This window comes from Mytilus trossulus, chromosome 2 (assembly GCF_036588685.1).
Source record: "Mytilus trossulus isolate FHL-02 chromosome 2, PNRI_Mtr1.1.1.hap1, whole genome shotgun sequence".
NCBI lineage: Eukaryota > Metazoa > Mollusca > Bivalvia > Mytilida > Mytilidae > Mytilus > Mytilus trossulus.
Window position 1 is genome coordinate 48,935,099 of NC_086374.1, and position 72,089 is coordinate 49,007,187.

At 32.9% G+C, this 72,089-nt stretch overlaps 3 protein-coding genes across 6 annotated transcripts in view; all 3 read right to left on the bottom strand.

Moving 5' to 3' along the window:
• Positions 1-2,736: 2,736 nt before the first annotated feature.
• LOC134705197 (glycerophosphocholine cholinephosphodiesterase ENPP6-like) lies at positions 2,737-13,192 on the bottom strand. The gene is made up of 7 exons (XM_063563956.1): positions 12,980-13,192; positions 10,674-10,825; positions 8,406-8,571; positions 7,664-7,959; positions 6,502-6,645; positions 3,636-3,744; positions 2,737-3,041 (listed from the first exon to the last, which is right to left on the bottom strand). Exons 1-7 carry the CDS (start codon positions 13,170-13,172, stop codon positions 2,911-2,913), a joined length of 1,191 nt encoding a protein of 396 aa, XP_063420026.1. The 5' UTR covers positions 13,173-13,192; the 3' UTR covers positions 2,737-2,910.
• Positions 13,193-21,083: 7,891 nt separating this feature from the next.
• Positions 21,084-55,846, bottom strand: LOC134705198 (glycerophosphocholine cholinephosphodiesterase ENPP6-like). 4 transcript variants are annotated; one of them, XM_063563957.1, is made up of 12 exons: positions 55,783-55,846; positions 54,936-55,107; positions 54,302-54,442; positions 53,721-53,906; positions 32,662-32,757; positions 25,837-26,041; positions 25,015-25,166; positions 24,126-24,297; positions 23,415-23,710; positions 22,509-22,652; positions 21,978-22,086; positions 21,084-21,261 (listed from the first exon to the last, which is right to left on the bottom strand). In XM_063563957.1, the coding sequence occupies exons 6-12, from the start codon at positions 26,024-26,026 to the stop codon at positions 21,131-21,133; spliced, it is 1,194 nt and encodes a 397-aa protein (XP_063420027.1). In that variant the 5' UTR covers positions 26,027-26,041; positions 32,662-32,757; positions 53,721-53,906; positions 54,302-54,442; positions 54,936-55,107; positions 55,783-55,846; the 3' UTR covers positions 21,084-21,130. The 4 variants fall into 4 exon arrangements, with proteins under 4 accessions (XP_063420027.1, XP_063420028.1, XP_063420029.1 ...); XM_063563958.1 differs by lacking the exons at positions 32,662-32,757; positions 53,721-53,906; positions 54,302-54,442; positions 54,936-55,107; positions 55,783-55,846 and adding an exon at positions 29,490-29,686; XM_063563959.1 differs by lacking the exons at positions 32,662-32,757; positions 53,721-53,906; positions 54,302-54,442; positions 54,936-55,107; positions 55,783-55,846 and adding an exon at positions 29,298-29,395.
• Positions 55,847-65,739: 9,893 nt separating this feature from the next.
• LOC134707463 (U6 snRNA-associated Sm-like protein LSm2) overlaps positions 65,740-72,089 on the bottom strand; it is a 6,711-nt gene continuing 361 nt past the window's right edge. Inside the window, exons 2-4 of the mRNA XM_063567216.1 lie at positions 67,936-68,003; positions 67,214-67,304; positions 65,740-66,012 (exon numbers count right to left, since the gene is read on the bottom strand). Of these exons, the coding sequence (XP_063423286.1) occupies positions 65,884-66,012; positions 67,214-67,304; positions 67,936-68,003 (288 nt within the window). The 3' untranslated portion in view covers positions 65,740-65,883. The remainder of the gene's footprint in view (positions 66,013-67,213; positions 67,305-67,935; positions 68,004-72,089) is intronic.

Sequence of the window (72,089 nt, forward strand, 5' to 3'; positions counted from 1 at the left end):
GTTATTTTGTTTGGAATTCTTAATTGTTTTTAGCTCACTTGACCCAACAGGGATTTTTTTTTTTTTTTTCGTCAGTTGGCACCGGTCGACCGTCGTTCATTATCTTTCAATACATGTTTTTACATAAATATTCACATCTAAAATTACTAGGCTGCATTTAACAAATTTTATTTAAAATCATATGTCTTTATGTCAATCAATCAAAAACAGGCGTAGACATAGACATTTCGAAAGGGCCAGATTAATATTTTCAAAATGCAAAATGTTGAGCTCTACCATTTGTCCATTTTCTATAAAGTTCTCACATTAGTTCTAAAATGTGTTATTGCAATTTGCCCTAAAATGGCGAATTTGAAGTTCTTTTTATCAATTTCTATCTATTATTTTCAAACATATATATAAAAGTCATATAGCAAAAATAGACTGAGATATACAAATAAATCGACTTGGCCGATATCCTAATAAAACTTATTGACCTTTAATTTAGAGTTTTTTCTACATTTCATTGCGTTTTTACACGCCCGTCACAATTTTGACAGGACGTATTATTGTACATGTCCGTCTGTCCTTCCTTCCATCCGTCTGTTCATCCATCTATCAGTCATTCTGTCTGTCCGTCCGTCCGTCTATCTTTCCGTCTATCCTTCTGTCCAGGGTACACATTTCGCACCGTAACTTGAGAACAGCTTATCTAGTTTTCATGAAACTTAACAAAGTTATTTCTTGAAATGGTCAAACGATCTGTAAACCTTTTTAGTGAAAATAAAATTTAATATTTTTGAGTTACAGAACTTTGTAAGTAAAACAGGAGTTTTTTTTAACATGGCACGCCATATCTCAAAACGATTTATCATTATTGCATCAAACTTTACACACTTTTCAGTAATATAAATCTTCTGCATACTTTTTGGTGATGTTTTAAATTTTGTTTATTAAGCGTTATTTAGGTGGTTTTTTTTGTAAAAATAAGGGGGGTCACATATTGCGATGTATCTCAAAACCTATATAAAAAAATATCATAATGTTAATGTTAAAAAAGTAATTAGATATCAGTGTTTGCTATTGAGTATGTATATTCCATTTAAAATTAGTTTGGAGATCAGTGAAATAAAAAAAACTGGGTGATATATAGAGACGAAACGGGTGATTGGAAATAAACAACAATGACGAAACCGGTGTATTTTAATTTGACATGACCTATTTCTTTCGTTCCATACACAGGAATACAAGTATTGAGATGTTCATTATGACTAGTTTTGCAATCTCCATGTCAGTATCTATCTTCCCGTACCTTTCTTTCCGTACAATGTGAACAATTTAACGAGAAATTAAACAATTTCGAGGCAATGTTCACTCAATTTGTCATTTTGACATGTATTAATGTTCCGTCATTGTGCCGGATGTTAGATACCATCTAGTCCGAACAAATTTTGCGGGTGTGGTTTAGACACAGTGTGCTACTGTTGCCTTTATTTATAGCTAGCTCAACCTCTCACTTGTATGACAGTTGCAATAAATTCCATTCTATTATCAACGATGTGTGAACTAAACAAACAGACTTAATTATAAAGGTAAAATTGTCAAAAATAGGGTAATAGCAGTCAACATTGTTTTAAAATCTAAATCAATATACGTGTCAAAACAATCAAATATGTTGCAAAGAAGCACAAAAATATAATGTCATGCAAGCATCTATAAAACAAGTGACTGAGTAACACAAACCCTACCAAATTCCAGGGATAATGGCAACAAATGTGTATCATGATATGTACAAAAATGGTGATCAGTCTCATTAGGTGGTGTCGTAATAGTGAAAGGAAAATAGAATAGGTCATCTGTGAAGCATCTATTCCAGAAGAGAGAACTGACACCTAAATCATAATGTCGTTGTCAGTGATTATTTCAACTTGACACTATTAATCCTTGGTTTATTAGCTTTTTTGTAAGCAGAAACACACTGTCAGGGAAATCATGTTGAGAAACACAAGCTCATGAGTATTGTATCTATGTTTATGTGTATGTTGGTGTTTGTTTTTGTAGCAGTTCAGTGTTTCTGTTGTTCCTTTGTTTTCCTCTTATATAGGTGTCCATCAAAAAAACTTGTAAAAGTGATTGATTGTTAAAAAAACACGATGGTGATCTGATCACCATAAAATCTAACCTGTAAACCACTTTTTAATAACAAGATTTGAGTTGCACATCCTTTTCAAAAATATCACAATCCTGTGAAGTTTATTGCAAAATTGTGTTGTGTGCATGGAAATGGATGGTCTTTTTTGTCTTCTGGGTTGGTACAATGAAGCAGTTTAATCAAAATAAACATATTCATAATTTCAACAATACTTGGGCTACTCTCATCCTTGGTAATTTGAATAATGTATGATATGTAATAAAATATCTGTTTTTATGCCCCACTTACGATAGTAGAGGGGCATTATGTTTTCTGGTCTGTGGGTTCGTTCATCCATCCGTTTGACCAATATTCTTTTTATTGAAGTTGAATTCCAATCAACTTGAAACTTATTACACATATTCCCTATGATACGATCTTTCTAATTTTAATGCTTAATTAGAGTTTTGACCCAATTGAATAGAAAATAATAGTGCGAGTGGGACATCCTTGTACTATTGGCACAATCTTGTTTTAAAAGAGATAAAAAAAAATCAGTAACCATTTGGTGAGACATTTTTTAGCAGAAGATTACAATTCTTATTTAGAAGTTTGTTTGGCCATGATGTTCTTGATATTCACCCGTAACAATATCGCATTCATATACATGTATTTGTTAAATTTCAATTACAAAATACAATTTTAAGATGTACAAAATTTCAGTTTCTGAAATAGAAAGTATACATGCATTGCCAACTATTTAGTTTATAACTTCATAATTGTTTTCAAATTATATAAGATCATTTGAATATATCCTTAACCCTTGACCAGTCACCCTTATGTGGAAGAGGTTGTATTTGTAGTGCTTTGCACATCACTTGATAAATATCAACTGCCCGGACAGGTCCAGTCTTGTAATTCTTCTTAAAATCTGAAAAAAATATAAATAATGGCAATTACAATATGTTGTTCCCTGAGGACTTCCCTCTAGAAAATGTTCAAGTATTTTTTACAGACGTTGTTTGTAATTTGTACCAAAAATGTTTTCCATTATATTTAAATAATCTTTTTAATAAAACTTTTTTTTCAAGAATTATCATGGATATACACTCTGTATTAGTTTGCTCCCTTTCTCAATTTCATTAAATTCAGATTGTTTCCATTGCTCGGTTAGATATGTTTCCCGCTCATGCAACAAACGTTTTAATGTACTTGTCTCTCTCCATTTTTGTAATGCTTAAGACTCGTTAAGGTGGGAAATTATGTAGTGAATACATCAATGAAACAACGAGGCAACTAAATCGTATAATACAATAAGATCAGAAAAGACTTAAGCGACACAAGTTCTTTAACAAAAGGAAAATAAAAATGAGGTAATGTGGAATGATTGTCATTGGAACAACTTTCTCTATAGACCAACACAATTATACAAAGTAAAGATAATTCTCAAGAGAAAAAACATTTTACGTATAAGGGTATACACTATAAGTCTCTGTATCGACAGCTCATTTATTAATTTTCTTACCCGGACCCATCGCTAGAAAAATTCCGTGCATATCTTCCTCTGCATTGTCGTATCCATGATGCCCCTTTGCAGACCCTTTCATGTATTTGTCAATTGAGGACCCATCAGGCTGAAATAGATATGTATTAAGCTTTATCAAAACTTAGTATGCCCAAACTAGTTTGTGTTCTTATATATTACTTCTAGATTTAGATAAAACTGGCACATAAAATTAAAATATAAATCTAATACTAGTACACTAAAATTATTGCACAATTATGGTACAATAGTTTTTGAGATTTCTAGTACTCAAAGAGATGCTAGTACGAAAAGGGAAAATAAGCAATCGTTGCATTATATAAAGTAGCTTCCTATTTATAAAACATATAATGTTACTCTTGTAGTTTATAACAGCAAGTCACCTCATAGTTCTTTATTATAGATTTATTTAGAGGGATCTTGCTCTGTTCTTAACGTTGAGGAATGTCTGAGATTCCCATAACACTTGCGTTTGATTTAGTTTTCAAAGAAATATGTGCAACGGGAAAAAGAGGTATCTAGAATGTTAAAAGTAATGGAAAAAAGTAAAAACACAAGAATACCGAACTCCGAGGAAAATTCAAAAAGGAAAATCAAAAATCAAAAGGTAAAATCAAAAGTCCAAACACATCAAACGAATGGACAACAATGGAATTACAAAAAGGTTGTTATATTTTGTTCACTGTCTTCGTTAGATTATAATGTTTGAACATCAATTACTTTTATTGTGGGATTAATTTTTCATACTGTTCTATACATGTAGTGTATTTCACAAGAACTACAAAAACTGAAACCTCCTTTATTTAGTGTTTCTAGGTAATTCATATTCTATCGATAGCTTAAGTTTTTCAGGTTAATAGTTATCAAAGGTACCAGGATTATAAATTAAGACGCCAGACGCGCGTTTCGTCTACACAAGACTTATCGGTGACGCTCAAATCAAAATAGTTAAAACGCCAAACAAGAATGAGGTTGAAGAGTATTGAGGACCCAAAATTCCCAAAAGTTGTGCCAAAAACCGCTCATGTAATCTATTCATTGGATAAATAAATCCTTAGGTTTTTTTTCGAAAAATTCAAATTTTAGTAAAAGGAAGTTTAAAAAAATGACCATATAATTGATATTATACTGCAATCAGCTATTTTACTATACAGATAAAGCTATATGTATAAACGTTAGCTTTATACGTCAATGACCTCAACTAACCTATAAGCCCCGCCTCCTTACCGGAACTACTGTATTTCATCAGCTCATAGGGAAATACCCCCAAAATGGTACCCCAAGAGGGAAATTCCAAACACTTTATTTAACAATTTTTGCTACATATTTTTTTTCATTTTTTTTTTTTCGATTTCAGTTTAAAAACACTATACGTATAGTGTCTTGAAATATGAAATATATTTGTATTCGGCACGAAACGGGAAAATGCTCGGTAGAACCTCGCATTTTCCCGTTTCTAAGCTTCATACAAATAAATTTCATATTTTAAGACACTATACGTATATTGTCGAATTCATGTCAACACCGAAGTGTTTACAACTGGGCTGGTGATACCCTCGGGGACGAAACGTCCACCAGCAGTGGCATCGGCCCAATTGTGTGAATAGTTATCAAAGGTATGAGGATTATAATTTAATACGCCAGACGAGCATTTCGTCATAGAAGACCCATCAGTGACGCTCAGATCAAAATAGTTAAAAAGCCAAACAAGAACAAAGTTGAAGAGCATTAAGGACCCAAAATTCCAAAAAGTTGTGCCAAATACGGCTATGGTAATCTATTCCTGGGATAAGAAAATCCTTTGTTTTTTTTTCGAAAAATTCAAAGTTTAGTAACAGGAAATTTATAAAAATGACCATATAATTGATATTCATGTCAACGCCGAAGTGCTGACTACTGGGCTGGTGATACACTCGGGGACTAAACGTCCACCAGCAGTGGCATCGGCCAAATTGTGTAAATAGTTGTCAAAGGTACCAGGGTTATACTTTAATACGCCAGACGCGCGTTTCGTCTACATCAGACTCATCAGTGACGCTCAGATCAAAATAGTCAAATAGCTAAACAAGGTTGAAGAGCATTGAGGACCCGAAATTCCAAAAAAGGTGTGCCAAATACGACTACGGTAATCTATTCATGGGAAAAGAAAATCTAAGATATTTAGTCTCTTTCTAAACATAATATGCCTTTATTTCATAAAAGAGAGGGGGCGAAAGATATCCGAGAGACAGTCAAACTCTTAAATCGAAAACAGCTGACAACGTCATGGCTTAAAAATAAAAAGACGAACAAACAAGTATTAGTACAAAAGACACAACATAGAAAATTTAAAAGTCAGCAACACGAACCCAATCTTGTATCCATCTTATGACTATTTTTTACATCATTTTTCAACTGATATTTATAGTTTTTTCTTATGTTGTACTGTTACACCACTATCCCAGGTTAGTGTAGGGTTAAGATCTCACGTACATATTTAAACCCGCCACACTATTTATGTGCCTGTCCCAGGTCAGGAACATGTAGTTAAGTGGTTGTCGTTGGTTCGTGCATGTTTGTCATAATTGTTTTTCGTAAACTGTTTCTCAATTGATTTGTTTCAATTTTTTCATGTCGGAACCTTTTTAGCTGACCATTCGCTATAGAATTTTCTCATTGTTGAAGTCCTTACGGTTGCCTATAATTGCTTACATCAACTTCATTTGAACTTTTAAATTGGCGGATAGTTGTTTCATTGGCAGCCATACCACATCTCCTTACTTTTTTTTTTATTAAAAACATTTAATGAAACTTTGATAATGATGACGAGGATGATTAGAGGAAGTGACACGATTTTTGATAAACTTACTGTTAAAATGTACCATCCAAGATCAGCCACAACCATTATTGGTGCTATCAGTTTATTATTTCTGTAGCGCCATCGGTCTGGTAAAGATTCTTTCTTAAACACTTTGATATGATGTTTCCCCATGCTTGTTAGACCGGTGTAAACCTGTAAAAATAATCATATATTTCTAAATGTAGCACTTGTATTTGTTTTGGCTGCAGTAGTATATCGAGTGCATGGTATGAAATACTGTTTTATTTGCTGATGATAATTAAGGTTATTCCTTTACCAACTATAATAGAGGCAACATATACCAATGCTATATTCAAACTCATAACCGGTTGAACTTGATGTTATATTCAAACTCTTAACCGGTTGAACTTGATGTTATATTCAAACTCATAACGGGTTCAACTTGTTGTTCAGTGGTTGTCGTTTGTTTCTCGTTTAAAAATTTTAATACAGATTAGACAGTCACTGTTGGTTTTCCTGTTTGAATAGGTTTGAGCTAGTCAACTTTACCAATTACAGACAAATTTAAGAGACGACAATTAGAATTAAAAGAAAACAGGAAACAAGCAGAGAGTAAAGCATACCATCAAATAAGAATGGTACAAAACATATTTCCACTAAGTCTGTATCAAATTAACAAAAGAGGGTATAATTGTCAATGAAACATCTATAAGTCATTTTGTGTTATCATTTGAATGAAAATATGTGACATTCACCGATACTGTGCCTATTATATTTTTAAGAGATTAAGATTATTACACAATGTTGAATGCTGCACCCCTATTTTTGACATTTTTACCTATTATGTCTGTTTTGTTCACATATCATTGTCAATAAAATGCAACTTTTTTCTGATCGTCATACAAGTGAAATGTTTATTTAGCTATAAAACAGGGCCAAGCATTATCAAAGAGAGATTACAGTATTCACATGTGTATTTGGTGATAACATTCTACTGACGAACTCGTCAAGTGTTGTCTCATATGTATAGAAATTAATGTGTATACTGCCTTAATCATAAGCGTTCGTATACACCTGACAGTATCGTTTTGTGACTTTGCAAGTTTAAAGCTACAATTTTTAGATGAAGTATTTAGCAAGTATAAATTCTTTTGAGTTTTTAACCAACCACCGTAATCACAACATTAATAAAAAAAATAAAAAAAATCACCTTTTCCAGTTTTCCTTCTCTTGGCCATATGCTACAAACCGCACCTTTGTCCTCAACAGCTATGACATCCATACTACCAATATGTTCTGATATATCAATAGTTCGAGATTCCGAAATTTCTGTCATGCCATGGTCAGAAAAAATAACTATATTAGTGTTCTTTTCTAGGTCATTCGTTTTAAGCAATAGCAGCATTTCTTTGATAACATCATCCGTTTGTTTCACAATGTCAAACACTTCCTTAGAATTTGGACCAAAGCTATGTCCCCATCTGTCAACAGCATTCAAATATACTCCTGTAAAAATAAAACAAAATTTTTAATTAAAATGTATGATCCAATAACAGAAACAATTCAATTTTCTCTGATTTTGTTTCACACGATTTTAACACGTGGTTTTCCATAAGCTAATGTTGTTTATGGTTTGATCTAATGAACGCCATTCTTAATATATGTTATCTTTATTTTCTGATAAATAAATGAATAGTTAAATAATTCTGAGAAACGACACTTAAATCTAAAAACAGAGAGTGAAATTACAAAAGGAAACACCACTAGCACATGTAGCATTAAATACACAAGGCGTATGGATATTAATTTGGATAGGAAACTGTTAAAAAGATCTGTTGAAAAGTACTTTATCATTATATATGCAATTTAATGCCAGCTATGCTTATAAGGATTTCAAAAAGACTCTTTGCTAGTTAAAATACAAATATTTGTTTGTTGTTTAAAATGCTTACCGGCAAAATCAATCCTGTCTGTTTTTAATAAGTCTACAGCTTTCTTTAAATTTGTGAACGTCTGTGGAACCATCGGCCATTCATTCATTTTATCACAAAAGGTAGATGTCATGTTGTATACAGGGACATGACACCCAGGCCATTCAAACATGTATGTTCTTTTTTCCTGAAAATATTTATTACACACAGTTGTTCTGAATAATTTTACCATTTAGACCAGAAGACATCCAATGTAGGTTTTTTTCAATATTTTTATGCATGTATATATATTCCTATTCAAAAAGTGAAAGGGTGCAGGAATAAAATATTTCATCCCATAAGCATGGGAATGGAATATTCAATGGAATAAAATAATTTCTGAAAATTCAGCTTTTTCATTCTGTTTCTGATAAAACGTCGCACTCATAAGTTAGACAATTGTGTGAATGATCGACCAAAGTCCGTTTTCTGAGACAAAGAGGTTGTGAAATTTATATCATCCCTTCACAATGAGTATGATGTTGTTCCTGCGGACAAAGTCTTAGATAATATTGTCTTTCTGTGTAAATCGTACTACTACGAGTGTCTTGTATAAGAATTAGGAAAACATACGCATACACATACCACATACAAAACCATTATTATTTAACAAGGGTGAGATTTTGGCAAATCCTTCATGACTTCAATGAATATAACACTGAACAACAAATCGGAGGACTTAGCTTGTTAGAATAAGTTACCTAAGCTTCACAAAATTCCATACAAGTAACGATACATTTCTGGCTCATCTACATGTTCGACTAAAGAATTGTCCATAAGATTGACAAAAATTCTATCCGCAGGGAAAGAGGGTCTTCATGAAGACTGTGAATATGTTTACTCGCGTAGTGGTATTAACCATATGTGGATTCTAAAAAACTCTTAAGAAATTCTTGATAATTTTAAATCTCGAACTTTTGTCTGAAATTAGTTCTATCAAAACCTTTGATGCATGTTTTTGTGATTGAAGGCATAAATATAATTATGAGTTTACATCGTACAATTCATAAGCATTATATCCTTGATAAGGTTTTCTTCTTCTTCTATAGGGAAAAACATTGTATCTTCACCGGTGCTATAATAGTCCAGTCAAACTAAGATTTAACCTTAAACTAATTGCAACAGAAAATGTTTTAGTTCTAATCTACAGCATTATGCCCTTTATCTGCACAAAAAAAAGTCCCGTGAAATCTAATTTGAGGACAACTCAAAATCAGCATTTTCAATTTCCTATGGAAATTAACATTGGAAGAAGAGATAACTCTTGTAAAAATGAGGGTTTTTTTGTCAGTTTTTGGTTGTTTTTCTTAAAATTTATGTAAAGTATGCTACTTTGATGGGGTTATAAGTTTGTATTTGACTAAAATATATAATCTTCTGCTCATGAAATGTTCAAAACCGAAGTGTTATGGGTAGTTTTATTTTTTTCGTGCCATTTTCATTGAAGAAATTGCAAATTTGGAGTTTTGTAACCATTTTGAAAAAATAATGTGAAAATTTGGTATTGTATATATCTGTATATTATATTTTTTCAGCAACTTACTTATCTAAAGAAACTTTAAACCACAAAAAGAAGAATACTTGCTTAATAATTTTTATTAAATTTGAGAGTCTTTACCTTGACATGTTGAAAAATTCAATAAATGGTCAACTGATGAATTATGAAATCTAGATTATAGCTTGATAAAATATATGAAAACACCTTTAGAGATGTTTGTTATTCTCTAAAGATCCCTAAAAAATCAATAATCAATACATTCTGATGAATAGAAGCGGTAAAGTTATAATTTTGTATCAATTTTTATTGATATTTCTGCTTTTTTTGCAAGAGTTATTTCCCTTTTCAATGCAATTCTCCATAGGAATTTCAAATGGTGATTTTTTTTAGTCTTTCTCATTTTAGATTTCATGGGACTTTTTTCTGTGTATATTTGGGGTATAATGCTAAAGATTAAAACTTAAAAATCTTCTGTTGCAATTACTTTCGGGTTGGGGTCAAATTTATAATAGATTGACTGGACTATTAACTGTCCTGAATTTGCAATGTGGTGCACACTTTTATTCCATGTTGGAGGGCTGACTGTGGCTCTGATCGGCCACCGCAATACAAATGAATATATATTGATATGATCTCTTTGTTGATATCACACAAAAGAACTTTCACAATGTTGCATTTCTGAGTTACTATTCGAGATTGAATAGATGAATAGAAATTGATTATCGAGCTTCACTTGTAACCAAATTTCTTACTTGTTTAACTGCAGATATCCACAAAGGTTCAGCACCTTCAAACCAGTGGGATTGGTTTGATTCTAAATTTACCATCTTGTATTCAAAACTGCTCTGCTTTTCCTCATGGTACATACAATTACCAACAAACCCATGATCTTCGGCGTGTAATCCTGGAAAATAAAAGCTAGATCAAATGGTTTTAATTAAAAAAAACTTTGTTTCAATAGACCACTTTCGAGTTTGTCTGGTTCCGGAAAAAACTCGCCAATTATGCACGCCTTCATGACGTCATTTACCAGATAGAGGTGATCGCCTGAATCCCTGTAAGTACTTAATCACACAATGCCCTAACGACAACAGTGTTAAAAGTTAATTATGAGAAGATAATTCAATTTGACGAATTATTCGTGCAATATATCTTTATAGTTTTCCAACCACTCGCTCAACATTGGAACGGAAGTGACGGTGCCCCTTAACGCACGAACGATGTTCAGTAAAACCGAAGTTTTTGACGGAAATGCATCGAACTCGAAAGTTGTCGATTTCAAAACTTTCAGATGAAATTAAAACTGTCTGTTATTGAATCCCTCTTGGAACGTTTTTGTTATTGTGATTTGTTGTTGATTTGTAATCTCATTGGTGTATAATATATACCTACTTGTCTATTCCGCAAGTTTCAGAATTTCTGACGCCAAATCATATCAAAACTTTAGAAAAAAAAATATCAAGTTGAAAATAACACACAGAAATCTGTTTTTTTTTAAATTTTGCCATCTGAATAGGGACTTTCCGTTTGGGATTTTACTCGGAGCTCCGTAATTTAGTGATTTCACTTTTCAAAACAAATCGGAATATTTCATCTGTCCAATTACAAATTTGCCGTTTCTATGAAGCAACATTCCAGCAGCACCGGCACATAAAGCATAAACTACCAGTTGATATGATATTCTAAAGATTGTGTTTATCATTTTATCATTCGTAGAGGGTTGCTGCTTTTAAAAAAATGCTGTTGAACCAAGGATTTTAATATGGTCAACTTGAAGTCATCACTTCGATAGTTCTACGGACAAGTTGGTTGATCGTTATGGGCTATATGTGAACAAGATGACCAATGATATGATCCAATTGCAATGACCATAATCCAGTCTTCTTTTCCGCGATTGTAGCTTACTGAATGTGTACCTATCTCGAGTAAAACAACTACAGGCATTTCACTTCGGACAAACACTTACATAATGTGTAAATAAACTCATCATAGATACCAGGATTAAAATCTTATATTTACGCCAGACGCGCGTTTCGTCTACATAAGGCTCATCAGTTACGCTTGAATCAAAAAATGTATAAACAGACAAATAAAGTACGAAGTTGAAGAGCACTGAGGACCAAAAATTCCTAGAAGTTTTGCCAAATACAGCTAACGTTATATATTCCTGAGGTACACAAATTTTGTTAACCGTTAATTTTCAATAATGAACATATCAATGATAACTCAAGACAACACAGAAGTGTTGACTACTGGGCTGGTGATACCCTCGGGAAAATAAATCTCCACCAGCGAGTGCCTAACCACGAATGATTACAATTATTTTACACATTATTTGAATATATCAAGGTGTCATGCATTGAGTTAAAGGCGACATAAGTCTACCGCTATTAAAAGAACGGTTTTCAAAATATATCATGCATAATCATCCTTAAAATATGTTCTATAGAAATAACGTTAATGAGGTTCATTCCGCCAGTAGTATAAATCAATTCTGTCTCGCAATCTTCAATTATATATAATCTTTTTGATACAAATTACACAACTAAACCACATGCTGAAATCGACGCTTCATAATTTTTTTGGTCATCGTCAAGAATTTGTTGACCGATACGATGTGTCTCAACTCACTAGCGACATGTTTTCGCAGTCTTATCTATCTAAGTACTAGCATATACAGTTGTTTGATAATTTTTTACTGATTATGTAAAATTATGATTTCGACAACTGCATGCGGATTCACATGACGAGTGATGTACGGATAGCAGGAAAGGCTTAACCTATTGACTCACCAGTTCACGCTCCTGCGTGTTCAAGTGATTCCATCCGTTTTTGTCTTGCTATTCGGAATGAACCATCCTTGTTGAATGCCGTACATTGACCTTTAATGGTTTTACTTTTACAATTGTGACTTGGATGGAGAGTTGTCTCATTACCACATCCTCTTTTGTCTATATAACTATATGACAGGTAGATACCTAAACAGTACATCCTTTACTTCGTAAAGATTTGAATTAACTTACTGTATATTCTAAACATAAGTAAAACTTCAAATTACCTGTCATTAAAGAATAAAAATTAGGAAATGACAAAGTTGGAAAATCAGGAATCATGTAATCTGCCTTAACTCCGTGTTCAAACAGCCGAGAAAATCCTGGTAATTGTAAGCCAGGTTTATCAAAGTAATCCCATCGAAATCCATCTATTAAAAGAACTAATAACTTTTTGTTCTCCACAATTTGACTTGTCATACTTTGTCTGGCACCCTTGTATTTTGTTTTGCTTGAAAAAAAGTATAATGAGTATTTTAATAATATCAAAATTTGACGTTTATATTCAATACAGACATGTTTTTATTTAATAAATTTGCATCTATACAATATTTACAATTGAAATAAAAGTCAAGTATTAAATATACACTAATGTGACTTTATAAAGTTAATATGTTTGTCTAGCAACTTCATACGGGTACACATTTGTTCCAGAGCCTGTCTCATTTTGTACCATGGCTTCCTTGAGTTCAATATTTTGAAGTTAGTTAACTTTCAAAGTACTTTAATACGTTATTTGTTAACATTTTTTGTAAATGAACTCATCATAGATATTAAGATTAAAAGTTTGCACGTCATATGTGTAGCATATGGTCTACATCAATAACACGAAATGTCAGCAGTAATAATAAAGATTTCGAAGGACAAGATTTGTAAAAGTCAGATTTTGAAGTAAAAACGTTCTTGCAATATTAACCTTTTAAACATTGTATTGCAGTTGCATGTATCCTTTTGCACTTTATTCTTATGTGTTTCGGCATGCACAATTTCACTTATTGTTCGTGATATCCTCGTGCATTTATATAGACCTGTTTTCTTATTTTATATTATTTATAACTTTACTGATAATTCAAAGTTTCTAGTATTTTTACATATATGCACTAGATGAAAAATATCCATCCAAAACTGTACAATTAATGTTTGTAAACTTTCTAAATGGATAAAAAAAAAGCAATTACAAAATTAAAAAATAAGAATAATAAAAATAAAAGAACATTACCATAGGTATTCAGTTTAAATTCAAACTGATAAGCGTCCGCAAGTTGACCCCTTGATCTTGTAAAATTTATCAGTTACCAAGAAACAGATAGCTCTTACCATGAACCAATTAACGTATTTCGTATTCAAACATTCATCGTTTAAAACAATGTCATTCTTTTTGTCACAATATGTTAAAATGTACAAACTAAATTAGAAATCGAACTTCTTCGAAAATTAAAGAATAAACTTGTTGGATGTTGATCACAAAAGGCTTCAAATGAAGCTCCATTTATCTAACACAAGACATAATACATCGAAGTATTCAAATTACATACTAATTCTATATTTTCTCTCTTCCATAATTGTTTTTCGGTATTCCTTTAACTTTTAGTATAAATCAGATTGTTCGTTTTAGTCTAGTGGTGTCTAGTTGGTAGGTTATTCAATCATTTTACTTGTATGAATTTAGTAATACACACGGTTTTACATTTGCATTTATAAGAAGACAGGTCTTCATATATAAAACCAGGGTTTTTGTAGTAACGACAGATTGTGTGTGAAACAACTTTTATCAAATATGTTTAAGGTATTTAAAAGTATGGGGTACTTTTCTATCCCATATTCATGTATTTGGTTTTTACTAAATTATAATCCTGGTACCTTTGATAACTATTATGTTATATTTGTTATTCTCATCGGATTTTGTTTAATGCTTAGTCCGTTTCTGTGTGTGTTACTTTTTAATGTTGTGTCGTTGTTCTCCTGTTATATTTAATGCGTTTCCCTTAGTTTAAGTTTGTTACCCAAATTTTGTTTTTGTCTATAGATTTACGAGTTTTGAACAGCGGTATACTACTGTTGCCTTTATTTAAAACCTAGTTTGGGTTACAATAAAAAATCAAAGCGCGAAAGCGCTGTAAAGGCAGTTAATTACAGGTTGTGTGTATTTCTAGTCCAGTTATATCATAATCTTCCATAGAACAGAGGTGGTTTGTAGAATTTAAGATTTAGTGTTCTTTTGTACCTAGTTCACCTATATCTATAGTCTACTGAAATGCATTTTTAGCCATGGCCTTGTCAGTTTGCTTTAAATTTATGAGTTTGACTGTCCCTTTGGTGTCTTTCGTCCCTCTTCTTTAGACATAAAAGAACTTTTCCTTTTCAATATAAATAGACTATTTTTAATTATTGATTGTATACGCATATTCTATGACTCCCATAAAAAATAGTTCACAAAGATTGACTAGTCTCTGTACTGTGTGTATAGCAAGAACATCAAGTAAAATGTAACATAATGGTAAATGTACATAGAAACATGTCAACTTTTTTGATGACCATACCTGCCAACTGTCAGTATTTGCAGAGTATTTCCCCCATCGAGCTCCAGGCTCCGAAATGGAAATTTTGTAAGAGCAATTTTGTCGACTATTTAAAGAAAACAATTAATTCAACAATGGCTATAAGCGTGTTAATGCAAGAAGAAGCCAAAAACCACATTAGAATATATTTGAAGGGAATCCATGACAATCGCCCCATTAGCAAATAGCCCCACTTTTTCACTAACTCGCCCCACTTTAAAAAAAACTGCCCCAACCTGGATTACCAAATCGCCCCACTTGTGAACTGTGATAAATCCTGTTAATGTTACTCCTGCCAACTCGTCCCACCTAATAGAAAACGATAATATCTAGATAAATATATTATTAACCAGGAAGAATTTAGTAATGCCAACTCGCCCCACTTATGTAAAAAGATGTTATACCGTTGTATATAAGTTAAATTCTGTTAATATTACTCCTACTCGGTGAAATCTAGATAAATATATTATTAACCAGGGTGAATTTAGTAATGCCAACTCGCCCCACGTATGGAAAAAGATGTTATCCCATTGAATATAAGTTCAATTCCTTATATTGCCTTATGATACAATTAACAGGTTTCTTTTCAATTGTTATGCAAATAACTAAGCTTCAAAACTTACATTTATTCTTCAACAATCAGGTTTTTTTTAGAATTATAATTTCAGTATATATCAATAATAGTAATTAAATTAATTTTCGGTTTGTTTGTATTCTGTGTAGATTAGTTTTCATTAAAGTGGTGCGAGTTTTTATTTTTAATTATTTATATATATATTAATCTAAAAATTACCGTTTTTTTATAAGTAGGGCGAGTTGGCAGGAGTAATATTAAACAGGGTTCTCGCTAAGGCAAGTCCATGAGTCCTGGACTCATCAAAATCTGTCTGGACTCACCATTTTCAAAACTGGTGAGTCCACAAATACATCAATATTGAAATATTTTGTATAAACTGAACACAGTTACCATGACTCACCGTGGCCAAAAATGATTTAACCAATTTCACACGTGGGGCGATTTGATAAATCAGTTTGTGGTGTTTTTTTAAAAAGTGGGGCGATTAGCCAGTGGGGCGACTTGTCCTGCTTCCATTTGAAGGCCCCCTTGAAGGTTTTGTATGACTATATGAACCATCTTTCACGTAAAACCCCCATGTGCATTTTGAAAAGTTGGCAGATATGTTTCTAACTCCAGGCAAAATCTACCGGTATGAATGAAAAAGAAGTTGTCTCATAAGCATTTCAACCACTTCCCATATTTGCAATTAAAACAATAGAAGAAAATTATTCAACGCAAAAACAAAACTTACTTGTAAATATGAAATTCTCTTTACGGTATTAGTTTTTCTCATTGTTTGAGATTGTACAGTAGTACCTGTAACTGCTTATACCTATTTCTTATTCACTTTGTATTTTTATATGCATTCCAATAACATGAACAATTGTAATTCAATTCTATATACCAAAGCAAAATGAACTGCACCAGTTTCATTCACTAGTATGCATCTTTTGGCAAAATACAAGTTCTTAGATGACACAATTAATATAATATATATTTATTGATAAAAAAATAAAATTTAGTATACAACTCTTTAACAGGTATAAAAAAAGCACAGCTGTGTCATAAATTGTGAAATCTGTGCTGAAAACATAGACATTGATGGTATTTGAGTAATTCCATATGTGAAGCTCAACATTAGCTCGTGGTGGACAGTTATAGTTCCTTTCTGCAGGCTAGGATGAATGACTTTTCAGGAAAACCAATTTCACAAATCAAAACTTTCCTCTAGATTTCTCCTACAATAATCATCCAGTTTAGTTCTTTTGTTTTAATTGGACACCATCCTGATTTTTAATTTTGCAAACCATTCAGTCTCTTGCTTGCAAATGGTGCATGAAAATAGGATGGGTATGGCAGTAGACAAGTCTCTTTAAAGTGGGTTTGTGCCCTGAAAAAAAGTTTTATAACTTAAGTTTAATTGAAACTTGTGCAACACATATACCTAAATAACTATATAACATAGAAGAGAGCATCATTCGTGTCAATGTTTTGTTCCTGTTTACATTGTCATTGATATTTTTTCAGAAAGCCTGAGGCATAGCTCATGAATTCCTGTCATTAGACATTACATCCTAAATTAACATAATTACTGCTAGAATAATTATCTGTATGATATACGTACACTATCATTGTACAGCCCAAGTCTTCAGTATATATAATTGTTGCATTCATTCACTCCTGTGTTCAGTCGTTCAAAAATATTTAAACATCAACAAATGAGCTTTAATAAGGACAAGAAAACACTAGAAAAGATACGTACGCAGCAGTTAGTAATCATCAAAAATCTGATGGATAACTGGATACCATAAGAAGAAGTACATACAACCCGTGTTTAAGTGTATTTGAAAGAGAAATAAATCTGGTTAAACGATGTAAAAAGGAGAAATATATCTGGTTAAACGATGTATAAGGAAGGAAAAAATTGTAGACATTGCATTATGATGCGTTCTACCTAATAGCACGTGGATATGTTTACATATTTAGACTTGACCCAGTATGACCCGTAACTTGTAGGTCACCGCCGTCGTTTAACTGTTTAAACACTTGACTACAGTCGTGTATAAGCTAGACAATAAAAAGCTTAAGCCTGTACTATTTGTGTGAAGTAAATGTGTTTGTTCTGTACATTTAAATTGTTTTACCTGATAACAAGGACGTATATCTATCCGTTTCCTTCTCAATTCACTTTGTCAAATTCTTCGAGCTTCTTCAAAACATACGTATTACTGCGCCCGGAAGTGAAAAAAATATGAGAAATCCTCGTAAAATAATGCTATTTTCAATTTTGTTGAATCCATTTTGTTATATTATTATACAAAGATAAAAAAAAAGTTACGATTAATTATGAATTTGCATATCATTATACGGAACGTTTATGGACTATTTTTTAAGTCGGTCATTTTGGCGGGAAATCATGTACACATACACACGTAGATTGGCTGGTACCCGATTGTAATGTTACACATCAAATATATCAAATAGCTAATACCCGGAACGTAGTACAGGGAACCAGGATAATAAGTAGACAACATACATAACTAATACCGAAATTGAAAACGCTTTACGGTTTCTCGTTCATAAACCGAATTCCGCTTTGAATTATAGAAGATGCAATATTAATCAGGTTCAGTCGACTTTTCATTGTTATACCAACGTCTGAACTAATTGAAGAATCTTTATATGTCAGATAACACTTGAAATTGACCCGACCTCTTTCCTCACGGAATATACAAATAATGATAGTTTGTAGTCAGGTTGACTGCTTATAATGCAAAATACACACTAATAGCAAGTTCTACAAAACGAACAATACACACTGATCGTTTCTTTAGTCCCCAATGTAAATGAAAGAAACAAAAACCATATCATACCATAAAAAGAAGAGGAGAAATTCGAACATTTCCGGATCTATTTCTGGCCAAAAGACCCCCAGCAAAGATTGAGTATGAAAAGATGAACCTCATGACTTAAAAGTCAGGCCTTAAAGCACTGCCTTTAAAAACCACAGAAAAATACCAGGAATATCATTTGGTATGCCAGACTTGCGTTTCGTCTATAAATGACCCATCAGTGAAGCTTGAATGAATACAGTTTAAATGACAAATCTAATATGAAATTGGAGATCGTTAAAAATCATAAATTCCAAAAAGTTGGCCCCCTTAATAATGCTAAGGTATAATGTATGGCTAGGGTATAAGAAAATTTGTGTTTTGAATGATTCCATTTATTATAACCAGTACATTTACATAAAAAAACATATCAATGATTTTTCGAGTCAACATAAAAGTGCAACTGGGCTGGAGAGGCGAAGACGACAATTCTACCAGCAGTGGCATCGATCAAATGGTTGAAAAAAATCTTGAAGATACCAGGCTTATAATTTTGTATGCCAGACGCACAAATGTCCACTTTGTTTAAAGGAGTTGTAACCTCAGTTTTAGTATCCTTACATAAAAAATACATGTAGGCAAAGTGTATTATCAGAACGGATAGCAAAACCTACTTCGTCTTCCTTTTGTCAATCCTATAATACCAAAGTAATAGAACAGCAATATTGAACTACAAGGAAAATTTAAAACGAAAAGTCCCCAATCAAATGGTAAAATCAAAAGATTCCTAACTTGGTACAGGTATTTTGTTATGTAGAAAATGATCGAATGAACCTAGTTTTAAAGGTAGTTTAACATCGAACTTGTATACCATTATATTAACAACAAAACAAAGTAGGAACAGAACAATAAGACATAATTAGTAAGCATGTCTGAAATAGGGGTAAAGCAGTCAACATTGTGTAATAATCTTAATCACCATAAAAAAATATGAATTCAAAGAAATTTGTCAACAAAGTAAACAAAAATGGCACATACAAATCACATTACAAAAAACAAAAGAATACAAAATGTTTTCCTTAACACAATGATGGTATGTGCAAGTCAAATGAATATTACAAAAATTAGACAAAACAGTAACAGTAATAATTTACAAAGACAAATAAAAGAATACTATAAAACAAAAGTAAGATGATGAACAACGTCCATACCTAGAATCTACTTCAAGACCATCTTGTATTATTTGTGATGTTGATACAGAAAAACATTTTCATTAATGGAAAATAGAGTTTCTTTCAGACCTTTCAATTTGCATTACGTAGAGTGATTTAACAATGCGGGTTCGTATTAATCGTCATATAAAGTAAAATAACAAAAATACTGAACACCGAGGAAAATTCAAAACGGAAAGTCTCTAATTTTAAAAATGGCAAAATCAAATGAGCATATAAACAGTTTTTTCCTCATATTTTTACTTCGTCATTATTTGGTTGACCATTACGGAATATATGTTCCACACATGAGTACAGATCCGTTCCAATTGCCTTACCCACTATTTCCTCCCTATGTTACCATAAATAGCATTTGCCATGAGGAACACAAGGATGAAACAGTTGGAGCAGAATATGATTTCCCTTGTGCACCTGTAGTATTTTGTGGACATATGTTTTTCTTTCTTTTTTGTCATCGTATTAACGATTTTCGTGGACTCTGTGTGTGTGTTGTAAGTCAAGTGTTTTTTTTTCTCCAAAAACGAAATATTTGTATTAAAGATTCCCCAAATTGTAGAAAAAATTGAAAGATGATGTTGCAATTTAGGATATAGAATATCAATCAGTGCAGTGTGTTAAACAATCCAAACTTTTGATATCGATGTAAATAAAATATATGACTGTAATTGAAGATTTTTGTGTAGAAAGTTTAAGGAATAATAACGACTGGTTGATAGTAACTCATCAAATATTGTGAAGGCCTTTTTTAAGTATAAAAAGATAATTATTTAAAAAAGCTATTAATACAAAAAAATTGTTATTTTCTTACATTCCATTTAATGAGAGACGTGCATTTTCCTTTTTCGTGTGCATAACTAGACGAAGGTCGTATTTTCTAGTACCCTTAATCTTCTTGATTGAATGGAGTAGTTGTAAAGTTGGATTCCAAGACGTGTGTCACATTCGAAGTGCATTTGTTAGGTTATCCACGAAACAATAATTTGAAGAAAAAAAATCAATATTGATTGAGGCTTTGTATGATGGAACAACGAAATTCAAATCACAAGTTACCCAAAATAGTTATTTAAAGGTTGCCATCCGACTTTACACAATGGACAAGCACCCACTACCGCATGAAGAGTTGCGAATAAATTTCAACAAAGAATACCACCTTATTATTACGTATTTATTCAAACTAAAAAATGGTGATACACTATTTTCAAATAAATATATCTTTGACATTAGACCAGCTGCCCTTATGTGGAAGAGGTTGTATGTCAAGTGCTTTGCACATCACTTGATATATATCTACTGCTTTCACAGGCCCATTTTTAAAGTTCTTTTTAAAATCTGAAAAGAGAGTAATAATATATAGGAAACAGTTTAATACTTAATTCTTAACACTACAAATTCGGAAAACAATGCTGTATACAGACGTCGGGCTATATATTTGTCGTCATAATTTTTTATTAAATATGGATATACTACCTGAACAAACCGTTAATGTAATTATTTTTAAAATCCACATTTTAAACTTACATTGTGATGAGTCAAATAGAAAGTTTGTCGTCATCTCTAGATAAAAAATATCCGTGTTTTATGATGATCAGAGGACGCTCTTTTGGTGATATCAATTGACTATGCTATCTTGTGCAAAAAAAAATAAGTGTTAATTTTGATAGTTGACGTTATGTGTACATTAGTTTAGAATGGTCATGAGTGCGAATAATAATTTTTTACGTGCATCTCATGCTGTGTTCCACTAAAAAAGTTCTTCAAATGATATTTCCTTTAGAAAATTTTCTATTAAAAACAAGTCAAATAATTTCTTGTGTAAATATTATATACAACTGTAGAATATATGATAAAAAAAACAAGTAAAAGTTAAAAAAAAATAATGTAAAACACCGAATTATTCACCTACATAATAACAGTAGTTTCTAGTGCATTTGTTTAACAGTAAATATCAAATATAGCTTAATGATACTCGATGCAAGTCTTATGAAACATAAAGTTCGGTTAAAAAAATAAGTAATTAAATAAAAAAAAAACAACATTAAACCTACCTGGGCCACAAGCTAAAAATATACCACGCATATCTTTCTCTGTATTATCATATCCGTGATGTCCTTTTGCAGGTCCATCGCTATATTTGTCTATGCTTTGTCCTGAAGGCTACAAAAGTCTGTATATAAATAACATGATCTATGTGTTCTTTACTTTAAAAATTGATGGACTTTAAATCATTGTTAAAACTATTGAACATATCAAAATTGCTTGTAAACAATTGAACATATCAAAATTGCTGGTAAACAATTGAACATATCAAAATTGCTGATTTGTATATTAAAGTCATCTCGTTGCGTCGATCTATGTGAATTTATAAGGAACAATAAAGCATAAAAAAAATCTAAATATTGAAGCCAAGACTTCCATTGTCATCCTGAACAGCTTATTTTTCTCACATACTAGTACTTAGATTGACAAATGATACCAGAGAGGGCAATATATATAATATCGTTTACTATTATTTGCTTGGCTTTATTTTATTTCTTTGAAATAATTATTTTGAATATACTATAAAGTAAGAAACTCACAGTTAAAATGTACCAACCAAGCTCTGCTACAACAATTATGGGTGCTACCAACTGACTATTTTTATAACGCCATCTTTCTGGTAAATTTTCCTTTTTGTAAACCGTTATTTGCTTGCAGTTCATTTGCCGTAGATTAGAGTACACCTTAAAGAATTGTAATGAGTTGAGGTTCAATTTCAGCATAACAGATATTAAAAATTAATGTCATTATGAAAACGAAAATCGGTTTGGAAGCAAAGCAAAAGAATATGAAAAAAACCCAACCAAAGACAAATGAATCAAAAGATAGAAAAAAAAAATATCAACACTTCATCAGAAGTAAGTTGTGGAGTCTACGTATATACGAAAGCAACCAGAAATAAAAAAAACAAAAACAAAAAAAAACATTAAAAGGTCAATTTACAGTCTTAGACAGTAGATAGATATATATGTAATAAAAAACACTAAACTCTAAATCACCGTAATAGAAGTATAACTTATCACAAACTTATATCATACTGCTCTAACACCATTTTTTTTCAAAATAGCAGACAACGTTTGCATTTGACAAATGACAACCACTCTAAAATGTTACTTATTTGGTACAGGGTCAAACTATAAAAAAAAAAAGGTAGTCAGATTCTGATTGCTCGATCAATGAATATAAATATTGATGGCTTTGGTCATTATTTTCTTTCAAGAAAAAACATTTGTCTTATAATATGCAAACTTATATATAAGTATTTTTCAATATTTCAGATGGCTTTGCATGTGATTTGTTTTTCTTTAAAGGGAATAAATTGTCCTAATTATTAAGGATATTGGTGTCAGTCGCCAACTAGTGACTTCCGAGAATTTGGGTTCCGTTTTATTGGGGGTAAAGTTAAGTTTATGTCTAAGCTTTATAATTAGAAAATAAATAGTTACTTTTTCTAATTTTCCTTCTCTTGGCCATATGCTACATACTGCACCTTTATCCCTAACAGCTTCTACATCCGCATAGCCTATATGATCTGATAAATCAATAGTTCTAGACTCAGAAATTTCTGTCATTCCATGGTCAGAAAATATAACTATATTAACTTTGTCCTCTAAACCTTCCTGTACTAACATATCTAACATTTGTTTGATAGCTTCATCTGTTTGTCTGATAATGTCTTTTAACTCTTTAGAGTTAGGACCATAACTGTGTCCCCCATCATCTACTACATCGACGAATACACCTGAAAAGAGAATTGGTGGTTTCATACGTTTCACGCTGCACGGTCTCTTTTTTAATACTAGTTATAAAATGATTAGTTGATTGATTATTTGTTGTAAAACATCTGTAGTAAAATTAATGTTTCGTAAAATCTAAGCATCATATAAAAGCTTATAAATCACCCAGTTAACTATTTCAGAGCAAATGACACATGTTTCTGGACAACTCCATAAGAAACTCTTCAAACAAAATCATTTTGGAAGCTACATACCAAAAACTGAAATAACATATCAGCTAAAAGCTGCAATAGGTAGCTTTGCCTGTAGTAACTGCAATTTAGCTTTAGTGTAATGCAAAATTCATACACAGAAACTTCACAATCGAACCATCTCAAATAATTCGTGCTAGTGATAATTTACTGGCAAAACAATCCGTACCTGCCATGTCTATTTTATCAGTTTTTAATTGGTTGAAAGCTTTCTTTAAATTCTTCATCATATGGGGAATCATTGGCCACTCATCAACGCCCATTTCATCGTAAAATGTTGATGTCGTTCCTTTGTTTGGAATATGTCCGCCAGGCCATTCAAACATATGTGTTCTCTTTTCCTAAAGATAATATATATACTAAAGTTAATATATTACGTCTCTTGCATGGTCATGGTCAGTTTGAGCTGTTCAAAACTTGCGGTTTTCATGGAGTTACCGTGAACACATACATACATGCATCTTTAGTTTATCATCTAACTCATCAATTATCCGTATTCAACTTAGCAATTTACATAATATATTATTTGGGATAAAATTAAACCTGGTCAAGTTTAAAGAGCCTTTATATCCATGTTATGTTTTTAAAATGTATTTCTGTGCCCTTTGTCGATTCTCTTATTTTAGTTTTGGTTTAAACATGACCGCTCTAAAGTATTTAGCTTTTATAAATGATCATTAGCATACCTCTGAGTAAAGTACATGAGGTTTTTTTTCTATTGCTTGCATATCTCATATAACGTGAAAGCACTTGAACAATAAATTATTTTATTGGTTCCCTTGTATACTAGTAACTGAATAAGTATACTCTTGTTGTTTCAATTAGGAAGTTGGTCGTGTAGACTGGACACAATTGAAACCTGTTATTCTGGCATTGAAACTGAAGGCAATACAACAGTGATATTTCATGTTCCTTCATTGAGTTCGTATGCGTTACAATAATTAATGAGACCAAGTTCTCTAGTATCTAGAGCGTAAGCTTTAACACTGTTCTTGCATTTAGACAGCAAGCTAGTCATAAACAAAATCTCAAGATCTTGCAAAATTATATTTACTCACCTGTTTGACTGCAGTAATCCAAAGAGGTTCAGCACCTTCAAACCAGTGGGATTTTTTCGATTCAGCGGTTTCCATCTTAATTTCAAAGCTATTTCCACGTTCTTGATTCCACATAAAATTACCAACAAATCCATGATTTTCAACATGTAGCCCTTTTAAAAAGACAATTTCATGTAAGACAATTAGAAACATATGATGAGTTGTTTCAATTTAGAACAATCATTTTATAGGACAAACATTTACGTGCATCTGTTCTGTATATCGATCACTAAAAAAAGAAAGCTATATGACAAATATTTCTTGACTTATTTATTAAAATTCCTACTTCAGCTCCAAAGTATTCACACAAGTAAGAAGGCCTTTACAAAAGGGTAGAAAGAAAAAAACAAATAGCAAGAAGCTCTTTTCGGCTAATTCTGTAGGTATATACAGTATAGCTTTTAAGTATATATCAGTATTTGAATCGAATGCATCATAGCAGTATTCAATGTATAACGGATTTAATTCCTTTAAATTTCATTGGCGGAACTATATATTGTTGTAATTGACAGGAAATAACATTCTGTTGATGCATCAAGAATCGCGGTCAAAGCTTCGAATTTTGAGTTATAACGGTGTTCCAAGCACAAATATTGTACTCTAAATACTGAGTAAAGGTTATTAATTGAGGGCCCTGATTTCGTGACGTTTTAACATTTATAATAAATCGATTCTTATAAACTATGTTATCATCGTTGTTATGCTTTGAAATACACTATTTTTGGAGAAAGCTTGTAAAACAACATTTGCATTGCGGAATGTAGTCTTTTTATTAGTTTTTACCTGTCATTATTGAGTAATAATTTGGATATGATAATGAGGGGAAATCAGGAATCATGTAATCTGCTTTTATTCCTTGTTTAAACAGTTGTCTAAATCCTGGAAGCTCTAAACCGGGAATGTCAAAGTAATCCCAACGGAAACCATCAATTAACAGCACCAATAACTTTTTCTTCTCTATTTTGTCTGTCATTTTGAAATGGAAAAGCTAGAAAAAAAAATCATTGCTGCAATAAACGCGCGTCTGGCGTATAAAATTATAATCCTGGTACTTTTGATAACTATTTAAACCACTGGGTCGATGCCACTGCTGGTGGACGTTTCGTCCCCGAGGGTATCACCAGCCCAGTAGTCAGCACTTCGGTGTTGACATGAATATCAATTATATGGTAATTTTTATAAATTTTCTGTTTACAAAACTTTGAATTATTCGAAAAACTAAGGATTTTCTTACCCCAGGAGTAGATTACCTTAGCCGTATTTGGCACAACTTTTTGGAATTTTGGGTCCTCAATGCTCTTCAACTTTGTATTTGTTTGGCTTTTTAACTATTTTGATCTGAGCGTCACTGATGAGTCTTATGTAGACGAAACGCGCGTCTGGCGTATAAAATTATAATCCTGGTACTTTTGATAACTATTTAAACCACTGGGTCGATGCCACTGCTGGTGGACGTTTCGTCCCCGAGGGTATCACCAGCCCAGTAGTCAGCACTTCGGTGTTGACATGAATATCAATTATATGGTAATTTTTATAAATTTTCTGTTTACAAAACTTTGAATTATTCGAAAAACTAAGGATTTTCTTACCCCAGGAGAAGATTACCTTAGCCGTATTTGGCACAACTTTTTGGAATTTTGGGTCCTCAATGCTCTTCAACTTTGTATTTGTTTGGCTTTTTAACTATTTGGATCTGAGCGTCACTGATGAGTCTTATGTAGACGAAACGCGCGTCTGGCGTATAAAATTATAATCCTGGTACTTTTGATAACTATCTATACATTTATGTTTATGTTTTTGTTTCTAGTATTCGTATTTCATCTTACGTTTTAGAAATAGCTATTATGTAGAGTACTACATCGTCTTTCTTTTCATTCTTTTTATCAAAAATATTCTAAATTTTTCATACCATTTACCTTAGCCGTTGAAAAGTAAACTTTTTTTAAGCAGAGAATCAAATTATCAAAAGGTCCGGGTTATGGTCACTTTATATTGTGAAAAGCTAAAGTTCCAATGAAGTTACAGCACAGATCATTTTACATTATCAGCAGCTTATAGGCTGTGGGTAATTATGCATTAAGTCAATAATGAGTTGCTTTTTGCCATTTGATTAGGGACTTTCCATTTTGAATTTTCCTCGGAGTTCAGTATATTTGTTATTTACTTTTTTGCTACCTTATTATATATTATTAGTTATCTTGGTGTAATCAGGGGTGTACAGAATTTTACACCGTTGTTGAAAATTCATACACCCGGAATTTACTTCTTATGAACAATTCCTTTACTCATTTTGAAACCAGCATGTAAAATTGTAAAAATGGTAATAAAAAATTTCCAGAGTAATATTTTTTCTATGTCCATGTTGCTGCACATTTTCAAATACTTTTTTTCTTTATTTTTGGAAAAAATCAGATTTTTTTGTGTTCTTTTGAGCATGTTGAGTTTACAAAAAAAAACAAAAAAAAAACATTTTTTTTTTTTTTTTTTTTAATTTTTTTCTAAATTTAATTTTTTCTGTATTTTGGAAAATTTCATTTAAAAAAATTTTGGGCAATTTTTTTTTTTTTTTAAATTGTGGCAACATTTTATTCATCCCCGCCGTGTGATATATATGGAAGTTTTTAACGACCTTGACTGGCTTTTCAGCCCTTGCACGGTCGGCTCGGTGCCCGAAGACGATTGGTGAGCATTTCAATATTTTGTGCCGTGGGTCAGGAACAAGTAGTGGAGGTCGCAATATGGAGGCCGCCATCTTGGTTTTGGTGAGTTGTTTTTCTTTTGTTTACTATTTTGATGTTTTTCTTCACTAACGGCTGCTTTCAGGGCCAGTTTTGTCAGCATGGCAGCCCGCTAGCCTCGTTGATGGAGTACTGGTAGATGATCTCGGACGTAGTATTATAGATGACAGGTAGCATTATCAGGACCAAAGCCGTGAGGCAGTGAAATGTAGGTCGTATCACCCAACAGCCTAGGATACAGCCCTCGGACGTTAATCGGCATAACACTCCCCATGATACAATGGTTTTGGAGTGCATGTTAGCGTGTACGCCAACTACTACGTCTATCTGTACGGCATGGATTGGTTTCTGTCATCTTAAGTAGTAAGTCGTTGATATCTAACTGTAAACCCTCATCGAAGATAGCGGGTAAAGGAGAGCTGGCCCAGCACGTCCGTTCAGCTGTAATGACTGAGACGTGACTGGCGAATGAGATGAATGATGCCGCCGTGTGAACAAGGGTGGGATGTTATTTACACCGGGGTAGTCAACCAATCAGATTGCAGTATTTTTGCTGCATAAGAAATAATGTAATTTATCTACAATCAGCATGTACTAGAAAAAAGTAGAATAACACATAAACCGAACTTCAAGGAAAACATAAAGTTCCATCAAATAGACCACAATATGTGAACAAGACAAACAGACATAAAAGGAAAAAATGTCAAAATAGGGGTATAACATTCAATATTTTGTTATCATCTTCATCACTTTAAAAAAAAAATGAATATTATTGTCATCAAAGAACGACATATGAACCAGCAAAATCAAAAGACAATAATACAAAAACATGACCGGATTCCGACACCACATTGGAGGGATGAATAAGTACCGAGCCACGCCATAAGTATTTTAACCAAAATGGGCTCATATTCATCACTTAAAAAAAATGAATATGTCATCAAAGAACAACAGAATGGCATATTAACAAAGCACATGTATCAGCAAAATTGAAAGACAATAATACACACAAAAAATGACCGGATTACGACAACACATAGGCGGGATGAATAAGTACCGAGCCACGCCATAAGGATTTTTACCAAAATGGACTAAGCAGTTCAGGCGAAAAATTTACTAACTAAAGACAAATAAAACAAAATTAAAGCACGTTATGTTAAAGATAATGAACAACGTCAGTAACTAAAATCTATACCTCAAGACCATCAGGTATTATTTGTAAAGTTGATACGGAATATTTATCAACAAGGTCTTGGTATCTTTGAATCAGACTTCGGATGCACTTATTTATTTGAAAAGGCGTATCCTTGGCATTCAGCACATTTCAAGCGGTCTTAGGGCTCCTTGATAGAATTTAGTATGATATCATATGTCTAACTCTTCATTTGAATAATGCTTTAAAATATTTAGGAAATAACGTTTCAATTACACACAAACTGTATGGTTCTTTCGTGTACACTAAGCAAAACAACATGTCTCTTGTATCATATTAAAGCTAATAACAACCTGATAATCAAAGACATTTATAGATTTCCGTCAGACTATACATATAAAATCGATGAAGTCTTGACAAGGTAGTTAGTATTCTGAATGCAAAGTTAGTATTCTGAATGCAAAACGATAATTAATCAAGAAAGTTAGTTGACTATACTGATACATTGTATTTACAAATTATGACAATGTGAAAATCGTACTTACATCGTTTGTTGTGACCTTCTAATCTAGATAATACAATTTGGAATTCCTCTGTCGGCAACGAATTCTGATAAAAACAATTGGTTGTGGACTACTTTGGCTATTTACAGATAATTGTGTGGCCAAAAGTTCTATCTATTCGACGGAGTTATCTGTTACAAATCCTTTTAAATTTGATATTGTAAAGAATGCATTCTTCAGTGAAGGGCCAATATAACCCACCAAAATAGAATCAAAATAGATTGTTGACAATTTCAGCCTCAATATATACATGTATATCTAAATATACATACAAGTGTGGACACAGATTTGTGTCGTCTACTAGGCGAAATTTCATAACGACTTGTTTGAATGGATTCTGGCGGATGTCAGTAGACGCATATGCAATATCAAAATCTAAAATGTTGTTATGTAGTCTGGACACTGTTTTACATTGAAATGGTAATACAGATACTTATTCTTCAGGAAACTTTAACTATGAAGGTTAACTTTCCGTCATGATTGACGAGGTTCACATTATTTTTTTTAACTAACAATATCAACTATGTTGAAACATTGATTAGTATTAGAACAAAAATAGAACACCCCGGAACCAAACAGAATATGTTTAAGTTATTCTTCTACACTTTTACATTCAGGCTGAAATAGTCTATTATTTCAATTGTCCATAAAACCTGAAATGAATTTTTATTAATTTGTTACATCCCAATAGACGCATGTAACATCTTTTAGTATACATTTTTTTTTAAACTATTGTATGAAACATAGTTTAATTTCTGTACTTTTTACGCCATTATTTTGGTACTTTTTTTAATACAAAATGTCTTTTATTTGTATCTCTATATAATGTCATGAGACCACAGCGCTGAGAATAAATATAATGTTAACTATCAGATTAAAGAAATGAACAAATAAATGAATGAATAAATTGAAAAAATCATAGTATCAACTGTCTTCTTATATTAATTGTAAGGAATCAATTCGACAGAAATTTTATGCAAAATGTTCACTCAAACGATATGTAAACTACCATCAAATTTTCAAACGTTTGACTTTCCTGAAACTCCTAGAATTGAGATATCAAATTTACGAATTTTCGTACCTGTAACATTTACAGAAGATGAAATCACAGATAAAAGGTCTACAACAACGACTTAACTGAAAGCTGCTGTAGAAAACATTAAAAGATTCCCACCATATATTGACTTCTTAAATTACACCAGAAACGTATATTACGGAAGCCGATAAGGGCCATTCAAAAAAATAAAATCATGTCGTAATTACGACATGATATGTCGTAATTTCGACATAACATGTCGTAATTACGACATCGCTATGTCGTAATTTCGACATAACATGTCGTTATTACGACATCGCTATGTCGTATTTTCGACATAACACGTCGTTATAACGACATCGCTATGTCGTAATTTCGACATATCATGTCGTTATATAACGACATCGCTATATATAAAAGAATATGTGTTATGATTGCCAAGAGACTAAATGACACAGAAATTAACAACTATAGGTCATCATAATGCCCCTAATAATTAGAAAAGCCCCCGCATTATGCTATAAAAGAGGGAGGAAAGATACCAGTGGAAGAGTCCTCGAAATGCTGTTATTAATTAATCATTAGCTCCCTTGGTAAAACTCCAAATTTCATATTTAATGTATTTCATTGTTAAATAATTTACATGAAGCTTAATGAGTATATATTTGTTAATTGCATAGCTTTTGCTATTTGAATTCATTGGTTAAAGATATTTATTTATATTGTATTAAAGTTTAATATTTACTTGCAGAGTGTCAGATATATTCGTATTGGGGTTGAATTAAGATATAGAAATTTTACAATGACAGATGATATGCATCTTGAAAGTTAAACATCCTATGATAAAAAAAATTATGGAAAACGGTATACATGTACTTCCATCTCATCTTTCCTTCCTACATTATTTGCGACAGTACTGCATTTTTAGTTGAAATAACTTAAAGGGCAGTGGGGTAAACATTATTAAATCAATTTCCACAACTCGATGTAATTTTTGATAAAATGACATCACAAAATGTAAAGAAGCGTAGCCAGATGTCACCACTGTTTCGGAGTTTGCACAAAACGAACAGAACCAGAATCAACCAACAATATAAAAAATCGATTAAAACTTGCAAAAAATAATCGAAGTCAAAAACCATCTTCGACGCCGCATTTTTTAGTGTAACGTCGTTTTGTAGGAACATCGTGCCCAACGTTTGAAAGAAGAAATATAGCAATCAATACTTCAATTCACCTTTATTACAATAAGCCAAGTAGTTTGCCCTATTTCAAAGAGAGATGGATTGCTTGGCTTTCCATGTCAATGCTCTTATTATCGTCTGGCTCCTCAGTTCTTCCACGGTCTATAATTACTTCATGGAATCAATAAAATATATGAGTTTCTCACTGAAGGTATCCAAAGAAGGTAACCACAGATTTTGCGACAATGCAAATATTAAACTTTACAATATAAATAAATATCTTTAACCAATGATTTCAATAGCAAAAGCGATGCAATTAACAAATATATACTTATTAAGCTTCATGTATAAATTATTTAACAATGAAATACATTAAAGGGAGCTAATAAAAAATTAATAACACTGTCTGCCACACAGCATTTTGGGGACTCTCCCTCTGGTATCTTTCCTCCCTCTTTTATAGTTGACTATGCGGGGGCTTTTGTAATTATTGGGGGCATTATGATGACCTTTAGTTGTTAATTTAGTCTCTTGGCAATCATAATACATATTCTTTTATACTTTAGCGATGTCGTTAGTATATACATTTATCAGTTTAAAAAAAAAATCTTTATATAAGTTTTCGTTCAATAAATGTTCAACTGTTCAACTGCACATGTGTTGGTTACTCCTCGGAATTCTTGGATAAGCTACAGTAACTACGTAGTCGGTTTGAGTGGACAGGTATTATATTTCTACTCTGCATACTAAACTACCAAACAATCTTACCAAAGAAAAATTCCTATTGATTTGAAAGTAATGATTTTTTATTTATATTTATTTGCACGATATTGTTCTATAATAAAATTTAAAAAAATGCAGATATATGACAATACAATCATTTATTTTTATTTCAGTAAAATATAGAATTTAAACAACATCTTTGAATAATTACTTGTCTAATCTTCTACTCTTTTATGGATGAGGAAACAAGACAAAAGCTCTGCGATGAGATCTCCGATGGCTGGTTTCTTCACTTTTGGCAATTTATCTGAAAATAAAAAAAAAACGATATACAAGCTGTTTATGCCAAAACAACTGCATTCTTTATTATACCCATTTGATATTTACTTTAAATTCGTATCCACTCTGTACTATACAGACATATGCGTTTGTCATTCAGTTCAAACATTTGTATTTGCAAGAATAACAAAATAGATTGAGACGTAACGTTGTCTCCCAATACAATTATTAGCACAAAAATATTTCAAAATTAAAAGTCAATTGTTCATGAACAATTGATAGGTCTTTCCTTTTTTCTTTTATTAATTGCCTTCTTAGGTAAAAAAATATATGGTTTCTAAGGACTTTTATGTTCATAACAAGTGGTTGCTAAGGACAAAAAACATTCATAAGGATAAAAATATTACTGCAAGTATTAAAAATGTCATATGTACTATTCACTGTATTTAAAGTTAAAAAAATAAGTGATTGTTAAGGACTTATATGTCGTTGCTAGGGACAAAAATGTCATTTCCAGTATTAAAAATTTCATATTTATATTATTCATAGCCTTCTAAGTTCAAAAATATATGGTTGCTAAGGTGTTTCATGTCGTTGCTAGGGACTTGACCTCTGACCTTGAACGAACTTTGTAGATCTTATTATGCTGATCATTTTTGCATTTCAAAGTTTCTTTCTATCTCTAACCACTTTTGGGTTATAAGCAAACAATCATCATTTCTGACCCCAAAAACAGTTTTGGTGCCCTAGTTCCATAACAGTTGGTCCAATGATTTTCAACCCAACATAACAAATGTAGATCTCGACAAGACACACATTTTCTCCGTTACATTTTATCAGCCATCTTTTACGGTTATTTAGGAAATCCGATAACAAGCTAAGGTCAAAATCTAGGTCATGACCTTGACCTTTGACCTTAGATCAATTTTCATGTTCATGTCAATTAATGATCATTGCTGATGATCCTAGGTGGCTACAATTTACAGTTTCTGAGTTTTAGTGGCCAACCGACATTTGTTAATTTTCAAAGGGGCATAACTCTACCAATGAGTCGTTGAATCTTTTCGATCCAAATGTAACGAAGCACAAGGGTCTGTTCCTGAACAAATTCCATCCTTTGTTTTTTTTCTACCTATTATGGTTATGGAGTTAGAATGATAACAAGGTTTTCGGTGTTAGGGGAGATAACTCCTATAAAGGAAATGTTACGGGGTCGTGCCCTCACCACAAGATAGCTTTTGGTCAACCGATACTAAATACCTAATATCATTTCAACATGTCGCGTACTTTTTTTGGGAAATTTTGTTAAAGTTTGGCGGAAAGAATAATAATAATAATTAAACTGTCAATTGTTCTTGAACAATTGAGAGGTCTTTCCTTTTGTAATGTAAAATATATGTTCAAATAGACGTAGAATGTATTGAAAAGCTTTAAAACACACTGAAAAACCTTTAAATAAGGTTAAAAACACCAAATTCGCTATATGGGACATGACCTTGACCTTTGACCTTTTGACCTTTGTCAAGGTCATTAGTCCCCAATGTCATTGCCGAAGACCCCATGGGTCTAGGACCTTTGGTTATATAGTAAAAGATGATTTTGTCTTTACAGAAACCTAAAACAGGTTTTATGCCCCTTAAAAAAAGGTCAAATCTCTTCGGTCAAAATGTAACAAAGTTGTGCCGTAATGACCAAAACATTTTCCACTATTTAAAACTTCTGTAAGTATAATGGTTTCTGAGATTATCCCATAACAAGGTGTTAGGTCAAAGGTCAAGGTCAACATACAAATTTGACCTTGAGATATTTTTCAAAGATACATAAATTGATGATGATTGGTGAAGATCCTAGGTGTCTACGACTTACGGTTTCTGAGTTTTGGTGGTCAACCGACACCGGTTAATTTTCATAGGGGCATAACCCTACCAATGAGTCGTTGAATCTTTTCGATCCAAATGTAACGAAGAACCAGGGTCTGGTCCTGAACAAATTTCACCCTTTGTTTTTTTTCTACCTATTACGGTTACGGTGTTGGAACGATAACAAGGTTTTTGGGTTTCGGAGGGATAACTCCGAACCGACAAAATATTTCGACTCACAGGGTGAGTTCAGGATAGGTATTCATGACACCGATACAAAGTGTGAACATGAAAGCGACACGTCTTACGGTTACGGAGGCTAACTTCGTTAAAGTTTGGCGGAACAAAAAGAATAATAATTAAAAGTCAATTGTTCATAAACAATTGATAGGTCTTTCCTTTTTTCTTTTATCAATTGCCTTCTTAGTTAAAAAATATATGGTTTCTAAGGACTTTTATGTTCATAACAAGTGGTTGCTAAGGACAAAAATCATTCATAAGGATAAACATATTACTGTTAGTATTAAAAATGTCATATGTACTATTCATAGTATTTAAAGTTAAAAAAATAAGTGATTGTTAAGGACTTATATGTCGTTGCTAGGGACAAAAATGTCATTTCCAGTATTAAAAATTTCATATTTATATTATCCATAGCCTTCTAAGTTCAAACATATATGGTTGCTAAGGTGTTTCATGTCGTTGCTAGGGACTTGACCTCTGACCTTGACCTAACTTTGTAGATCTTATTATGCTGATCATTATTGCAATTCAAAGTTTCTTTCTATCTCTAACCACTTTTGGGTTATAAGCAAACAATCATCATTTCGGACCCCAAAAACAGTTTTGGTGCCCTAGATCCATAACAGTTGGTCCAATGATTTTAAACCCAACATAACAAATGTAGATCTCAACAAGACACACATTTCCTCTGTTACATTTTATCAGCCATCTTTTACGGTTATTTAGGAAATCCGATAACAAGCTAAGGTCAAAATCTAGGTCATGACCTTGACCTTTGACCTTAGGTCAATTTTCATGTCCATGTCAATTAATGATCATTGGTGATGATCCTAGGTGGCTACAATTTACAGTTTCTGAGTTTCAGTGGCCAACCGAAATTTGTTAATTTTCAAAGGGGCATAACCCTACTAATGAGTCGTTGAATCTTTTCGATTCAAATGTAGCGAAGCACAAGGGTCTGTTCCTGAACAAATTCCACCCTTTGTTTTTTTTCTCCCTATTATGGTTATGGAGTTAGAATGATAACAAGGTTTTTGGTGTTAGGGGAGATAACTCCTATAAAGGAAATGTTACGGGGTCGTGCCCTCACCACAAGATAGCTTTTGGTCAACCGATACTAAATACCTAATATCATTTCAACATGTCGCGTACTTTTTTGGGGAAATTTCGTTAAAGTTTGGCGGAAAGAATAATAATAATAATAATAATAATAATCAGAAGAAATACAGTAAGGTCTTTCCTTATAGAAAAAGGAAAGACCTTAATTAAACTGTCAATTGTTCTTGAACAATTGAGAGGTCTTTCCTTTTTTAATGTAAAATACATGTTCCAACAGACGTAGAATGTATCGAAAAGGTCAAGGTCAACCTTAAAAAGCTCGAAAACACACTAAAAATCCTTTAAATAAGGTTAAAAACACTAAATTCGCTATCTGGGACATGACCTTGACCTTTGACCTTTTGACCTTTGTCAAGGTCATTGGTCCCCAATGCCATTACTGAAGACCCCAAGGGTCTAGGACCTTTGGTTAAATAGTAAAAGCTGATTTTGTCTTTTCAAAAACCTAAAACAGGGATTATGCCCCTTATAGAAAGGTCAAATCTCTTTGGTCAAAATGTAACAAAGTTGCGCCATAATGACCCAAACATTTTCCACCATTTAAAACTTCTGTAAGTATAATGGTTTCTGAGATTATCCCATAACAAGGTGTTAGGTCAAAGGTCAAGGTCAACATACAAATTTGACCTTGAGGTATTTTTCAAAGATACATAAATTGATGATGATTGGTGAAGATCCTATGTGTCTACGACTTACGGTTTCTGAGTTTTGGTGGCCAACCGACACCGGTTAATTTTCATAGGGGCATAACCCTACCAATGATTCGTTGAATCTTTTCGAACCAAATGAAACAAAGAACCGGGGTCAGGTCCTGAACAAATTTCACCCTTCGGTTTTTTTCTATCTATTACGGTTACGGTGTTGGAACGATAACAAGGTTTTTTGGTTTCGGAGGGATTACTCCGAACCGACAAAATATTTCGACTAACAGGGTGAGTTCCAGATTGGTATTCATGACACCGATACAAAGTGTGAACATGAAAGCGACACGTCTTACGGTTTAGGCTGCTAACTTCGTCAAAGTTTGGCGGAAGAATAATAATAATAATAATAATAATAATAATAATAATTAAAAACCAATTGTTCAGAGAACCATTGATGGTCTTTCCACCAGTAAGGATCTTTTTTTATATGAAAATATTAAAAATTTGGTTTTAAATGTCAATTGAACCGTCAAATGACAGCTTATTGAACGTTGATTCCAAAAATGTATGGTTTCTATGGAAAAAGATATAGATAAGGGAGATAATTGTTAACTTCCGGTTCAAATGACGTAATTTCCGGTATAGTTTGATAGTTTAATTGACACTTATTCCAAAAATATATGGTTCTTTATACTTTTTCATTTATTTAGAACAAAAAATAGCTACTTCCGGTAAACAAAAGGTCACTTCCGGTTGGCTTTTACAAGGTCACATTGCTTGCAACCTATTGCAAAAAGTCCCATGTCTTTATCATGTATACATATGAGGTAAAAGCAAAGGTCAAAATCTAGAACGTTAATTTTGCCAATGACCTTGAGCTCAATTTCAAGGTCATCAACCAAGGACCTCAAATCAAAAGACTTTAGTCCTCTACTTTATATTGTTAATGAGTTATATTACCATACATATGATATTAGATATAAAAAGGGGGAAAACTCACGTCAAATGTCTACGTACCCTTTCAACTAAAATTTATGTGTAACTACATGTCGTAACTAACAATTTTATGAAAATATTTTGTCAATATCTTATATGATTTCTGAAAATAAGAGATAACAAGCCAAATTCAAAATTTTGATCATGACCTTGACCTTTGACCTTGAACTCATTTTCAATTTTTGGGACCACGGACCTCAAAACAAAAGACCCTAGGCCTCTAACACTTATGGTTTTCCAGTTAAAATTGCATATCACTTATATCAAATATAAAAGGGGAAATAACTCTTATATGGAGTCTCCGGATAGCTTCGGTCAAAACAAATCAAATCATCCTGAGGATATAACAAGCAATTTGGTAAAATAAATTTGTCGGTTTCTTATACGGTTGCGAATATTAAGCGATCACAAGAAAAACAGTGTTCGGGGAGATAACTCTTATATTGAAAAGATTTTGGTTACGCGGTGTCAGTCTCAAAAGCGTATTAATTGCTCGATATCATATACCATATATCTAAGTGACATCTTGCGAAACAAAAACATTGCGAAGGATCAAAAAGTTGGCGGAAGAAAAAAAATAATAATAATAATAATCAGAAGAAAACCAATAGGTCTTTCCACGGAAAAGTGGAAAGACCTAATTAAACTGTCAATTGTTCTTGAACAATTGAGAGGTCTTTCCTTTTTTAATGTAAAATACATGTTCCAACAGAGGTAGAATGTATTGAAAAGGTCAAGGTCAACCTTAAAAAGCTCGAAAACACACTAAAAATCCTTTAAAAAAGGTTAAAAACACTAAATTCGCTATCTGGGACATGACCTTGACCTTTGACCTTTTGACCTTTGTCAAGGTCATTGGTCCCCTATGCCATCACTGAAGACCTCAAGGGTCTAGGACCTTTGGTTATATAGTAAAAGCTGATTTTGTCTTTTCAAAAACCTAAAATAGGGGTTATGCCCCTTATACAAAGGTCAAATCTCTTTGGTCAAAATGTAACAAAGTTGCGCCATAATGACCCAAACATTTTCCACCATTTAAAACTTCTGTAAGTATAATGGTTTCTGAGATTATCCCATAACAAGGTGTTAGGTCAAAGGTCAAGGTCAACATACAAATTTGACCTTGAGGTATTTTTTAAAGATACATGAAATGATGATGATTGGTGTAGATCCTATGTGTCTACGACTTACGGTTTCTGAGTTTTGGTGGCCAACCGACACCGGTTAATTTTCATAGGGGCATAACCCTACCAATGAGTCGTTGAATCTTTTCGATCCAAATGTAACGAAGAACCGGGGTCTGGTCCTGAACAAATTTCACCCTTTGTTTTTTTTCTACCTATTACGGTTACGGTGTTGGAACGATAACAAGGTTTTTGGGTTTCGGAGGGATAACTCCGAACCGACTAAATATTTCGACTCACAGGGTGAGTTCCAGATAGGTATTCATGACACCTATACAAAGTGTGAATATGAAAGCGACACGTCTTACGGTTAACGCGGCTAAATTTGTCAAAGTTTTAACGGAAGAATAATAATAATAATTAAACTGTCAATTGTTCTTGAACAATTGAGAGGTCTTTCCTTTTCGTAATGTAAAATTCATGTTCCAACAGACGTAGAATGTATTGAAAAGGTCAAGGTCAACCTTAAAAAGCTCAAAAACACACTAAAAATTCTTTATATAAGGTTAAAAACACTAAATTCGCTATCTGGGACATGACCTTGACCTTTGACCTTTTGATCTTTGTCAAGGTCATTAGTCCCAAATGTCATTGCTGAAGACCCTATGGGTCTAGGACCTTTGGTTATATAGTAAAAGCTGATTTTGACTTTCCCGAAACCTAAAACAGGGGTTATGCCCCTTAAAAAAGGGTCAAATCTCTTTGGTCAAAATGTAACAAAGTTGCGCCATAATGACCCAAACATTTTCCACTATTTAAAACTTCTATAAGTATAATGGTTACTGAGTTGTATTGATAACAAGGTGTTAGGTCAAAGGTCAAGGTCAACATTTAAATTTGACCTTGAGGTATTTTTCAAAGATACATGAATTGATGATGAATGGTGAAGATCCTAGGTGTCTACGACTTACGGTTTCTGAGTTTTGGTGGCCAACCGACACCGGTTAATTTTCATAGGGGCATAACCCTACCAATGAGTCGTTGAATCTTTTCGATCCAAATGTAACGAAGAACCGGGGTCTGGTCCTGAACAAATTTCACCCTTTGTTTTTTTTCTACCTATTACGGTTACGGTGTTGGAATGATAACAAGGTTTTTGGGTTTCGGAGGGATTACTCCGAACCGACAAAATATTTCGACTAACAGGGTGAGTTCCGGATAGATATTCATGACACCCATACAAAGTGTGAACATGAAAGCGACACGTCTTACGGTTACGGAGGCTAACTTCATCAAAGTTTAACGGAAGAATAATAATAATAATAATAATAATAAACAAAAGAAATACAGTAAGGTCTTTCCCTTTTGTAAAAGGAAAGACCTTAATTAAAAGTCAATTGTTCATGAACAATTGATAGGTCTTTCCTTTTTTCTTTTATTAATTGCCTTCTTAGTTAAAAAATATATGGTTTCTAAGAACTTTTATGTTCATAACAAGTGTTTGCTAAGGACAAAAATCATTCATAAGGATAAAAATATTACTGTTAGTATTAAAATGTCATATGTACTATTCATAGTATTTAAAGTTAAAAAAATAAGTGATTGTTAAGGACTTATATGTCGTTGCTAGGGACAAAAATGTCATTTCCAGTATTAAAAGTTTCATATTTATATTATCCATAGCCTTCTAAGTTCAAAAATATATGGTTGCTAAGGTGTTTCATGTCGTTGCTAGGGACTTGACCTCTGACCTTGACCTAACTTTGTAGATCTTATTATGCTGATCATTATTGCAATTCAAAGTTTCTTTCTATCTCTAACCACTTTTGGGTTATAAGCAAACAATCATCATTTCGGACCGCAAAAACAGTTTTGGTGCCTTAGTTCCATAACAGTTGGTCCAATGATTTTAAACCCAACATAACAAATGTAGATCTCAACAAGACACACATTTCCTCCGTTACATTTTATCAGCCATCTTTCACGGTTATTTAGGAAATCCGATAACAAGCTAAGGTCAAAATCTAGGTCATGACCTTGACCTTTGACCTTAGGTCAATTTTCATGTTCATGTCAATTAATGATCATTTGTGATGATCCTAGGTGGCTACAATTTACAGTTTCTGAGTTTCAGTGGCCAACCGAAATTTGTTAATTTTCAAAGGGGCATAACCCTACCAATGAGTCGTTGAATCTTTTCGATTCAAAGGTAACGAAGCACAAGGGTCTGTTCCTGAACAAATTCCACCCTTTGTTTTTTTTCTACCTATTATGGTTATGGAGTTAGAATGATAACAAGGTTTTTGGTGTTAGGGGAGATAACTCCTATAAAGGAAATGTTACGGGGTCGTGCCCTCACCACAAGATAGATAATGGTCAACCGATACTAAATACCTAATATCATTTCAACATGTCGCGTACTTTTTTTGGGAAATTTCGTTAAAGTTTGGCGGAAAGAATAATAATAATAATAATAATAATAATCAGAAGAAATACAGTAAGGTCTTTCCTTATAGTGAAAGGAAAGACCTTAATAAACAGAAGAAATACAGTAAGGTCTTTCCCTTTTGTAAAAGGAAAGACCTTAATTAAAAACCAATTGTTCAGAGAACAATTGAAGGTCTTTCCATCAAAACAATGTATTTTGATATGAAAAGTTGTGAAACTAAGTTTAAAATGTCATTTCAATCGTCAAATGATAGCTCCTAGTAAGCTGATTCCAAAAATATATTGTTTCCATACATTTTTTTTGAATAAGGGAGATAATTTGTTACTTCCGGTTTGAAAAATGTTACTTCCGATTAAATTTGAATATTTACTTGACACTAATTCCAAAAATATCTGGTTCTAAATACTTTTATATTAATAAAGTACAAAAAAATAGCTACTTCCGGTTTACAAAAGGTCACTTCCGGTTGTTTTTTTCAAGGTTAAATGGTTTGATACCTTTTTCTAAAAGTTGTATATCTTTAAAATGTATACATATAGAATAAAAGCAAAGGTCAAAATCTAGAACGTCAAATTAAGCTATGACCTTGAGATCAATTTCAAGGTCATAAACCAAGAACCTCAAATCAAAAGACCATAGGTCTTAATTATATTTAGTTAATGAGTTATATCACCAAACGCGTATTTTTAAATACAAGAGGGGAGAAAACTCCCTTTTACATTCAACGTACGCTTGCAATCAATAATCACATCTTACGACATGTCGCAACTAACAATTTAGTAAAAATAATTTGTTGATATCTTATACAGTCTTTGGATATAAGAGAAAATAAGCCAAATTCAAATATTAGAATATGACCTTGACCTTTGACCTTGACCTAATTTTCATTTTTTGGGACCAAGGACCTCAAATCAAAAGATCCTAGGTCTCTATCACTTATGATTTATAAGATAGAAATTCATATCACTTATATCAGATGCATAAGGGGAAATAACTCTCATATGGAGCAGTCATATCGCTTCGGTCAAAATAGGACAAATCATGCCAAGGATATAACGAGCAATTTTGTAAAATAAATTTGTCATAATCTTTTACGGTTGCGAAGGAGATGCCATAACAAGGAAAACAGTGTTTGGGGAGATAACTCCTACAAAGAAAAGTATTCGTTTACGCAGGGTAAATTTCAAAAGCGCATAAACTGTTCGATATCATATACAAAATATCTAAGCGACATATTGCGAAACAAATGTTTATCGCAAGAACAAAATTAGGCGGAAGAAAAAAAAAATAATCAGAAGAAAAACAATAGGTCTTTCCACAGAAAAGTGGAAAGACCTAATAATAATTAAAAAGTCAATTGTTCTTGAACAATTGAGAGGTCTTTCCTTTTATAATGTAAAATACATGTTCCACGAGACGTAAAATGTATTGAAAAGCTTTAAAACACACTGAAAATCCTTTAAATAAGGTCAAAAACACATAATTCGCTATATGGGACTTGACCTTGACCTTTGACCTTTTGACCTTTGTCAAGGTCATTAGTCCCCAATGTCATTGCTGGAGACCCCATGGGTCTAGGACCTTTTGTTATGTAGTAAAAGCTGATTTTCTCTTATCAGAAACCTAAAACAGGGGTTATGCCCCTTAAAAAAAGGTCAAATCTCTTCGGTCAAAATGTAACAAAGTTGCGCCGTAATGACCCAAACATTTTCCAGTATTTGAATCCTCTGTAAGTATTAAGGTTGCTGAGATTATACCATAACAAGGTATTAGGTCAAAGGTCAAGGTCAACATACACATTTGACCTTGAGGTATTTTTCAAAGTCACATGAATTGATGATGAATGGTGAAGATCCTAGGTGTCTACGACTTACGGTTTCTGAGTTTTGGTGGCCAACCGACACCAGTTAATTTTGATAGGGGCATAACCCTACCAATAAGTCGTTGAATCTTTTCGGTCCAAATGTAACGAAGAACCGGGGTCTGGTCCTGAACAAATTTCACCCTTTGTTTTTTTTCTACCTATTATGGTTACGGTGTTGGAACGATAACAAGGTTTTTGGGTTTCGGAGGGATTACTCCGAACCGACAAAATATTTCGACTCACAGGGTGAGTTCCAAGTAGGTATTCATGACACCGATACAAAGTGTGAACATGAAAGCGACACGTCTTACGGTTACGGAGGCTAACTTGGCGGAACAAAAAGAATAATAATTAAACTGTCAATTGTTCTTGAACAATTGAGAGGTCTTTCCTTTTGTAATGTAAAATACATGTTCCAATAGACGTAGAATGTATTGAAAAGGTCAAGGTCAACCTTAAAAAGCTTGAAAACACACCTAAAATCCTTTAAATAAGGTTAAAAACACTAAATTCGCAATCTGGGACATGACCTTGACCTTTGAAATTTTGACCTTTGTCAAGGTCATTAATCCCCAATGTCATTGCTAAAGACCCCATGGGACTAGGACCTTTGGTTATATAGTAAAAGCTGATTTTGTCTTTCCAGAAACCTAAAACAGGGGTTATGCCCCTTAAAAAAATGTAAAATCTCTTCGGTCAAAATGTAACAAAGTTGCGCTGTAATGACCCAAACATTTTCCACTATTTAAAACTTCTGTAAGTATTATGGTTGCTGAGATTATCTCATAACAAGGTGTTAGGTCAAAGGTCAAGGTCAACATACACATTTGACCTTGAGGTATTTTTCAAAGTCACATGAATTGATGATGATTGGTGAAGATCCTAGGTGTCTACGACTTACGGTTTCTGAGTTTTGGTGGCCAACCGACACCGGTTAATTTTCATAGGGGCATAACCCTACCAATGAGTCGTTGAATCTTTTCGATCCAAATGTAACGAAGAACCGGGGTCTGGTCCTGAACAAATTTCACCCTTTGTTTTTTTTCTACCTATTACGGTTACGGTGTTGGAACGATAACAAGGTTTTTTGGTTTCGGAGGGATTACTCCGAACCGACAAAATATTTCGACTTACAGGGTGAGTTCCAGATAGGTATTCATGACACCGATACAAAGTGTGAACATGAAAGCGACACGTCTTACGGTTAACGCGGCTAAATTTGTCAAAGTTTGGCGGAAAAAGAATAATAATAATAATTAAACTGTCAATTGTTCTTGAACAATTGAGAGGTCTTTCCTTTTGTAATGTAAAATACATGTTCGAACAGACGTAGAATGTATTGAAAAGGTCAAGGTCAACCTTAAAAAGCTCGAAAACACACTAAAAATCCTTTATATAGGGTGAAAAACACTAAATTCGCTATCTGGGACATGACCTTGACCTTTGACCTTTTGACCTTTGTCAAGGTCATTAGTCCCCAATGTCATTGCTGAAGACCCCATGGGTCTAGGATCTTTGGTTATATAGTAAAAGCTGATTTTGTCTTTCCAGAAACCTAAAACAGGGGTTATGCCCCTTATAAAATGGTCAAATCTCTTTGGTCAAAATGTAACAAAGTTGCGCCATAATGACCCAAACATTTTCCACTATTTAAAACTTCTGTAAGTATTAAGGTTACTGAGTTGTATTGATAACAAGGTGTTAGGTCAAAGGTCAAGGTCAACATACAAATTTGACCTTGAGGTATTTTTCAAAGATACATGAATTAATGATGAATTGTGAAGATCCTAGGTGTCTACGACTTACGGTTTCTGAGTTTTGGTGGTCAACCGACACCGGTTAATTTTCATAGGGCATAACCCTACCAATGAGTCGTTGAATCTTTTCGATCCAAATGTAACGAAGAACCGGGGTCTGCTCCTGAACAAATTTCACCCTTCGCTTTTTTTCTATCTATTACGGTTACGGTGTTGGAACGATAACAAGGTTTTTTGGTTTCGGAGGGATTACTCCGAACCGACAAAATATTTCAACTAACAGGGTGAGTTCCGGATAGGTATTCATGACACCGATACAAAGTGAGAACATGAAAGCGACACGTCTTACGGTTTAGGCTGCTAACTTCGTCAAAGTTTGGCGGAAAAAGAATAATAATAATAAACAGAAGAAATACAGTAAGGTCTTTCCCTTTTGTAAAAGGAAAGACCTTAATAATAAACAGAAGAAATACAGTAAGGTCTTTCCCTTTTGTAAAAGGAAAGACCTTAATTAAAAACCAATTGTTCAGAGAACAATTGAAGGTCTTTCCATCAAAACATTGTATTTTGATATGAAAAGTTGTGAAACTAAGTTTAAAATGTCATTTCAATCGTCAAATGATAGCTCCTAGTAAGCTGATTCCAAAAATATATTGTTTCCATACATTTTTTTTAAATAAGGGAGATAATTTGTTACTTCCGGTTTGAAAAATGTTACTTCCGATTATATTTGAATATTTACTTGACACTGATTCCAAAAATATCTGGTTCTATATACTTTTATATTAATAAAGTACAAAAAAATAGCTACTTCCGGTTTACAAAAAGTCACTTCCGGTTGGTTTTTTTCAAGGTTAAATGGTTTGATACCTTTTTCTAAAAGTTGTATATCTTTATCATGTATACATATAGAATAAAAGCAAAGGTCAAAATCTAGAACGTCAAATTAAGCTATGACCTTGAGATCAATTTCAAGGTCATAAACCAAGGACCTCAAATCAAAAGACCATAGGTCTTAATTATATTTAGTTGATGAGTTATATCACCAAACGCGTATTTTTAAATACAAGAGGGGAGAAAACTCCCTTTTACATTCAACGTACGCTTGCAATCAAAATTTACATCTTACGACATGTCGCAACTAACAATTTAGTAAAAATAATTTGTTGATATCTTATACAGTCTTTGGATATAAGTGTAAATAAGCCAAATTCAAATATTAGAATATGACCTTGACCTTTGACCTTGACCTAATTTTCATTTTTTGGGACCAAGGACCTCAAATCAAAAGATCCTAGGTCTCTATCACTTATGATTTATAAGATAGAAATTCATATCACTTATATCAGATGCATAAGGGGAAATAACTCTCATATGGAGCGGTCATATCGCTTCGGTCAAAATAGGACAAATCATGCGAAGGATATAACGAGCAATTTTGTAAAATAAATTTGTCATAATCTTTTACGGTTGCGAAGGAGATGCCATAACAAGGAAAACAGTGTTTGGGGAGATAACTCCTACAAAGAAAAGTATTCGTTTACGCAGGGTAAATTTCAAAAGCGCATAAACTGTTCCATATCATATACAAAATATCTAAGCGACATATTGCGAAACAAATGTTTATCGCAAGAACAAAATTAGGCGGAAGAAAAAAAAAATAATCAGAAGAAAAACAATAGGTCTTTCCACAGAAAAGTGGAAAGACCTAATAATAATTAAAGTTCAATTCTTCTTGAATAATTGATAGGTCTTTCCTTCCATTTTCTTTTAATTATACTGTCATAAATAAAAATATCATATATATTGATTGATTAATTTATTGATTAGTTGGTTTGTTGGTTGATTGGTTTATTAATTAAACACTTGATATAGGGTCTCTTGAAACAAGCGAAAAAAAAGAGACCTTGGATTCCGTATTAAACACATGAAACGGAAACATGCATTGATTGATTGGTTGGCTGGTTAAACACGTTGGTTGGTTAGTTAAATACGTTTGTTAAACATGTTGGTTAAACACGTTGGTTAAACATGTTGGTTAAACACGTTGGTTGGATAGGCTCAATTAAAACAAGCGAAAAAAAACCTTGGATCCCGTATGAAACACATGAAACGTGACATGCATTGATTGATTGGTTGGTTTGTTAAACACGTTGGTTGGTTAGTTAAACACGTTGGTTAAACACGTCGGTTAAACACGTTGCTTAAACACGTTGGTTGGATAGGCTCAATGAAAACAAGCGGGAAAAAAACCTTGGATCCCGTATGAAACACATGAAACGTGACATGCATTGATTGATTGGTTGGTTGGTTAAACACGTTGGTTGGTTAGTTAAACACGTTGGTTAAACATGTTGGTTAAACACGTTGGTTAAACACGTTGGTTAAACACGTTGGTTAAACACGTTGGTTGGATAGGCTCAATTAAAACAAGCGAAAAAAAAACCTTGGATCCCGTATGAAACACATGAAACGTGACATGCATTGATTGATTGGTTGGTTGGTTAAACACGTTGGTTGGTTAGTTAAACACGTTGGTTAAACATGTTGGTGAAATTCGTTGGTTAAACACGTTGATTGATTAAACACGTTGGAAAAAGTCAATTAAAACAAGCAAAAAAAACAACCTTGGATCCCGTATGAAACACATGAAACGTGACATGCATTGATTGATTGGTTGGTTGGTTAAACACGTTGGTTGGTTAGTTAAACACGTTGGTTAAACATGTTGGTTAAACACGTTGGTTAAACACGTTGGTTGGATAGGCTCAATTAAAACAAGCGGAAAAAAAAACTTGGATCACGTATGAAACACATGAAACGTGACATACATTGATTGATTGGTTGGTTGGTTAAACACGTTGGTTGGTTAGTTAAACACGTTGGTTAAACATGTTGGTTAAACACGTTGGTTAAACACGTTGGTTGGATAGGCTCAATTAAAACAAGCGAAAAAAAAAACTTGGATCCCGTATGAAACACATGAAACGTGACATACATTGATTGATTGGTTGGTTGGTTAAACACGTTGGTTGGTTAGTTAAACACGTTGGTTAAACATGTTGGTTAAACACGTTGGTTAAACACGTTGGTTAAACACGTTGGTTGGATAGGCTCAATTAAAACAAGCGAAAAAAAAAACTTGGATCCCGTATGAAACACATGAAACGTGACATGCATTGATTGATTGGTTGGTTGGTTAAACACGTTAGTTGGTTAGTTAAACACGTTGGTTAAACATGTTGGTTAAACACGTCGGTTAAACACGTTGGTTAAACACGTTGGTTGGATAGGCTCAATTAAAACAAGCGGAAAAAAAAACTTGGATCCCGTATGAAACACATGAAACGTGACATGCATTGATTGATTGGTTGGTTGGTTAAACACGTTGGTTTGTTAGTTAAACACGTTGGTTAAACATGTTGGTTAAACACGTTGGTTAAACACGTTGGTTGGATAGGCTCAATTAAAACAAGCGAAAAAAAAAACTTGGATCCCGTATGAAACACATGAAACGTGACATGCATTGATTTATTGGTTGGTTGGTTAAACACGTTGGTTGGTTAGATAAACACGTTGGTTAAACATGTTGGTTAAACACGTTGGTTAAACACGTTGGTTAAACACCTTGGTTGGATAGGCTCAATTAAAACAAACGAAAAAAAAACTTGGATCCCGTATGAAACACATGAAACGTGACATGCATTGATTGATTGGTTGGTTGGTTGGTTGAACACGTTGGTTGGCTAGTTAAACACGTTGGTTAAACACGTTGGTTAAACACGTTGGTTAAACACGTTGGTTAAACATGTTGGTTAAACACGTTGGTTGGATAGGCTCAATTAAAACAAGCGGAAAAAAAACTTGGATCCCGTATGAAACACATGAAACGTGACATGCATTGATTGATTGGTTGGTTGGTTAGTTAAACACGTTGGTTAAACATGTTGGTTAAACACGTTGGTTAAACACGTTGGTTAAACACGTTGGTTGGATAGGCTCAATTAAAACAAGCGAAAAAAATAAAATTGGATCCCGTATGAAACACATGAAACGTGACATGCATTGATTGATTGAGGTCGGTTAAACACGTTGGTTGGTTAGTTAAACACGTTGGTTTAACATGTTGGTTAAACATGTTGGTTAAACACGTTGGTTAAACACGTTGGAAAAGGTCAATTAAAACAAGCAAAAAAACCAACCTTGGATCCCGTATGAAACACATGAAACGTGCCTTGCATTGATTGATTGGTTGGTTGGTTAAACACGTTGGTTGGTTAGTTAAACACGTTGGATAAACATGTTGGTTAAACACGTTGATTGGTTAAACACGTTAGAAAAGGTCAATTAAAACAAGCAAAAAAAACCAACCTTGGATCCCGTATGAAACACATGAAACGTGACATGCATTGATTGATTGGTTGGTTGGTTAAACACGTTGGTTGGTTAGTTAAACACGTTGGTTTAACATATTGGTTAAACATGTTGGTTAAACACGTTGGTTAAACACGTTGATTGGTTAAACACGTTGGAAAGGGTCAATTAAAACGAGCAAAAAAAAAACCTTGGATCCCGTATTAAACACATGAAACGGAAACATGCATTGATTGATTGAATGGTTGGTTGGTTAAACACGTTGGTTTAACATGTTGGTTAAACACGTTGGTTAAACACGTACGTTGGTTAAACACGTACGTTGGTTAAACACGTTGAAAAGGGTCAATTAAAACAAGCAACAAAAAAACCTTGGATCCAGTATGAAACACATGAAACGGAAACGTGCATTGATTGATTGATTGATTGATTGATTGACCTTGACCTTTGACCTTGTGACCTTTTCAAGGTCATTGCAAAAGACCATATGGGTCAAGGACCTTTTGTTAAAGAGTTTTGCCTAAAAATGGCTTTTTAAAAACCATCAATGGGAGTTATGTCCCTTACATGATGGTAAAATCAGTATAGCCATAATGTAAAAAAGTTGCCCCTTAAAGTACCAATCATTTTTCACTGCTTAATTTTTTTGTATCAATAACCGTTCAATAGTTATAGGGAAATGAAAAACTTTTGAAAATCTAAAATATGACCATGACTTTTGACCTTGACCTATATTTTCTAGTTTTGGTCCAATGAACTCAAATCTGAAGACCCGCAGTCTTTATGACTTACGGTTCATGAGATTTATATGCATATCGAAAATTTAAATATTCAAGGGGAAATAACTCCTATAATAGGTCACTGGATCGCTTCGGTTAAAGTTATTTGAACTTGTATCATTTGGCAAGGAACATTTAAAAAAAAAACATTTGCCGCTAAGTCTTATAGTTCATGAGTTATAGCGATAACAGTGTTTTTTGTAATTGGGGAGATAACTCCTATAAGGTAAATAGTAAACTTCGGTCCCCCTAATACAAGATAGCTTTTATTAACCCGATACTTGGTACCAAAGATCATTTTGATATCTTGCGTACTTTTAACGACGATTAACTTTGAAAAACGGCGGAAGAAAAAGAATAATAATAATAATTAAACTGTCAATTGTTCTTGAACAATTGAGAGGTCTTTCCTTTTGTAATGTAAAATACATGTTCAAATAGACGTAGAATGTATTGAAAAGCTTTAAAACACACTGAAAAACCTTTAAATAAGGTTAAAAACACCAAATTCGCTATATGGGACATGACCTTGACCTTTGACCTTTTGACCTTTGTCAAGGTCATTAGTCCCCAATGTCATTGCCGAAGACCCCATGGGTCTAGGACCTTTGGTTATATAGTAAAAGATGATTTTGTCTTTCCAGAAACCTAAAACAGGTGTTATGCCCCTTAAAAAAAGATCAAATCTCTTCGGTCAAAATGTAACAAAGTTGTGCCGTAATGACCCAAACATTTTCCACTATTTAAAACTTCTGTAAGTATAATGGTTTCTGAGATTATCCCATAACAAGGTGTTAGGTCAAAGGTCAAGGTCAACATACAAATTTGACCTTGAGGTATTTTTCAAAGATACATGAATTGATGATGATTGGTGAAGATCCTAGGTGTCTACGACTTACGGTTTCTGAGTTTTGGTGGTCAACCAACACCGAGTAATTTTCATAGGGGCATAACCCTACCAATGAGTCGTTGAATCTTTTCGATCCAAATGTAACGAAGAACCAGGGTCTGGTCCTGAACAAATTTCACCCTTTGTTTTTTTTCTACCTATTACGGTTACGGTGTTGGAACGATAACAAGGTTTTTGGGTTTCGGAGGGATTACTCCGAACCGACAAAATATTTCGACTCACAGGGTGAGTTCCGGATAGGTATTTATGACACCGATACAAAGTGTAAACATGAAAGCGACATGTCTTACGGTTACGGAGGCTAACTTTGTCAAAGTTTGGCGGAACAAAAAGAATAATAATTAAACTGTCAATTGTTCTTGAACAATTGAGAGGTCTTTCCTTTTGTAATGTAAAATACATGTTCCAATACACGTAGAATGTATTGAAAGATCAAGGTCAACCTTAAAAAGGTTAAAAACACACTAAAAATCCTTTAAATAAGGTCAAAAACACATAATTCGCGATTTGGGACATGACCTTGACCTTTGACCTTTTGACCTTGTCAAGGTCATCAGTCCCCAATGTCATTGCTGAAGACCCCATGGGTCTAGGATCTTTGGTTATATAGTAAAAGCTGATTTTGTCTTTCCAGAAACCTAAAACAGGGGTTATGCCCCTTAAAAAATGGTCAAATCTCTTTGGTCAAAATGTAACAAAGTTGCGCCATAATGACCCAAACATTTTCCACTATTTAAAACTTCTGTAAGTATTAAGGTTACTGAGTTGTATTGATACCAAGGTGTTAGGTCAAAGGTCAAGGTCAACATACAAATTTGACCTTGAGGTATTTTTCAAAGATACATGAATTGATGATGAATGGTGAAGATCCTAGGTGTCTACGACTTACGGTTTCTGAGTTTTGGTGGTCAACCGACACCGGTTAATTTTCATAGGGGCATAACCCTACCAATGAGTCGTTGAATCTTTTCGATCCAAATGTAACGAAGAACTGGGGTCTGGTCCTGAACAAATTTCACCCTTTGTTTTTTTTCTACCTATTACGGTTACGGTGTTGGAACGATAACAAGGTTTTTGGGTTTCGGAGGGATTACTCCGAACCGACAAAATATTTCGACTAACAGGGTGAGTTCCAGATAGGTATTCATGACACCGATACAAAGTGTGAACATGAAAGCGACACGTCTTACGGTTAACGCGGCTAAATTTGTCGAAGTTTGGCGGAAAAAGAATAATAATAATAATAATAATAATAATAATAAACAGAAGAAATACAGTAAGGTCTTTCCCTTTTGTAAAAGGAAAGACCTTAATAAACTGTCAATTGTTCTTGAACAATTGAGAGGTCTTTCCTTTTTGTAATGTAAAATGCATGTTCCAATAGACGTAGAATGTATTAAAAAGCTTTCAAACACACTGACAATCCTTTAAATAAGGTTAAAAACACTAAATTCGCTATATGGGACATGACCTTGACCTTTGACCTTTTGACCTTTGTCAAGGTCATTAGTCCCAAATGTCATTGCCGAAGACCCCATGGGTCTAGGACCTTTGGTTATAAAGTAAAAGCTGATTTTGTCTTTCCAGAAACCTAAAACAGGTGTTATGCCCCTTAAAAAAATGTCAAATCTCTTCGGTCAAAATGTAACAAAGTTGCGCCGTAATGACCCAAACATTTTCCACTATTAAAAACTTCTGTAAGTATTATGGTTTCTGAGATTATCCCATAACAAGGTGATAGGTCAAAGGTCAAGGTCAACATACAAATTTGACCTTGAGGTATTTTTCAAAGATACATGAATTGATGATGAATGGTGAAGATCCTAGGTGTCTACGACTTGCGGTTTCTGAGTTTTGGTGGTCAACCGACACCGGTTAATTTTCATAGGGGCATAACCCTACCAATGAGTCGTTGAATCTTTTCGATCCAAATGTAACGAAGAACCGGGGTCTGGTCCTGAACAAATTTCACCATTTGTTTTTTCTCTACCTTTTACGGTTACGGTGTTGGAACGATAACAAGGTTTTTTGGTGTCGGAGGGATAACTCCGGACCGACAAAATTTTTCGACTAACAGGGTGAGTTCCGGATAGGTATTCATGACACGAATACAAAGTGTGAATATGAAAGCGACACGTCTTACGGTTAACGCGGCTAAATTTGTCAAAGTTTGGCGGAAAAAGAATAATAATAATAATAATAATAATAATAAACAGAAGAAATACAGTAAGGTCTTTCCCTTTTGTAAAAGGAAAGACCTTAATAATAAACAAACGAAATACAGTAAGGTCTTTCCATTTAAGAAAGGAAAGACCTTAATAATAATAATAATAATAATAATAATAATAATAATAATAATAATAATAATCAGAAGAAATACAGTAAGGTCTTTCCCTTTAGTAAAAGGAAAGACCTTAATAATAATCAGAAGAAATACAGTAAGGTCTTTCCTTATAGAAAAAGGAAAGACCTTAATGACGAGAAAACATGACAAATATTAGCACAAAAATATTCAAAATGACGAAAAGATGACAATTATTTATTAATACAACATTATTTCAAACTGACAAAAACATGATCGGATTGTATATACAAAAAAATAAAGATAGATGAAAAAAGTAAAATAAATAATATATGGAATATATAAGATAAAAGTAAACTGCGATAGATTTAGTGAGTGGCATGAACTATCGATAACTGCTTGTACTCTCAGATAGAATATTTGTGTCTTTCAATTGTTTTCTATTGAGTTATTATATGCGCAAAATTAAACTCTGGTTTTATTACTACATGAACTTCAGACTTTAACTTTTAAGTCTTTAATTTCAATCATGACAAGATGAAGAGAGAGGTCAATGCAGAGTAAATCTTACCTATATCATTTTATGTGAAGTCTTGAATTTTCGTCTTTGTCAGATGTTCTTTGTTCTGTATCTGTAATTTCTCGTCATGTTCATCTGGTTCATTGTCGGTGTCTTCAGTTGATTCATCAAATACCAGTGGTAATTTGTTGCTAATTTCAGCTCGTTCGTGACCGTTTTTATCTTCCTTGGTGTCTCCTTATTAATGTGTGAAGAATTTAGAAAAGTTAGAAAAAATAAATATGTGCATATTGTTTTTTTCCATGCACAGGAAATATAAACAGAACTTATTTAACTGATTTGCTTTTCACATTTTGACATTAATTTTAATGTTTAATAAAATAGGTTTGATAGATGATAATAAAATAATAGCCAAAGCAAAACATGAAGTTAGCAAATGTGTTTATAAAGAGTTTCGTAACCTCTAGCGGAGGATTTTAGCTTACACAGTGATCCTACATACATGAGCTATTTTCAACTGCGTTTAACGGTTTCATTTTCTATCGATTTGTTATTTTTTTTAAAAGTGCAGTGCACCCCCCTTGTACACACACAATATAGTCAGTCAACAGTTGTTTTTATTGAACACAAACCTATGTCTTCACAAGCCACTCCTTCTTCCTCAGGATAGTGATAGTCCCCTCTCATATTTTCAATATCTTTCCAAAAATTTAACTCTAGAATTGACTCGGCCTCTTTTTTAAACTCGCCAAGCAACTTCTTGGTTGCAGCCTCTGAAATAAAACAGACAGTTTATTTCAATCACTCAAAAACTAAAACAAAATCAATTATATTATATATCACAGCTCTAGACTATTAGTTACTTTACTAATAAAGTGTATAAAAATCATATTTAGTGTTTGGCTAAAGCGTTGATGCATAATCAGGAAATGTATAAAAAGGGATTTACACGTCAAAAAAACGTATTTTGATATTTACATCAGAAGTTAAAAGTCGGCTTGCCCACAAGTCCATGATATAATGTACTTTCAAGTTAAACTTTATGAAAAAAAATCATATTGCGTCAGTTTATACATATTTTAGAAAAGCTCCATAAATTCATAATAGTTTCGGATTACACACTCTAATCCAGGACAAAGTCATATCGAAGTCTTTTTTTTTTAAATTCTTACACTATTTTTTTTTTTAAAGTAACCGCCTATTATTATAAACTGGAAATACTATTTTTTGTCTTTGATCAAACCTGTTTATTTTTTATATACAAACCTCTTCTTCTGTACAAATCTTCATAATTTCGTCTGTAAAGGTCTTCTTTCATTTTTTCCTTTTTCGCCCAAAATTCTGTGTCTCCATCAGTGTGTGGGTCCTTTTTAAGCTGAGATTTAAGCCCTTTCTTTTCGGATTCTAAAATCTCCTTTACGTTATCGAAGTCAGCCATCTAAAATGGACCCGCAAAAATAAGACTAAGTTTCTTCCAAAACATTAATCCTAGCATTAATTTATCATATTGAATTACAAAAATATAAAAAGTTCTGCGAAAAATAAAATCTATTTAGATTAATTACGATAGAAAATATCAACTTTTATCGGTCTCTGAAATGGAAAGGAATGGTTGTGGTATTCTGAACAAGTTTGCTTAATGTATCTGGTTTCTTTTCTTGAAGATACCAACAACGAAGATACCAACATTGAAGATACAAACAACGAAGATACCAACATTGAAGATACAAACAACGAAGATACCAACATTGAAGATACAAACAACGAAGATACCAACATTGAAGATACCAACAACGAAGATACCAACATTGAAGATACCAACAATGAAGATAACAACATTGAAGATACCAACAACGAAGATACCAACATTGAAGATACCAACAATGAAGATAACAACATTAAAGATGACAACAATTTCGGTGGAAACTTAATTAAAATATTGCTAACAAAAGTTACAAAATGTATTATAATACTGCAGCAATTTTCTTTGAATTAGTAATTGATATTTATGTAATGTTCTAAACATGTCAGTTATACTGTTAAGCTGTTGCTTCGTTCTACTTATGAGTGAACAAAATACTTGCTGAAAGACTTTTAAAGCTGAATAACCTACCTTCTTGACAATTCTTTGTCCTTTTTCACAATAAAGCCGCCAGGTATGATTGGTAAAACTGTTTAGTATAAGAAAATAAGTTTCGTAAAAGAATATGCAGCGATTTGTGTGTTTTTGCAACGACGTTAAGACGTTGCCAACGGTGTTATTGTGACGTTCTTTATATTGTGCACTATATACTTCCGGAGAGTAACTGAAACGGCGCAAAACACGCTGCATAAAACAAATAATGCATCACTATGGCAAGCCGTTTTGCAATTTATTCTTCAAGATATCTCAAAAACTTTATCAGATATCTTATATAATTGTCTTTATAAGATATTTCATAAACTATATAAGATATCTTATAAACTATATGAGATATCTTATAAACTATATATATTATAATATCTTATAAACTTATATAAAAAAAAATTTAAGATATATCATATTCTTTATAAGATATCTTCTAAAGTTTATAAAATATCATATAAACTTTATGAGATATCTTATATAACATTAACGATATCTTAAATAACATTAAAGACATTAAAGATATATTATATGATATATGAGATATTCTATAAAAATTAAATTATATAAGACATCTTACATATTTAAGGAGATATCTTATATATTATAGGAGATATCTTGAAATTCGAATAAATAGTAAAACGGCTTGCCATACATCACAATATACCATTGAAACTTAAATTTCTCACAATGAGAGGTGGGATATTGGTATTTGCTATGCGGTCTTGTATGTAAAAATAGCGCAAACGTCCTTTGCCAATGTATATGTAATCATTTCATAGTGTATTGTATGAAGATATGAAATACACATTGTATTTAAATATAGGCGCGTGGAGTTAACACTTTTTGATTAACATATTTGCGCGCCAAATAATATATATATAGTACTATGGACATTTCCGTTCATGAATAAAATTTAACCAAATTTACGAAGGTTTAGGAAAGATTCTTTGAAAGCTATCTCACACAAACCACAACATTCGATTACAAAATATTCACTGACAGGTAAATGATTCAGAACATTTCTTTTTGCTGGTGAAGGCTAGAGAAAGCATTTTTCCTGGTGATGTTGTTTATAGACCTTCTAGATTTAGATATGACCCATGCTGTTATTTTGCTCACAGTGGCGGATCCGCTCCAGTCATTCCTTATATAATCAACCAAATTTTCCCACTAAAGGGGTTACTCTCTCATGATTTTCTTACCATTTGGTGTGTACCCATTGAAAACTTATTCTTGGAAAACTTTTATTAATTTAGGGAGCTACCATTTGATTTTTATGGGGAGGCTAGGATGAAATTTGAAAAAAAGGCAGGATGAGTAACCTGGCAAAAAAAAGGCAGGACAACAATTGTTGTAAAAAAGTCAGGATAAGTTAAGAAAAAAAAGGCAGGACCGAACAGACTGAAAAATAAAAAGGCAGGACAGAGATTACAACTAAAAAAGAAGGTAGGACAAAAATTTTCATCCTAGCCCCCCCCCCCCCCCCCCCATAAAAATCAAATGGTAGCTCCCTTAGTTGGAATTGGCTTTGAAATAGTATTTTGTAACTGGAAATTCTTTTGAACGTGGGTTTTGTATGTTTGCAAAGTTTTCTTGTATGTATGTTTGTATCAAATTGAGTCAAATTCATTTGCGTTCCAACTGGTATTTTTGTCTTATGTTGTGCCATTTTGCAACTGTCCCTGGATTGAGCATTCACAAAAGGTTAACCCTCCCCTGTTTCCACTCATTCTTTGTGTGTGTGTCACAAGACAGCAGCCTTTGACTCGGAATTTGTTGTCTGCCTTACTTGGTTTTTTTTCCTGAAGTATTATCAGGCTATTGGTTTTCTCATTTATACGTCTTGATTCTCTTTTTCCATAGATTACTATACTACATGTACTATATGTTTTTCCTCATTATTGAAGACCTTACATAGCCATATAATTAATATCATCCTTGTTCTCTTTTTTTTGTTCTCTTCATCTCCAAATTTTTATGGTCCTGAAAATGCATGAAATATTAGCCACTGGACCATAGAAAACTAACAATCCACCTGGATAATTATTCTTATATTTCATGACAAACCTCCAACTTTTTCAAATGTCTATGAGGTGTTTTTGTGACAATTCTAAAGGTTTAAACTTTCAGTGTTCTTGTGTTGCTTGGTTTCTCCCCTAGATTGTACCAGTAGGGACAGATATCTTCTATTTTTCTATAGTACTTAGAAAAACTAGAGGCTCTCAAGAGCCTGTGTCGCTCACCTGTTACTGTATTTACTGATGTCGGTCATCTTGGTTGGTAGGTGGGGTCATTAGACACTTTTTTAAATAGATACCATAGTGATGATTGTGGCCCATAGTTTTAGAAAAGACGATTTTTGTACAAGTTACAAAAATGACGAAAATTGGTTTAAAATTGACTATAAAGGGCAATAACTCCTTAAGGGCATACGATACAGTTACAGGGAAGGTAATGACGTTGCTAACGTAATTTGTCGTTTTCGCGACGTCAAACTGTGACATATCGGGAAAAGATGCATTTTTCGACTGATTTTTATCATTCAAACTGATTTAATTTGAAAACGAGTTCATGGACCCCTATTTTTCAAAACGGCATTTTGTTTCATTTTGCAGAGAGATTATGTGACCCAAATTTTATAAAACTGTAAATAGAGGATTTTTTTTAATTTTGATAAACATGCAGTAAAAAAAGACGTTTTTTCCTCAATTCATGAACATTGATAAATATGAGTTATTTCTGAATAAAAACTTGCATATTTTTTAGGATATTTATAAAATACAGAAATTACTGATTATTTAACAAAAAACAATTTGTGTTTATCTTTTATAACAAAGAAGTTATATCTATCTTTCGAAAAAGAAATTACGGCCACAATTCTGAATTTTGAGCAAATATACAAAATTTCAACCTCATTTTACTCAAAAAGTAGCACATGAAGGTATATTTTTTATTACATATTTGTTTTAATCAGCTAAAAAATAGCCTATATGCAAATTTTCATGAACTTGTAAATACAGGATCAAAACTGTATCGTGCCCTTAAGGGGTACTCTTACAATTTTTATCATGTTGACTTATTTGTAGATCCTACTTTGCTGAACAAAATTGCTGTTTACAGTTTATCTCTATCTTTAATAGTATTCAAGATAATAACCAAAAACTGCAAAATTTCCTTAAAATTACCAATTTTAGGGCAGCAACCCAATAACGAGTTGTCAGATTCATATGAAAATTTGCGAGGGGATAGATCTTATTCTGATGGACATTTAAATCTTGAAAGATTTGCCCTAAATGTCTTAGTTTTAAAGATATAAATCAAAAACTGCATTTTACCACTATGTTCTAATTTTAGCCATGTCAGCCATTTTGTTTGGTAGGCGGTGTCATCGGACACATTTTTCAAACTATATACCACAATGATAATTATTGCCAAGTTTGGTTTAATTTGGCCATGTAGTTTCAGAGAAGAAGATTTTTGTACAAGTTACAAAAACTGACGAAAATTTGTTAAAAATTGACTATAAAGGGCAATAACTCCTTAAGGGGTTGACTGACAATTTTGGTCATGTTGACTTATTTGTAGGTTTCACTTTGCTGAACATTATTGCTGTTTACAGTTTATCTCTATCTATAATAGTATTCAAGATAATAACCAAAAACTGCAAAATTTCCTTAAAATAACCAATTCAGGGGCAGCAACCACACAACGGGTTGTCCGATTCATCTGAAAATTCTAGGGCAGATAGATCTTGACCTGATTAACAATTTTACCCACGTCAGATTTGCTCTAAATGTTTTGGTTTCAAAGGTATAAGCCAAAATATGCATTTTACCCCTGTGTTCTATTTTTAGCCATAGTGGCCATCTTGGTTGGATGGCCAAGTCACCGGACACATTTTTTAAACTAGATACCCCAAAGATGATTGTGGCCAAGTTTGGATTAATTTTGCCCAGTAGTTTCAGAGGAGAAGATTTTTGTAAAAGTTTACGGACGACGGACGACGGACGCCAAGTGATGAGAAAAGCTCACTTGACCTTTCAGGTCAGGTGAGCTAAAAAGTGCAAAGCCACACAGGAAAATTTAATTTTTGTATAGGAGTTACTGTTTGCTGACCATTTCAATATGAAAAAAACCCATATAAAAACATTTCTTGGATGCAAACTGAATTTTTTTGTGAAAATTTATCACGCTTGTGTTGCTGTCTCAATTGTTGGATGGAATCTTTAACACATGGTGTTCTCATTGTTTTCACAATGAGGAGAATATATATATATATAATAAATATGTTTACATAGTATATGCTTGGATCTTTTCAACTGCTGAGAACATGGTTGTCAGGGGTAGTAATGCAAGTTTTCACAAATACTGAAGTGTTCTTAGCATGGATGTACTTTTGGTGAAGAGATGTCCTTCTTTGAAATGTTATTAAGGTCACCATGATAAACTTTGAAGAATCTGTTGCAGAGGGAAAGTTAAACTTGTAAGTTAGGATTTTGAAAAGCAGCCATTTTTTAGCTACCTGCATGAAGCAACACAAATTTCTTAAATGACAAAGTTATCTTGAACCATTTAGCTAGTGATAATTCATGCACAATGATAACATTTTTTTAATTCAAGCAAAGGCAAAGGGAAAGAATCAACTAAAAATTCACAATTGCTTCTTAAATTGTTAAACATTAACAATTTAGTGACTCATCAGGAGAATTAGTATACATCATGCCATTGATCAATCATTCCTGGGTTATAGAAGATTGTGTTCCTTGCCTATGACCAAACTGCATCTTCCTAAATACACATTTTACTTATGTCCTTTTTAGCTCACCTGGCCCGAAGGGCCAAGTGAGCTTTTCCCATCACTTTGCGTCCGGCGTCCGTCGTCGTCCGTCGTCCGGCGTCCGTCGTCGTTGTTAACTTTTACAAAAATCTTCTCCTCTGAAACTACTGGGCCAAATTAAACCAAACTTGGCCACTATCATTATTGGGGTATCTAGTTTAAAAAATGTGTCCGATGACCCGGCCAACTTACCAAGATGGCCGCCATGGCTAAAAATAGAACATAGGGGTAAAATGCAGTTTTTGGCTTATAACTCAAAAACCAAAGCATTTAGAGGAAATCTGACATGGGGTAAAAATGTTTATCAGGTCAAGATCTATCTGCTTTGAAATTTTCAGATGAATCGGTCAACCCGTTGTTGGGTTGCTGCCCCTGAATTGGTAATTTTGTGGAAATTTTGCAGTTTTTGGTTATTATCTTGAATATTATTATAGATAGAGATAAACTGTAAACAGCAATAATGTTCAGCAAAGTAAGATCTACAAATAAGTCAACATGACCAAAATGGTCAGTTGACCCGTTTAGGAGTTATTGCCCTTTATAGTCAATTTTTAACCATTTTTCGTAAATTAAAGTAATCTTTTACAAAAATCTTCTCCTCTGAAACTACTTGGCCAAATTAATCCAAACTTGGCCACAATCATCATTGGGGTATCTAGTTTAAAAAATGTGTGGCGTGACCCGGTCAACCAACCAAGATGGCCGCCATGGCTAAAAATAGAACATAGGGGTAAACTGCAGTTTTTGGCTTATAACTCAAAAACCAAAGCATTTAGAGGAAATCTGACATGGGGTAAAAATGTTTATCAGGTCAAGATCTATCTGCCCTGAAATTTTCAGATGAATCGGTCAACCCGTTGTTGGGTTGCTGCCCCTGAATTGGTAATTTTGTGGAAATTTTGCAGTTTTTGGTTATTATCTTGAATATTATTATAGATAGAGATAAACTGTAAACAGCAATAATGTTTAGTAAAGTAGGATTTACAAATAAGTCAACATGACCGAAATGGTCAGTTGACCCGTTTAGGAGTTATTGCCCTTTATAGTCAATTTTTAACCATTTTTCGTAAATCTTAGTTATCTTTTACAAAAATCTTCTCCTCTGAAACTACTGGGCCAAATTGAACCAAACTTGGCCACAATCATCATTGGGGTATCTAGTTTAAAAAATGTGTGGCGTGACCTTGTCATCCAACCAAGATGGCCGCCACGGCAAAAAATAGAACATAGGGGTAAAATGCAGTTTTTGGCTTATAACTCAAAAACCAAAGCATTTAGAGGAAATCTGACATGGGGTAAAAATGTTTATCAGGTCAAGATCTATCTGCCCTGAAATTTTCAGATGAATCGGTCAACCCGTTGTTGGGTTGCTGCCCCTGAATTGGTAATTTTGTGGAAATTTTGCAGTTTTTGGTTATTATCTTGAATATTATTATAGATAGAGATAAACTGTAAACAGCAATAATGTTTAGTAAAGTAGGATTTACAAATAAGTCAACATGACCGAAATGGTCAGTTGACCCGTTTAGGAGTTATTGCCCTTTATAGTCAATTTTTAACCATTTTTCGTAAATCTTAGTTATCTTTTACAAAAATCTTCTCCTCTGAAACTACTGGGCCAAATTAATCCAGACTTGGCAATCATCATCTTTGGGGTATCTTGTTTTAAAAATGTGTCCGGTGACCCGACTATCAAATCAAGATGGCCGCCACAGCTAAAAATAGAACATAGGGGTAAAATGCAGTTTTTGGCTTATAACTCAAAAACCAAAGCATTTAGAGCAAATCCAACACGGGGTAAAATTATTAATCAGATCAAGATCTATCTGCCCTATAATTTTCAGATGAATCTGACAACCCATTGTTGGGTTGCTGCCCCTGAATCGGTAATTTTAAGGAAATTTTGCTGTTTTTGGTTATTATCTTAAATTTTATTATAGATAGAGATAAACTGTAAACAGCAATTATGTTCAGCAAAGTAAGATTTACAAATAAGTCAACATGACCGAAATTGTCAATTGACCCCCTAAGGAGTTATTGTCCTTTATAGTCAATTTTTAACAATTTTCATAAAATTTGTAAATTTTTATTAACATTTTCCACTGAAACTACTGGGCCAAGTTCATTATAGATAGAGATAAATGTAAGCAGCAAGACTAGTAAAGTAAGATTTACAAACACATCACCATCACCAAAACACAATTTTGTCATGAATCCATCTGCTTCCTTTGTTTAATATTCACATAGACCAAGGTGAGCGACACAGGCTCTTTGGAGCCTCTAGTTTAAGTAAAAAATAAAAATCATCCACCATCATAAACAATTGATAAAAAGAAACAAGGAATCTGCATATGAGCATTCTTTTTTATCTGTTATTTGTTTGTTTTGTGGTACAACCAAAAATTCCAATTGACTGAGGAGTAAAAGAGAAGAGTATATATACTAAATTGCTGTTGTCAGATTTTGTGATGTCTATTCTCAGAATAGTTTTAGTGATTTACAAAAAGTAAAGACACTTGTCTATTGTTGAAGACCCAATGTTGACCTCTAATTATCTTTTAGGTGTAATACCACCAAATCATGGTACGTCACATCCGGTTGCATACAAAAGTAGGTCTAAAAAAATATTCCCTTGAATTTGACCGTTGTAGGTAATTAATCCTACATTTTATTGCAGTAAAACTATTTCTTTGTCATAAACATACGTCTTGGGTATTTCAAAACACCATTATTTTTTATTTGTGATTTCTATAGAACATTTTGTACTCTTGAGGTTACATGGTGACTAAACCTTGTACACAGATAGAATAAGGGGAGAAATTTGATTGGTTAACTTCCAATGATGGTTATTTTCTTATATGCAATGAAATGTTATGTGAAACTTTTTCTGTAGAACTGGACAGGATAAAACTTTACTCATGCCAAGTATTTCTTTATTTGAAACAAAGATAAATTCTGCACAATTTTTTTTAAAAGTGCAAATTTAACTAATAGGGGAAAATCAATGGTGGTATTACACCTAATATGGGAAGCTGTGCATGCACCTATGACCTTGTGAGTAATCTCATGTTAAAATTTCTTGCTATTTAAGTGAAATAATACAAAAAATGAAATATTCTGAGTGGATTGAGTCTCCAAAACACATTTTATGAGAAAATTATCTTGAAATAGGACTGCACCATGAGTATTCAGTTGACAGAACAAGCCATACTAGGTGCATATATTTATCTTTTTGGAGGGGGTGGGCTTTTTCTCCTTATTTCTTATATTTTGCTATGATATAACATTTTCCTAGGTAATGCTTAAATAAGTATATAGTTATAAGTAGATGAAATTATTTTTAATGTTGAAACGACAAGTTATTCACTAAAAGAGAAGCCTTTTATGTCCCTCTTTGGAACACGGCGTACATTTAATTTTTACATAAGGACTTATTGAAACCTCCATGGAGACAGTAAACTTTTATATGGATTGTTCATTCTGCTAAAATGCTTCAACTACTCATTTCTTATAACATTTCTACCATAAATGAGTGAAAGTTACCCCAATATTTTTATTTATTGGCCTGAAAAGTTGAAATTTTGAGGAAATGAGAGGTATAAATTGACCCAAAGAGACCTTATAAAGAAGACAAAGAGGTTTATAAGAGGTATTTTATCTTCCTAAAATCATCTTGTGTATTATTTTCAACTGTTTGTAGGCAGATAAGATAGATATTTGATCATTTATTGGTCCACACTCTATTCTATCTTGATGCCGCTTGGTTTGGATTTGTCGCAGAAATTTAGCTCGAATCGCTGAAGATGTCGTCTTTCAATATACTAGATTTTCCTCAAACTATTAAACTGATTATGACAAAACTTGACAGAAAAGCTTGAAATAACCAGTATTACAAAGGTAAAAAGTCACATTCAGTTTATTAAACAAAAAGGTCTTCTTTAGGTGTAATACCACCAAATCATGGTACGTCACATCCAGTTGCATACGAAAGTAGGTCTAAAAAAATATTCCCTTGAATTTGACTGTTGTAGGTAATTAATCCTACATTTTATTGCAGTAAAACTATTTCTGTCATAAACATACGTCTTGGGTATTTCAAAACACCATTATTTTTTATTTGTGATTTCTATAGAAAATTTGGTAATCTTGAGGTGACATGGTGACTAAACCTTGTACACAGATAGAATAAGGGAAGAAATTTGATTGGTTAACTTCCAATGATGGTTATTTTCTTATATGCAATGACATGTTATGTGAAACTTTTTCTATAGAACTGGACAGGATAAAACTTTACTCATGCCAAGTATTTCTTTATTTGAAACAAAGATAAATTCTGCACAATTTTTTGAAAAGTGCAAATTTAACAAAGACTAATAGGGGAAAATCAATGGTGGTATTACACCTTCATAGTTTTTGTGCTGTTTGTTTCTTTTTCATAAATAAGTATCTCATATCATTTTACTCTGTATATATATATATATATATATAACATAAAAAATAAATCAACAATACCAGATTTCCCTAAATTTATGTTTGATATGAAATTTGATACATCTTTAACAATGGGTGATTATCAAAAATACATTTATGATACAATGGAAATCTTTCTCTTCCCTCTTTTCGTAATTATGAAATTTTGATAGAGGAATTTGGTTTAATACAAAATCAACAATATGTTATCCTCACTTTTAAATACTTTCATTAATTACGGAAATATCTTTTGCAAGGACTTAAAAACTAGCTATAAGATGATGAAATGGCTAAAAACAAATTAAAAAAAAAGAAGCTTAAAAATTTAGGATTTTTGTGCAGTACACAATTTCAACCAGCATACAATCCTAAAATGTTGACATTGGTGGAGTGATTTCTAATTACTTACAAATTACAAAAGAAAATGAAAAATATTATGATCAATGTTGACATATGAGATTCATTCTCTGTATATAAAAAAAAAAAAAAAATTGATTTATAAAACAGCTTTTTATTTTACACCTTCTTACTTGTCAATAATTATATTCAAGATGCAAAGCATATCTGGTTTCAAATCCAGAAATGTTGACCTACGTTACTACAAAATACATCTTTTCTATCAATACAGTCGTCAATACAGCTCCGTAAAAAAATTATTCACAAAAGTTCCTGAGGTTTCAGAACTCTGTTACAGGCCTTCTGATAGAATTGCTCCTGTTAATGCCATCTCATTAAAACAATGTTACATAGTTATTGCACCAATAAATACAATTGTTTATTCATCTCTGTCTATTCTGAGCTGCCTCTTTTCTTGCTGCATCTTGTAACAGTTGTGTATCACATTCGTCTGCAGGTAACTGTACATATCTAACTACTGAACCTCTAATAAAACAATTCTTCACTGATAACTGAAAAACAGAGCACGTAACTATTAATAATTCATTTTATCTCGTCTGCAGGTAAATGTACATATCTAACTACTGAACCTCTAATAAAACAAATCTTCACTGATAACTGAAAGACAGAGCATGTAACTTTTAATAATTCATTTTATCTCCAATATTCCATGTTAAGTTACTCATATCTAACTTATTGTATATATATAATTATTAAAGTCATATGAAACGAGTGAGTGGTGAAAAATGTTTATCCAATTCTTGAACCAATGCATGTTTATATCATAAACTTAGTCCTCTGTGCACGATTTTATCATTATTTTCGCAAATATATCATATAATCGTCAATTTTTTTTCTCTCTGTTTGTTTTTATTTAACAAATATGGCTGCTCATTAAATGCCGTGTTTTGAAGCCTAGCTTTACCGATTGTCACCTTATAGTAAACAAATCACAAAAAGCATGGGTATTGAGCACATGTTTAACATGTATAATCAGATATTTGTTTATTTCAATGACAGATCCATGCGTATTGCGATCACCGGATTTTTACGTGGAGGGTTACGCTCAGGTCACTATGCCTACAGAAAATATGTCGGCAAATTGCTTCCTGGAAGCAAGCAATTAAAAATAAGTTTACTTCTTCTAAATGTGGACAAATTAAAGAATTTTCCTCAGAAAAAAGTATATGTACATAAGTTGTACATTGTATAATGAAAACTATCCATTTAGTTATAAAAAACATATGCATATTTTTTTTAAATTTGAGGTTTCTTATGACTTTAAAGATATCAAAGTTTATCAAGTAACAGTTTTCTATGAATTTTAAGATTTACTCAAAAAGTAACCTTCAATTAAAACTAACAAATCAGACACTTTTCCCCAAATGTACATTGTTTCTATTTATATATAAAAATGTTTTTTTCTTGTTTTGATTGGATTTGCAAATTAACTTTAATACATGTACTGCTTATAATCTAATGTTCTCAGTAAATAGTATCATAATTATAAATCGTCATCTTTAAATAAGTGTATCATTCTTTGAATTATATTTTTTGTCTCCTCAGTATCTCCAGCCTTAAGATCTTTTGTGCAACTTTTGGTCTGAGTTAGGCAATCATGATTGAACACTTTCTGGGTATTATTCAGACACTTGATCAGCAAGATATAGATGTAAGGTGTAATTGTTTAGTAACTGATAAGAAAAGACCTACCATATGTGGATATTTATCTGGATCTGTCACCTGTATGTCTGTTAATTTAATATTCAGGAACTGATCGACTGAATGTAATGTACCACATATGCTGCAAAATAAATAACATTTAAAGCAACACTATACATGAAAAATATTACAAAACATAGTACGGACAAATAATTTAATACTAAATGGTGTATAAAATCTCAATTTTAGAATATAGTTCCTGTACTTCATTAAAGCTAATGCTCATTTTGTTTTTAAGCAGTTATGTTTAGTTCTTTTATTGTTCCTGTACTTTAGACTACTGTCTTAGAATTACTGTGCTTAACTGGAACAACAAAGAATTTGAAGTTTTGTCAAATACATCAACATGCAGAAAGAGGCTTATCATTACAACTATCTTTGGTGGATAGTTGTCTCATTGGCAATCATACCACATCTTCTTTTTTATATCATCATTACAAGTTCATTATGAAGATCAAGATCAAATATCAAATTTTCCAATAATTCTGAAAAGAAATATGAAAGAAAGGCTATGGACAAAGCAAAAGGTGAATGCAGTTCACCAACCAGTTTGTACATTTTTGCAATTAGGGCATGGGCTGTTAATTATTAACATGATAAAAATAACAAGTGCCATATGGTGTGATAACCAATAAGACAAGTTTCCACCTAAGACCAAACCTTGTAAATGTAAGCAACTTTAGTATCTGTCTTTATAATTCTTGGACTCTTACCTCAAATCATTCTTTAGTTCCACAACAACATCTTTACCAACTAAAGATTTGAAGAAAGAGTAAAACAACTGAAATCAGAAAAAATAAACAAGATTAATATGTATAAATTCATTCATATTTTGATACAATTTTCTCCAGTTTAAATAAGCTCTGACAACAAATGAGAAGGACGTACATTTGTAAGCAACAGCACATCACTGTCAGATATTTTGTATTATGAGGTCAAAATTTTACAGGAACCCTGAGGGATGTCCAGTAATGGCAAACAAAAGGGATAAGTTGTTAAGTTAATACCTCTGGGATCATCTTTTGGAAATCTATGAATGAGAATCCATGACAAATCACCCCACACCTAATCACCCTACTTTTTCACTAACTCGTGTTATGTTAATACTGGTTAATGAAATCATTACAGTGTGTACTGGCTGGTCATTATCGCATGATACCATTTTGACACATCTACCGGCATAGCTAATTAATATAGATAAGAACAGCACGTGTAGCCATAACGTGAAGTTGTAGATTTGTAGCGTAAATGTATAGATGAAGTTTTGAGAATAGAAAATAGTTACAAAAATATAGTTATTATTTATTATAATCAGAGCAAATAAAACACGAATCTATCACTCTTCCCACTTTCTGAAAAAATCGCCCCATTTTTGTTTACCCACTTGCCCCACTTATGAAAAAGGGTAAATTCCCATTGAAAATATGTTGGATAACTGCTTCATGTGAAAAGGGTAAAGTTCCCTCTGAAATAAGGTCTGCCAAATGCAACTCGCCCCACTTGTGAAAAATAGATAAATCCTGATGAATTCAATAATGCCAACTCGTCCTACTTGATGCAAAAGATGTAATCTCGTTGTATATATCTATGTTCCTAACACACTCATAATTAATATCAATAGCTATGAAAATCTTAGATAAACATGCTTTTTTCGTTAGAATGGTTTTACACTAGTAATTTTCATTTTGGGGCCCTTTATTGCGACTTGAAGTGTTGTTCCATAGGCACTCATATCCATCTATTTATATTGGGACTTCATATTGGTAGAAAAAAAAAAAAAAGAAAAAAAAATCAGGAAAATTTCCCAAATTTTTCATTTTCCCAAATTTTTCATTCTACTAAATGAACTCAAAATCATTAACTTTTTTTTCAGATCTACTTCCTGTTCCAGTTTTCCCCGCATTTTTTTGGCGCAGAAATCTACTTCCTTTTCTGGTCTTTATATTTGCATGAGACTTTCAATAAAATATATATTTATCAGTCTAGTAAAATATGAAAAAAACGTTACCTGATGAAAGCAATTCTTTTGATTAACATTGAATATGAAGTTATAACTTAAAGAACGTTACAGCTAAATCCCTAACCTCAGAACCAAAATCGGGAACGTTACGGTATTTCTGTTTCTTTATTCAATATGTTTGAATTAAAAAAATGATGCATACAGACTTCGTCCCCATTCACAGGTTTAATATGCCTGCCTCATATTATCTATTTTGTAGTTCTTTTCTTTTTGTTGAAATAAAGCAGAAATAAATGAGTACCAGGATTTCCAAGAAGTCAATGCCAACTAGCCCCACTTATGTAAAATATAAAAGCCTAAATGAATAGACAACTTTCGAGTTTTGATGCATTTCTGTCAAAAACTGGTTTTAGTGAACGTCATTTGTGTGTTTAGGGGCGTCCTCACTTCCATTCCCAGGGATGTTAATAAGATTTGAAGTAGCAGGCTAAATCATAAAAGTAGGAGGCAACAATGTCGGACGGCGTAGCCGTTTGGTGCGACGAGCTTGCTCAAGGCCGCTCAAGGCCCCCAGAATTTTTTTTTAAAATGGTGCAAAATCCTGCACTCTGGGGTGCTCCTGAACTCTAATTTTGTTCTTTGCAAACACCATTTTTATAATGATGATAAGGTAAATGAGCAGCAAGATGGTCATATTTTCTATAAAGTTGATCACATAAATATCATCAAGACTTTCAGCTAACAAGTTACTGAAGTTGTTTGCAGATCTTTGAGGAAAATGATGAAGGCGTTACTCTTTAAGACATGGTGATATTCAGGAAATTTGATTTTATTAGTTGAAAATATTTTTAATACAACTGTAGACATGGTAGACATGCAATTATTCAAATAGTTCTAACCCGTAGAAAACATTTTTCAGTATTAATAATTTCAAATACTAATCACAATAAATCAAATGATTAATTCAATGGACTGTTTCAGGCAAAAAAAAATGCACTTTGGTTAAATCACAATAATCTAGAATTCAAAATTGATACTATAAGTCAGAAGAGCATTAGTTAAGAAGCAAACAAAAGGAAAGAAAGAAATCTAAGATCTGCTTAAATTTTGGTGTTAAAATGACTTTTTATGAGTTAACTTATTAATTGAAGTCTCATATTTAAGAAAGGAAAAATGGGGTCATCATGGTCATGGGTCAACATATTTTACCCTGTAGTGTATCATAGGGGAAAACAACGAAGATCAAACATCTGACAGAAATTCCAGAACCTGGCCAAAGTACATCCTTGAATGAAAATACTACTTTATAATCATAGAGAGACATGACTTCTCTTTCTGGAACTGATAGGGAGGAGTGGTGAGATTTGAAAGAGAAGTTCTCCTTTGAACATTGTGCTACAATGTTTGTTCTTTGCTACCAATATGTATAGTACAAAGGGTCATATGTGAATAATGTTCTTTTTATATTGTTCAATTTATATCTGAGTAAACAACTAAAGTAACAGTCCAAATTCAAAGTTATTTAAGTTAAGGTTCTAGTTAGAAACTACTAAGTTAAACAAGATATAGCACTAAAAAGATTTTTTTAATGACACTGAGAAAGGGAAAGAAATTATAATATAAAAAATACAATTCAATAAGAAAAAAACTGTCTTGTTATCATGTTTATGAAGTTCAGTGCTTTTGAAAAATCTAACATTAAAGTCTGTAAAATTGTGTCGAATGCGTAATTTTTCCATTTGGGATAAAAATTTCTTCTTTCAGCCAAGGATTTGTATAGTATCCTTGTTTCAGCTGTTCCATTCAAGGGTCGTAGATATGGGCCGTAGTTATTATTGTAAAAATACGGATTCCGGTCATAGCTGGTCCGTTTCCGATCTGTAGTTTACACATTAATGGCGAACGAAGTCCCGGGAAAATTTACAAAAATAAACGATGTTTGACAAGCTATTTGGAACGGAATAGGATGTTTTTTTATGCAATAAATGGATTACACATTAACCGGAGACCATTTTCATCACGTTCAAATGAAGAAACAAACTTATTTTGCCGCCGAAACTTAGATCAATGTACGCTTCTCTTGTCAACAAGTACTGAACTTGCGGAAGTGATAAAAAGTTGTCTTTTTATTAAATAATCTGCCTCACACTGTAAAGTCAATGCTTAAATCTTTGTTCTTTAGAAAATGAATTGTTTATGTCTAAATTTCTATCATGATCAATTCATGATCGTTTCATCGACTAGGAAAAAATTGAAAATTTTTTGAAAATATTATTTTTGTCAATTTTGAAGTAGCCGGCGCCAAAGCAGAAATACCCGGCGCATTTCGCCGGTTGCCGGCTTCTAATGACATCCCTGATTCCAATGTTGAGCGAGTGGTTGGAAAACTCTAATTCTATATTGTACGAATTATTTGGCAAATTGAATTCTCAAAATTGACAATCAGCATTGCTGTCATTAGGAATTGTCATTAAGTACCTACAGAACAACCATTATTTCTAGTTTATCCTGCACAATGACGATCACTAAGACGCTTGATGACCATAAATAGTGCAGGGATACGACCCCCTCTATCTGGTAAATGACGTCATAAAGGAGCGTATAATTAATGATTTTTTTTCGGTGACGGATTAACACGAAAGTGGTCTATTGAGTCATGCCCCCTAATTGTTTTTTTTTTAATATTAAAGAAGGGCGAGGTGGTAGACCAGAAAATTATATATTCATCTAGATTTTACCTTTTTCATTAATATAAAGTGGGTAGAGTTTGCTGGAGAAAAATTAACGGGATTTAACCGTCTTTACAAGTGGGGCGAGTTGGTAAACTTGTTTGAGGAGAGAATTTTTTCTAAATTGGGAGACTTGGTGAAAAAGTTGGGCGATTTGTCCTGCTTCCATAAGTAGACC

Excerpts from the sequence above, each read along its gene's own strand:
- LOC134705197 (XM_063563956.1), bottom strand. The coding sequence starts at position 13,172 with ATGACAAGTCAAATTGTGGAGAACAAAAAGTTATTAGTTCTTTTAATA. Across the intron at positions 10,826-12,979 it reads TTTTTATTCTTTAATGACAG|GATTACACGCCGAAGATCAT; the intron begins GTAATTTGAAGT and ends TTTATTTTCCAG. Across the intron at positions 7,960-8,405 it reads AGACAGGATTGATTTTGCCG|GAGTATATTTGAATGCTGTT; the intron begins GTAAGCATTTTA and ends TTATTTTTACAG.
- LOC134705198 (XM_063563957.1), bottom strand. The coding sequence starts at position 26,026 with ATGACAGACAAAATAGAGAAGAAAAAGTTATTGGTGCTGTTAATTGAT. Across the intron at positions 23,711-24,125 it reads TGATAAAATAGACATGGCAG|GTGTATTCGTCGATGTAGTA; the intron begins GTACGGATTGTT and ends TTCTCTTTTCAG. Across the intron at positions 22,087-22,508 it reads TTGGTTGGTACATTTTAACT|CCTTCAGGACAAAGCATAGA; the intron begins GTGAGTTTCTTA and ends AGACTTTTGTAG.